This window comes from Pinus tabuliformis, chromosome X (genome assembly GCF_031772625.1).
Source record: "Pinus tabuliformis cultivar Carrire ecotype Pingquan chromosome X, CPIR1, whole genome shotgun sequence".
In the NCBI taxonomy this organism is placed as follows: domain Eukaryota; kingdom Viridiplantae; phylum Streptophyta; class Pinopsida; order Pinales; family Pinaceae; genus Pinus; species Pinus tabuliformis.
In genome coordinates, this window is record NC_142308.1 from 1,438,542,223 (window position 1) to 1,438,614,311 (window position 72,089).

General features: G+C 38.0%; 1 protein-coding gene and 3 non-coding genes across 4 annotated transcripts; 2 read left to right on the forward strand and 2 right to left on the reverse strand.

The window, feature by feature from the left end:
- Nucleotides 1–33,215: 33,215 nt before the first annotated feature.
- On the reverse strand, nt 33,216–33,287 carry TRNAT-GGU (transfer RNA threonine (anticodon GGU)). Its single transcript has one exon. It is a non-coding gene; the product is annotated as a tRNA-Thr (tRNA).
- Nucleotides 33,288–33,665: 378 nt separating this feature from the next.
- Nucleotides 33,666–33,737, reverse strand: TRNAN-AUU (transfer RNA asparagine (anticodon AUU)). The gene has a single exon. It is a non-coding gene; the product is annotated as a tRNA-Asn (tRNA).
- Nucleotides 33,738–41,103: 7,366 nt separating this feature from the next.
- On the forward strand, nt 41,104–41,190 carry TRNAS-GGA (transfer RNA serine (anticodon GGA)). The gene has a single exon. It is a non-coding gene; the product is annotated as a tRNA-Ser (tRNA).
- Nucleotides 41,191–44,282: 3,092 nt separating this feature from the next.
- On the forward strand, nt 44,283–44,636 carry LOC149145431 (protein GLUTAMINE DUMPER 2-like). Its single transcript, XM_089452445.1, has one exon. The coding sequence runs from the start codon at nt 44,283–44,285 to the stop codon at nt 44,634–44,636; it is 354 nt and encodes a 117-aa protein (XP_089308571.1).
- Nucleotides 44,637–72,089: the final 27,453 nt, after the last annotated feature.

Genomic DNA, 72,089 nt, shown 5'->3' on the forward strand with positions numbered 1-72,089 from the left:
TCTATTTCCTTTTATGCATCTGTCCTAGGAGTGATCTTTGCTTTTTTCTTGTAAGTGATTCTAAAATATTTGGCCTCACTACATGTTGTTGATGATGATCCCTCCTCTCTTTGCCTTTTACTTATTTTCTGGTGAGGGCTAGGAGTCAATAAAGTTGAAGTAGAAAACAGTTTTTCTTCAACTTCTTGCAATGTATTCTCTACCCACTCTGGCTGGTTTTCATTCTTTTCTATCTCAGGTCATGAGGTATGGATATATGGAGTAGTTTTGTCTTCTACTCTCAACCTGAAAATGATACCCCAGGGGTCATAAGACCATGTAAAACTCAAGATAAATTTCATCTCTTTAATAATTTTTTCTACCTCTTCTCTTGCTAACCTAGTATTGCATATGAAAGGGGCCCCCTATGTATTTATGAGAAACTGGCTCTTCGTATTTTCCATCACAAAGTGAATATAATCTTAATTTAACATTTGTCTTATATATTCCAGGGAAAAGATTCTCACGGGGTATCTTGGGAGCTTATATGTTGCTAATTCGCATCCATAAACTCTGATTTCTGTGTAATTTTGGTATGAATACCAAGCTTGAGTCTTGGCCTGATCTATCAAGTGTAGAACCATTTTGATGTCTTCATTGATTCTGGGCTGTGCTAACTTGTTTAAAACATTCATAGATTGGTGAACACACTCTTCAATGAACTATTTGTATGAGAATTCTTGCTTCTCTTTCGTTACTAAAGAAGTCCAAAATATCACGGGTTTCTGATTTCCCTCTTCATCTAGCTTCTAGATAACAAAACTAAACCTATCTTCTTGATAATAAAGAACATATAAATTAAAATTGAAGTGTAATTAAACAATTGTTCTATTGGAAATTTCAGAAACTGCTCAAGGATGTTATCAGCCAAGAATTGACTGAAATTAAACAAAATGGATGGTTTGTTATCAGTGGAAAAGATGGAAAGGAACACTAAAATGGGTTCATCTACCCACTCATCAGAATAATAACCCAAAATGTATGACATTATTGTTATAATGTATTTAGCTTGATCAATGAATATTAAGGAAGGGCATGAAGGATTTTTCTTTGGTAATTGGGCATTTTCTGGTAAAAATATCTCAAAAAATATTGGCCCTGATAGAGAAAATGAGTTTCTCATAGAGTTGGGTGAGGGCTTCTAAGGAAAATGGGGCATTGTTTTCCATAGGGGGAGCTAGCATCACCAAATGGGGTCATATCTTCTTTTTTACTGCAAACATAGTAGGCTTGGAATTTCCTAGTGAATTCAGGGGCATGGAAGGTTAGAGGAAAAATATAATGAGGAAGATTGGACCCTGGGAGTCCAATTTCATCTACCTTGTCCATATGTTTGTCCTTTGGCCAACAATAGAGCTCTAAAAATTCATAGTCACACTGTGTTTCATTGATCCTATAATCCCTATTAGCTAAAGGAATATGATCTAAGTCTATGGATGGAGGGATTAATGGATTAATAGGGTTCTCCGGGTTCTTGCTTTTTGGAAGCATAATTAGATCAGTGAATGATAACAGTGATGAAAGGAAATATTACCGGGAATAATTTGAGGTTATGATCTGTCAGGGAAAAAGGAGATAGAGCGATGACAATTTCGATCTGGTTCAAAAAGTGTTTTGAAATTGGTCACTTTGTAAAAAACTGTGAATTGTAGAGAGTGTTAGAGCCGGTCTGGTCAGCCCTCCGTCAGAGATCAAAACTCTTTATGCATTTCATTTTTAGGTGTCCCGCTCCATTCGTTCAGCTGCATTCCTCTAGGGGCATGCCATGATCTGATGGAGAAGGTCATGCTAGTCATTTCCCCTCATGTCTGGCTCCTGCTCGCTTAGATATTTTGTCAATGATCACCAAAGTCCATGACAGTCAAGGTCTGGGCCGTTAACAGAAAAAGGTCATTTTTGGTCATTAGGTCTAGGGATCAATCAATTTGGTCTTTAAATAGGTCCAGTAAAGCCATGTAGGCCGGAGTGATGCCCTTGCAAAGTAATGATTCACATAGATTCATCGTGATATTGATAAACTTCAACTGTTCTTCAAAACTCTGTTTTGAAGAAAAGTCAAACAGTTTTATTGGTGACAAAATTTTCAAAAAGGTCTTTAGTTGGTTTCTTCAAGTGCAGTCATGGATTTTGTGGCCAAATGTCCTGTCAAGCAATCCCTACAAAGAGTGCCAAAAATTTCATCACTTGAGCCAAAATTCAGAGGAAAAGTGAAAATCAGGGTTGTTTTAAAGTCAGTGAAAAAGTGTCAAACATAAACATTAGAAAATGGGTTTTTTGAAAAAAAAAAATGTAACCCATCACTTCCAAATCTTTATATACAAAATCCGACCTAAATCCAAGTCATTGTGCAATCAAAGGTAGAAGGAAAGCATTTCAAAGTCGTGGGTGTGAAAGCGCATATTTTGGAACAGTGTGGAGGATGTTTTAGGGGCGCGACGCACACAGGCAGGGGCGCGGCACACACAAAGCCCGCCTGCAGTGAAAAGTTATAACTAGCGGGCACACACCCATAGCACGACGCATTGGGTTTTGCGCACAGCGCACATAGACAAAGGGCCAGAATTTTCCAAACTCCCTCAAATATTTTTGTGAAGCACATAAATTGCAAGGTAGGCTCTATAAACTTACTCGTGCATCAAATTTGATAAAGATATGGTGGTTTATTGCCTGTGATTAAATGCAAAAAAACTCATAAAGTTAACAACAATAAGACACCAAAAAACCATTTTTCTTGGGTTGTGCCATTGTGTTGTTGATGCCAAGGCTCTATTTTTCCTGCCCTACCACTTTTCCTTATTCCCCTATGCCATTTTTCCTATTATCACTACCTTAACACTACCAAACTCATATTCCCTTTCCCTTCCTCCTAGTGATCAATTACAACCCAAAACCCTAACCTGTCAAAATACCCAAAACCCCTACATATCCCTAAACAAAATTCTCCCTATAACCCCTATTCCCATTACATTACTCCCCTCCTAATACTCCCTTTGTTTCATTGTTCCCCTTGGTGGCAAATATCTCAAACAACACCCAACTTCACCATCATCAAAGGGGCAGCCTAAATACAGTTTATAAATAGCAGTCATGGCATCTAAGGGTTCATCAGAGTATGAGGAGGAGACCCACAGTGATACAGCTTCAGGAGAACGGGCTCCCTGGAGACATCATAGGAGTGGAAAACATGTTAGGGATCAGCCAAACACCCCCACTGAGTTGCAGGCATTCCCTCTTGCTATGTCATGTTTCCAACACCTAGCATGTTTTGAATTTTGTCAAAGGGTGGCAAATGTTAGAGTTCATCATGAGTTGGCCCATATTTTTGTGCTTCATCTTCATGGGGGTCAGTCTATCTTGACCCGGGTCACCTTCACAATGACACCTGAAACTATATCAGTGGCAACAGGCATACAAATGTTGGAGAACAGTGGCATAAGAAGAAGAAGGTGGATAGGAAATACTATGAGCCTTACATTAAGGCCAGTTGTTTGAGGCATCTCACAAGAGTCTTCCCATTCAGATTTTTGAAAGATGAGTATGCTCCACTCATGAAATTGATCATGAAGTACTTCAGTTGTGAGGGGAGGTTTTCTCGCCTATATGCCTATCACATCAGGTTGCTCATGCACTTTACCAGAGTGTGGATGATGAACCTCCCATTTTTCATTTGCGGGAACATCGAGAGGATGAAAAATTTCATGTAGCATAAGACCCCTCAGCAGTAGCTGAACAGTGTTTATCACTTTGCTCTTAAGCGGATTTTGGTGGATCATCTGTTGGGATTGCAGGGCATTTCTTGGGAGGAATTCATCTCCCGTGACTTCTTCAGTGCTCCACAGGTAGTTTCAGAGGCAGAAGATGAGATAGTTGGTCCTTCACATCAGTATGAGCGCCATGAGACTGCTACTATGCCAGTATTCATCACCTAGTAGAGAGGCAGTAGACATTTGTTTGCAGCGGCAAAGCGAGTGTTATCTCCACCCAGGGTGGAAGGGGCCTCGCTTCCTACATCAACAACATAAGAACAGGACAGAGGTAAGGAGCCAATGCATGATGAGGGGCCTTCAGGTGAGCAAGAGATAGAATTCGTTCTCCTTCATGATGATGAGACAGATACAGAATCGACAAATGCAGAGCTTAGAGAAATCATCCAAGAGCAGCAATAAGTGATTGAGGACTTATCCCTTGACTTGGAGAGGGCTAAGTGGAACATGAAATACCTAGAGTAGAGGAACAAGCAACTAGAGGATCATCGGGTGATCATGGAGCTATAAAACATTTGTGAGCGTCACCAAGCTGCACAAAGGAGAAGATTTGAGCTCATGTCATTGGAGCAAGAAATCAATGAGGATCGGGAGGCCAATCTCAAGAGTGTGAACATGGACTTGGAGAGGCTGCTAGACAAGGCCGAAAAGGACCATGCTTTGCTGAGACACATGTCTTATCATTACAGGACACGAAACATGAGTGCAAGGGCCCGGATAAAGAGCTTGAAGGCAAAATTGAACAAAGAAACAAAAGAGGCAAAAGAGGCAAAAGGGAAATATCGGATTCGAATCTTGGCTGAGGCTTCTTTGGCATAGCATAGCACCCCATAGAGAACCGCCAGCCCAAATTTCAAGGAATTTGGGGAAATTTTGGTCACATGACAAATTTTTGGGCAAAACACAGGTTTTTTCTCCCAATGGCGCCGCGCTAAAAATTGGGAGATCCAAATGAAGAATGGTTTGCATTTTTGAATTCAACATGAAAAATCACGACTACTGGTGCTTGGAAAAGAAATTTGGGCAAGATCTAGGTCTCCAGGAGGTCAAAAACACCAAAAAACTGAGCTCTCTGCCCTTACTTTAACACACAGGAAGCAGTCTTGAAAGAATCAATATTTGGAGGGGCAAATTGTTAGAAATTATATATTACGGAGCAATGGAACACATAAAATATTGCAGAAATATAAACATAGAAAACGTACAAAATAAGAGAGACACAGATATACGTGGTTGACCCAGTTTGGGCTACGTCCACCCTGAACAGCCAGTCCTTCCTTTCTATTATCCAACAAAATGAAGAGACACAACCTACAACAAATCCGCTGTAATATCCTCTGTTTTCTCTCACAGTCTCACCTCTCTGTTTCTCGCTCACAGAATACACATCTATATCTCAGCCTCAAATACAATACCCTCAGACAAAGAGAGGGGTTGCCTTCTAGGGCAAAAAACGCTAAACTAAACATAAGTTCTACCATCAGATCATCTGCCTATTGAACGGCCCAGATTGACTAAAAATTACTATACTTTTACAAGGCAATTTTACATTTGTTTTTAGCTTCGGGGGCGCTGCCCCCGAGCCCCCGCTGGCCCCTGGACCCCCCAGCCGGGGGGATCAGCCCCCCCGGACCCCAGCGGGGGGGACAAGTCCCCCCCATACCCCCCCGCGTAGAGGGGTGTACAAACTTCCTGGGGTATACATCTGACTGAAACAAAGACCTCTGAACAATCATGCTCCACACACAACAATCTCCCACTTGGAGAATGATTGTAGAAACTCCACCGTTGCTTCATTTGCTGGACAATGACTCCTCTTTGGACCTGGCTGTTCCTCATCTTCATCGTCATCCTTGAAGACCAATTGAAACTGAGCATATTCCCAGTTTCTCCCTGGTTACAACTTTTGTTAGCATATATGCAGGATTCTGGCTAGTGTGTATCTTTTCCAGCTTCAACTCTCCATCTTCCAACATTGATCATATGAAATGGTACTTGAGCTGTATGTGTTTAGTCCTGGAATGAAATGCTGAGTTCTTTGCAAGATGAATGGCACTTTGGCTATCACTGTATAACGTGCCCTTATCATGCTCCTTACCCAATTTACCCATAAACCTTTGTAATAAAATCATTTCTTTACTAGCCTCTGTAGCAGCAACATACTCTGCTTCTGTTGTTGAAAGTGCAACAACACTTGGGATTTTTGAAACCCAACTGACAGTTGTTCCTCCAACAATAAATACATATTCTGTAGTGCTCCTCCTGTTATCTTTGTCACCTGCCATATCTGCATCAACATATCCCTGTAGAGAAATGTTTGAACCACCAAAGCATAATGCTTGATTTGTGGTACCTTTCAAATATCTGAGAATCCATTTCACTACCACCCAATGTTCCTTTCCTGGATTGTTCATGTACCTGCTTACAACTCCCACTACATGTGCAATATCAGGCCTTGTGCAGACCATTGCATACATTAAGCTTCCAACTGTTGATGCATATGGAACTTTAGACATATAATCCATGTCTTCTTGGGTATTTGGGAACATTTCCTTGCTAAGTTTGAAATGGCTAGCAAAAGGTGTACTAACTGGTTTTGCATTTTTCATATTAAATCTTTTCAAAACCTTTTGTATGTACTCATTCTGAGACAATGCTAATTTGCGATTTTTCCTGTCTCTAGTTATTCTCGTACCAAGGATTTGTTCTGCAGCTCCCAAATCCTTCATTGCAAATGAATTTGCCAATTTTCTTTTGAGTACATTTATTTCCTGCATGTTAGATCCTGCAACAAGCATGTCATCCACATACAATAACAATATAATATAGCTGCCATCATTTTGCTTTTTTAGATAAACACAATGATCAGAGTGACATCTAGTATAACCTTGTTCAGACATAAACTTGTCAAATTTTAGATACCACTGCCTTGGAGCCTGTTTTAAGCCATACAAGCTCTTCTTCAACCTGCACACTAGTTTCTCCTTCCCTTTCACCTCATATCCTTGTGGCTGCTGCATATATATCTCTTCCTCCAAATCCTGATGGAGAAAGGTTGTCTTTACATCTAACTGCTCAAGATGCAAATCTTCAGCTGCTACAAGACTTAAAATAGTTCTGATTGAAGTCATTTTAACAACAGGAGAAAATATTTCATCAAAATCAATACCTTTCTTCTATCCAAACCCCTTCACCACAAGTCTAGCTTTGTACCTCTATTTTCCTCCATCTTCTTCCTTTAGCCTGTAAACCCATTTATTCTTCAATGTAGTTTTTCCTATAGGCAACCTGACTAAATCCCAAGTCTGGTTATGCATTAAGGAGTCCATCTCTTCTTCCATGGCTACCTCCCACTTCTTCCTGCTTTCAACCTGCATTGCTTCTTCATAACATTCGTGTTCACCAGAATCAATCAACAATAAATAATATAATGAAGGAGAGTATCGTTCAGGGGGTCTACTTATCCTGGTAGATCTTCTAACACCACTTTCAGGTGTTTGGGGTGCCTGTTGCTGTTGTGGTTGTTGTTGTTGTTGATTATTATTATTTTCAGGCACCTTTACCTTCTCAATGATGTCATCAAGAACTGCATATTCCTTGTTTTCGTTTTCTTTCTTCTTTTCCTGCAACTGATTCTTATACAAGACCTTTTCATTGACTATCACATCCCTGCTCCTAGTGATTTTGTGATTTTCATAATCATATAAGCGATAACCAAAATCATTAACACCATATCCAATAAAGGTACATTTCTTTGACTTTGCCTCAAGCTTTGTTCTATTTTCTTTATCAATATGGACAAAGGCCTCACAACCAAAAGGCTTTAAAAAAGAGTAGTTTACCTTTTTACCTATCCATGCTTCCTCCGGAACACCACCATCCAAGGAACTTGAAGGTCCTCTGTTTATTAGATAAACAGCAGTATCTACAGCATCTGCCCAAAACTGTAAAGGCAATCTTGCATGCAATCTCATGCACCTTGCACGCTCCATGATTGTTCTATTCATCCTTTCTGACACACCATTTTCTTGTGGTGTTCTTGGAACTGTCTTCTCTCTATGAATTCCATGTTCTGAAGAGTACCTATCAAACTCTTTGCTGCAATATTCACCTCCATTGTCTGATCTAAGACACTTCAATTTCTTTCCTGTCTCAATCTCAACCAAAGCTTTCCATTTCTTCAAAGTATCAAATACATCAGATTTATTCTTAATACAATAAATCCAAGTTTTTCTAGTTGCATCAACAATAAAGGTAACATAATAACGAGAGCCACCAAGAGATGATACCTGAGCAGGTCCCCATACGTCTGTATGCACAAGCTCTAATTTTTCGTTCTTCTTTTCTTTCCCAACTCTGAGAAATCTGACTCTCTTATGTTTTCCATAAATGCAGTTCTCACAGAAGTCCAAATCAACATTCTTCAAACTCGGCAACAAATTCCTTGAGTGAAGAATCTTCATCCCCTTTTCACTCGTGTCTGAGCCTATGATGCCATAATGCTGCGTCTGCTCCTTTGGAAGTTAAAGCATTAACAGAGTTAGAAATACCATTGCATAAATACAATGTACCAACCTTTTCACCTTTTGCTATTACCAGGGCTCCTTTGGTGACCTTCCAAACTTTATCTGTGAAAGTTTTCACACAACCTTCACCGCCTAACTTCCTTGTTGAAATCATATTTTTCTTTAGATCTGGAACATGCCTTACCTCCTTTAACAGCCATTGGTTTCCATTCTGTTGTTTTACTAGAACCTTACCCATTCCAATGATTTTACAGGGTTTATCATCACCCAGACAAACTTGTCCAAAATCTCCTTGAACATAGTCATGAAAGTATTTCTTATTAGGTGTGGCATGGAATGAAGCCCTTGAATCTACCACCCAGGAATCAGTAATATTTTCGAAAGAAAGAATCAAAGCATCTTGTAACACCTCAACTGTCACATTTGCTTCATGATTGTTTTCTTGTTGTGCATCTCCTTCTTTTCCCTTCCGAGATCTACAATCTTTCTTTAGGTGTCCTTTCTTTCCACATTTCCAGCACACTATCCCTGATCTGGACTTGGATATGCATTTCCTTGATTTACTGCGATATCCTGAGCTCTTTCCTCTTTCCATTTTTCTTCCTCTAAACTCTGCACTCAAAGAATTTCCCGATGTCTCGCCGGAGCTTTTCCGTCGCATTTCCTCGCTAAGGATAGCACCGACAACATCATCAAACTTTAAGGTACTAGATCCAGAAACGGAGTTGCTAATGGCCATTACCAAACCATTCCAACTTTCTGGTAATGAGCACAAGAATAACAGAGCTCTAACTTCATCATCAAAGTTTACCCCTACAGAACTTAACTGACTTGTAACTATATTAAAATCATTTAAATGGTTTGCAACAGATCCACCTTCCGACATATTCATATTAAATAACCGTTTCATAAGAAATACCTTGTTTGAGGCCGAGGGTTTTTCATATAGTTTCAACAACATCTGCATCAAACGCTCTGTCGTGGTTTCCTTCGAAATGTTGAAGGCGACTGACGCAGCAAGGCACAACCATATTGTTCTGACTGCCTTTCTATCGAGAAGGTTCCATTCTTCGTCTTTCATACCCATTGGCATCTTTGTTTTTCCGCCCAATGGTAGGTATATATCTTTTTGATACAGATAATGTTCCATCTGCATCTTCCACAACAAGAAGTTTTGGCCGTTAATTTTTTCAACCCTAAACTTACCATCTTCTGCCATTGCTCCCACTCGAACCAGGAACCCTTCTTTCCTGTGCATTTATTAGCCAAATAGACCTTCGGCTCTGATACCAATTGTTAGAAATTATATATTACAGAGCAATGGAACACATAAAATATTGCAGAAATATAAACACAGAAAATGTACAAAACAAGAGAGACACAGATATACGTGGTTCACCCAGTTTGGGCTACGTCCACCCCGAACAGCCAGTCCTTCCTTTCTATTATCCAACAAAATGAAGAGCCACAACCTACAGCAAATCCGCTGTAATATCCTTTGTTTTCTCTCACAGTCTCACCTCTCTGTTTCTCGCTCACAGAATACACATCTATATCTCAGCCTCAAATACAATACCCTCATACAAAGAGAGGGGTTGCCTTCTAGGGCAAAAAACCCTAAACTAAACATAAGTTATACCGTCAGATCATCTGCCTAATGAATGGCCCAGATTGACTAAAAATTACTATACTTTTACAAGGCAATCTTACATTTGTTTTTAGCTTCGGGGGCGCTGCCCCCGAGCCCTCGTCGGGGGACCGCTGGCCCCAGGACCCCCCAGCCGGGGGGATCAGCCCCCCCGGACCCCCGCAGGGGGGACAAGTCCCCCCCGCACCCACCCCCCCCCCCGCGTGGAGGGGTGTACAAACTTCCTGGGGTATACATTCGGCTGAAACAAAGACCTCTGAACAATCATGCTCCACACAGAACACAAATGAGCACCAAATTCAGAAATTACAGTTGGGTTACAAAGTAGATAGGATAGGCTTCCAAAAAAAACGTTTGGGCACATTTTGGACTCCTGCAAGTGCCTCAAAACAGGCTCCCAAGTGGCACGGTGCACAGAGAGAATGCCGTGGTGCACACAGGAAAAAATGCCAAATTTGCCTCCCTTTTGCGAAATTTCGATTCGCGACTTCTCCAAGTGGGCCCGCTCATCTACATTTCAGATTTTTGGCACCTAAAGCGGCATTTAAAGTATTTTCTCTCCACATTGGCTTCTATCCAAGTGGCAAAGGAAGGCAAACGGTCACCCAAGCCATTTGTCATGTTTCTAACGCTGCACCTGTAGCTGATGGTTGGCTCTTCATCTCTATTTTGTAATGATTCGAGTAACTCCCCAACCCTTGGGCGTTCTATCTCTTCATGGCACATTCTATATATTTTATGCAAACCATTTGCAAACGGTTGGTTTGCTTGTAACTTCTGGGAGATTGTGGGAAAGAAACTCTGCTTCTTCACTGTATAATTTTGACAGGGAATTAATGAAAGGCAGTGACTCGGTTTCATGAGATTCATGTGGTTGTGAGTGTAGAAAATGTGTCTCTTATGTTTTCATATTTATTTCATTATGTTTCATAATTCAATTCATGTTCATTTCCAGTGAAATTTTCTGAGTTAGATAAGGTAGAATTCAATTTTATTGCTCTTCCTGTGGTAAAATTTCATGTTTAGTGTTCTTTTTCTGTTGAAAAGGATTCATGTTCCTATGCCCTTTTCAATCTCCTAAACAATCTCTCCATTCCGCATTATTTCAAACTAAATTGCTACACTTTCTTCCTACCTTGCCTCACGAAGTAATATGTGCCTTTGTATTAAATTCTCTATTCTTTGTTGACCGTTGGTCCCATACCATCCCAGAAGCTCAGTCATTCATAAAAATTGTTTCTTTTATCTCTATTCACTTACTATCCTAAGATCATTACTTCACTGTAAGTCATCTCAGACCGTTTTTTTCTTATCTATTCACTGAGCATGACTCGGAGAGAGCCCTCTCCTGTTCTTGTAGGGCTAGCTACCAGACTAAGCATGGTTTATGGTTACCATGAATTTTGCCTTCCTTCAACCTAGGGAAAATTTAGGTGCTAACATAGTGGCGACTCCACTGGGAATCGAAAATGGTTTGCTTCAGGATTGTTTTGCCCCAGTACATATCTCATGTTTAGATCTGATGGTTGATGGTGAACAGCGACCAGACATAAGAAGGCTGAAATCATTCACCTAGAGACTCCATTCACTGAAGAATCCAACAATCAATCCTTCATTGTGACTGCACTGTAGAGAGATCAGTAGCTTTGAGATTTTCAAGATGGAACAGATTGGAAGAAGATACGCTCCCATGAGCCGAGATCACATCCCAGGTTTTCCAAATAAAATTCCGAAGGTAGATTGGTCAAGGAATCTGCCTACATTTAAAGATGATGGTAAGAAGGACGCTGCTTTACATCTAGTTCGATTTCACATGCATATTCACAAGTTGAAGGTTGATTTTCCTGAAGATTTCTTAATGAAGATATTCATGGCCACTCTAGAAGGTGAAGCCCAATACTGGTATGAAAGTTTGCCGCCTGCTTCTATTTATTGTTAAAGGATTTTCATGCCATGTTCATTGAAAGATATAAAGACTCTTATCCATCATTAAATCTAGTTCATGATTGTTGCAAAGATGCTTCTACTTTTATTGAAAGCCTTGAAAAATACTATGAGGATGATAATTTTATGGATGATGAGATCATGGAAGCCCTGGATGAAAATCCCTTTCAGCAGCGTAAAGACGATCATGAAAATTTGCAGCATGATCAAGATTGTAGTACGGTGGAAGAGGAAAGAATTTTGCATCTTGACAGTCAACAGGAATTACATGAAATGGATCAACAGTATTAGGAATATTTATATACACCTTCACTTGAAATTAATGAAGACAATCACTGTTTGAGCGAAAGGAAACAAAATGTATTATCTCCTTTGTCTGAAGACAAGATAGGTCAACTCTTGCACGATTATGTTCCAGCTCAAGCTAAAGCGGATTTTCAATGCACACATGGTCAAGAAAGTGTTGGTGAAACTTCTTCCTCTTTTGAAAAGGATGACAGTCCGGTGAACAACTTTATAGATCAGCAGGTTGAAGAATTCCATATGGTTGAAAGTGATGAAAGAAAAAGTGTCGTTTCGGATCTGTCCATAGAAGAAGACAACATGCAGGGAAGTCCAGTTCTACTTTCAGAATGTGATAACGTTAAGTCAACCCTTTCAGATCCAGATTCGGATTATGGTGACCGAGAAAAGCTTGTACTAAGTCCCATGAAAGAGAACTGTGTTGCTGAAATCATCTGGGATAAAGAAGACAGAGTTTTGGATCCAAATGTTCTCATGTCGTTAGAACACAGTCTTCATGAAGAGGTAATCCAGTCAGCTCATGAATAGCAAGATGAGAATTTTGTTCAAGTGAAAAAGGTTCCTTGGATGAATCGTTGGTAGATGATAGAAATGTCATGCTTGAGTTTCAAGAATCATTTGAAGTTTCTTTTCTCATGAATGATGAATGAAAAGACAATCTAGTTGTCATATCATATGAAGGTTACCTACAATACATTCAGGTTACCAAAGAGCGAAACATTCAGGATTGTCTTTCAGACTCTTCCTCATATGTTTCATGTTTTGAAGTTTTCTTTGAAGAGGAAATCCGCTCATCTGCTCGTTCAGAATTTTTTGACGACTAGGAACATACTTTTTCTGAAGTACATTATGAAGGAAGATCAGAATCAAAAGAAAAAGATATCTTGTTTCCTCAGTAGGAGGTAAATCTTCATGTTTTTCATGATCCAATGGAAAGTCTGTTACAGTCAGCAGTGAAGGTCATTATTGCAGTATTCAGTGATGAAGGAGATGATGGTCAATTATGTTTTTGGAGGCCTAGTTACCAGTATCAATTGTTGACCAGAAGATCTGATCGGAAGAATCAGTCAAGAAGCCATCTTCTTGATTGGTTACATTGGAAACTTGATATAGTTTGATGATATATAGTCTTATAAGAAATGCAGGTGGTCATGTACTACAACCAAGCTTTAAGTTTTATGTTCAGTTCTTAGTATTTTGAGTTAGTTTGTTAGAGTCAAGTTTTTTCAGTCATGTCAGTTTGCACTGAGTCAGTTGAGACAAGTTTCAGTCAATAAATTGAGTCATGTTGGTTTGTCCAAATAATGATTCCATATCCCAATGGACGAAGGCAATATCTAGCTCTTCCAAAGATCTGTTTTTCTTGGCACCTCCAAGGAGCTACCATCCCCCATTGGAGCCAATGTTAGAGTCGGTCTAGTCAGCCTTCCGTCAGAGATCAAAACTCTTTATGCATTTCATTTTTACGTGTCCCGATCCATTCATTCAACTGCATTCTGCTAGGGGCATGCCATGATATAACAGAGAAGGTCATGCTATTATTTTCCCCTCATGTTTGGCTCCTGCTAGCTTAGGTGTTTTGTCAATGATCACCAAAGTCCATGACAGTCAAGGTCTGGGCCATTAACAGACAAAGGTCATTTTTGGTCATTAGGTCTAGGGATTAATCAATTTGGTCTTTAAATAGGTCCAGTAAAGCCATGCAGGATGGTGTCATGCCCTTGCAAAGTAATGATTCACAGGGTTTCATCGTCATATTGATAAACTTCGATTGTTCTTCAAAACTCTGTTTTGAAGAAAAGTCAAACATTGTTATTGGTGACAAAATTTTCAAAAAGGTCTTTAGTTGGTTTCTTCAAGTGCAATCATGGTTTCCGTGGCCAAATGTCCTGTTAAGCAATCCCTGCAAAGAGCGCCGAAAATTTCATCACTTGAGCCAAAATTCAGAGGAAAAGTGAAAATCAAGGTTGTTTTAAAGTCAGTGAAAAAGTGTCAAACAAAAACATTAGAAAATGGGTTTTTAGAAAAAGCAAAAATGTAGCCCATCACTTCCAAATCTTTATATACAAACTCTCAGCTAAATCCAAGTCATTGTGTAATCAAAGGCAGAAGGAAATCATTGGAAAGTCATGGGTGTGCAAGCGCGTAATTTGGAGCAGTTTGGAGGAAGTCTCAGGGGCGCGGCGCACACAGGCAGGGGCATGGCGCACACACAGGGCACGGCGCACACAGAGCCCGCCCGCAGTGCAAAGTTATAACTAGCGCAACACACACCTAGAGCGCGGCGCACTGGGTTTTTTGCGTGGCGCACAGAGACAAAGGGCTAGAATTTTCCAAACTCCCTCAAATTTTTTTGTGAAGCACATAAATTTCAAGGTAGGCTCCATAAACTCACTTGTGCATCAAATTTGATAAAGATATGGTGGTTTATTTCCTGTGATTAAATGCAAAAAAATTCATAAATTTAACCACAAGAAGACACCAAAAAACCATTTTGCTAGGGTTGTGCCATTGTTGTGTTGATGCCAAGGCTCTATTTTTCCTGCCCTACCACTTTTCCTTATTCCCCTATGCCATTTTTCCTATTATCACTACCCTAACACTACCAAACTCATATTCCCTTTCCCTTCCTCCTAGTGCTCAATTAAAACCCCAAACCCTAACCTGTCGAAATACCCAAAAACCCTACATATCCCTAAACAAAATTCTCCCTATAACCCCTATTCTCATTACATTACTCCCCTCCTAATACTCCCTTTATTTCATTGTTCCCCTTGGTGGCAGATATCACAAACAACACCCAGCTTCACCATCATCAAAGGGGCAGCCTAAATACAGTTTATAAACAACAGTCATGGCATCTGAGGGTTCATCAGAGTATGAGGCGGAGACCCACAATGATACAGCATCAGGAGAACGGGCTCCCTGGAGACATCATAGGAGTGGCAAACATGTTAGGGATCAGCCAAACACCCTCACTGAGTTGCAGGCATGCCCTCTTGCTATGTTATGTTTCCAGCACCTAGCATGTTTTGAATTTTGTCAAAGGGTGGCAAATGTTAGAGTTCATCATGATTTGGCCCATCTTTTTGTGCTTCATCTACATGGGGGTCAGTCTATCTTGACCGGGGTCACCTTCACATTCACACCTGAAACTATCTCAGTGGCAACATGCATACCAAATGTTGGAGAACAGTGGCATAAGAAGAAGAAGGTGGATAGGCAATACTATGAGCCTTACATTAAGGCCAGTTGTTTGAGGCATCTCACAAGAGTCTTCCCATTCAGATTTTTGAAAGATGAGTATGCTCCACTCATGAAATTGATCATGAAGTACTTCAGTTGTGAGGGGAGGTTTTCTCTCCTATATGCCTATCACATCAAGTTGCTCATGCACTTTACCAGAGTGCAGATGATGAACCTCCCATTTTTCATTTGTGGGAACATAGAGAAGATGAAAAATTTCATGCAGCATAAGACCCCTCAGCAATAGCTCAACAGTGTTTATCACTTTGCTCTTATCCTGGATTTTGGTGGATCATCAGTTGGGATTGCAGGGCTTTTCTTGGGAGGACTTCATCTCCCGTGAATTCTTTAGTGCTCCATAGGTAGTATCAGAGGCAGAACATGAGATAGGTGATCCTTCACATTAGTATGAGTGCCATGAGACTGCTACTATGCCAGGATTCATCACCTATCAGAGAGGCAATATACATTTGTTTGTAGCGGCAAAGCGAGTGTTATCTCCACCCGGGGTGGAAGGGGCCTCACTTCCTACATCCACGACACAGTAATAGGACAGAGGTAAGGAGCCAATGCATGATGAGGGGCCTTCAGGTGAGCCATCAGGTGAGCGAGAGACAAAATTCGTTCTCCTTATTGATGATGAGACAGATACAGAACCGACAAATGCAGAGTTTAGATAGATCATCCAGGAGAAGAAATCAAGATTGAGGCCTTATCCCTTGACTTGGAGAGGTCTAAGTGGAACATGAAATACCTGGAGCAGAGGAACAAGTAGGTGGAGGATCAGCGGGCGATCATGGAGCTACAAAACATTCGTGAGCATTGCCAAGCTGCATAAAGGAGAAGCATTGAGCTCATGTCATTGGAGCAAGAAATCAATGAGGATCAGGAAACCAATCTTTAGAGCGTGAACATGCACTTGGAGAGGCTGCTAGACAAGGCTGACAAGGACCATGCTTTGCTAAGACACATGGCTTATCATTAAAGGACACGAAACATGAGTGCAAGGGCCCGGATAAAGAGCTTGAAGGCAAAATTGAGCAAAGCAACAAAAGAGGCAAAAGAGGCAAAAGAGAAAGACCGACTTCGAATCTTGGCTGAGGCTTCTTTGGCATAGCATAGCACCACATAGAGAACCCCCAGCCCAAATTTCAAGGAATTTGGGGAAATTTTGGTCACATGACAAATTTTTGGGCAAAACACAAGTTTTTTCTCCCTGTGGTGTAGCGCTAAAAATTGGGAGCTCCAAATGAAGAATGGTTTGCATTTTTGGATTCAGCATGAAAAATCATGACTACTGGTGCTTGGAGAAGAAATTTAGGCAAGATTTGAGTCTCCGGGAGGTCAAAACACCTAAAAAATGACCTCTCTACCCTTATTTTGACACAGAGGAAGCAGTCTTGGAAGAGTGAAGATTTGGAGGGGAAAATTAGCACCAAATTCAGAAATTCCACTTCGGTTAGAAAATAGATAGGATAGGATTTCCAAAAAACACACTTGGGTACATTTTGGACTCCCAAAAGTGCCTCAAAACAGGCTCCCAAGTGGCGCGGCACACAGAGAAAATGGCGCGACGCACGGAGGAAAAAATGCCAAACTTGCCTCCGTTTCGCGAAATTTCGATTCGCAACTTCTCCAAGTGGGCCCGCTCATCTACATTTTAGATTTTTGGCACCTAAAGCATCATTTAAAGTATTTTCTCTCCAGATTGGCTTCTATCCATGTGGCGAAGGAAGACAAACGGTCACCCAAGCCATTTGTCATGTTTGTAACGCTGCACCTATAGCTGATGGTTGGCTCTTCATCTCCATTTTGTAATGATTCGAGTAACTCCCCAACCCTTGGGCATTCTATCTCTTCATCGAACATTCTATATATTGTATGAAAACCATTTTCAAAGTGTTGGTTGGCTTGAAACTTCTGGGAGACTATGGGAAAGAAACTCTTCTTCTTCACTGTATATTTTTGACAGAGAATTAATGAAAGGCAGTGGCTCTGTTTCATGAGATTCATGTGGTTGTGAGTGTAGCAAATGTGTCCCTTATGTTTTCATATGTATTTTGTTATGTTTCATAATTCAATTCATGTTCATTTCCACTGAAATTTTCTGAGTTAGATAAGGTAGAATTCAATTTTATTGCTCTGCCTGTGGGAAAATTTCATGTTCAGTGTTCTTCTTCTATTGAAAAGGATTCATGCTCCTATGCCCTTTTCACTGTCCTAAACAATCTCTCCATTCCACATTATTTCAAACTAAATTGCTACACTTTTCGCTTGCCTTGCCTCACGAAGTAATCTGTGCCTTTGTATTAAATTCTCTGTTCTTTTCTGACCACTGATCCCATACCATCCCAGAAGCTCAGTCATTCATAAAAATTGTTTCTTGTATCCCTATTCACTTAGTAGCCTAAGATCAGTACTTCATTGTAAGTCATCTCAGACCATTTTTTGCTTATCTATTCACTGAGGGTGACTTGGAGAGATCCCTCTCCAGTTCTGATACGGCTAGCTACCAGACTGAGCATGGTTTGTGGTTACCCTGAATTTTGCCTTCCTTCAGCCTAGGGCAGATTTAGGTGATAACGGAGAGTAAGGGAAAATCCAGTGAAGATTTTTCGGGATTGTCTTAAGAAGGGAGAGTGACAAGTTCTTTTGGAGGGTGGCACAAGACCGTTAAAGGTTGAACAGTTACCTGGGAAGGCAAATTGAATGCCTAACGATATTTTTTTTCGGGAAAGCATTTAATTGGGCAATGGCTCTGAAGCATGGCATGACATAAGTAGCGAAGGTGTTTGGGTGGGGGCACGGTAAACTGGATGAGGTCAAGATAGTTTTCGAAGGGGATAGAAATGCAATAAGCGGTATCGACAAGGGGGTGAAAAATGAGGGGAAGGTGACATGTATGGATGGGGCCGAATGGAGAATACCACCTTTTCGGACCCCCCCTCTCATGGTAAAGGTAGGTTGGAGAGGGGGGATCGAAAATAAATCACAATCGTTGACCATGAAGGGTGGAAGATCCCGATGTTTTGAGTGTGTCCCGCTTTATCCATAAACAACAAAACATTATTTTTTCCATATGTGCCTTTGTCATCGCTTTTGAAACTTAGGATAATGTTTGGAATATAAAAAATGTAAAAATTGCTTTATCCCCATCGTGCCCTTTTTTACAATGTCATTAAGAGTTAGGGTAAAAGCCACATAAATATATTTATGAAACCAACTATTTTTGCCCACCCTTTAACTAAGCTAACATTTTTATTCTTCCAAAGTGGTGCATTTAGACTAGAAAAATATTATTATTTTCTTTTATGAAAAATGAAAACTACTTAATCATATCCCTTCTTTCTCCTATTGATTCATATTAAACAATTGAATCAATGTCATTTTCTACCTAACTACTAATTTACCAAGATTAAATTGTTTGGAAAATATTTATTCTCTAATCTAATTTACAAAAATTCACAACATGTTTAACCATGATTATACTGTATGATTAAACAAATAACTAGTCGTTGTGGCATTTTCAAACAAGCTTCACACAACCTTTATTCATCAATCATGAAGAAAACTATATATTAGTAATGGAATTTATATTTGCAACACTTTAAATATTATTTTCTTTTTGTTTTTCTTTCTTTTGAAGGGGTTAAGTCTTTTATTATCTTTTCAATGTTTTCTTTTTTCCTCTTCTTTTTTTTCTATTTATACCACGTTTTCATTTTTATTCTATTTTTTCTTTTATTTGGAAATCATTTGTAGATTGGAAATTATTTACAAAATGAGATTCCTAAGTTGAACTACTCAATCACCTTGACATCCTATAAACTGTAAGACCCTAAAAGTGGCTTCGTCTAGGGATGGCACTCTCCCTGCGAGGTGCCAAGAAGATTTGATCAGTAGCCTTGAGTGTTCCATTTCAACAATATCTACACCTGATTTGTCTTGCTATAGGAGTAATTATGGCAGCATATCAATCGAAGCTTAGGGCATTCTCTACAGGATTCAACTTTTGTCAATATGTCACCCAATCAAAATAATAAAAAAAATGATATTAACAATGGTTTGATGTAAGAATTTTTATTTTTTTTTGCTAAAATAAATAATGCTTCAACATTCTACCATTCACAGGACCACTAGGAATTTTTATTCCATATATATGCTTGAGGAAAAATCCATTGTGTCCTTTGAAAGAATCAACGATATAAGGTCCAATCCACAGATTATCAAATTTTCCACGCTTTCCTTTGTCCTCCCTTCTGGAATCCCATTTTAAAACTCTATCACCCAAAGTGAAATCATATGTTTTAGTTATTCTATCAAAAATATTTTTGCTATTCTGCTGGATGACTTGAGCTTTATTGTAGGATTCTTCTCTTGATTGTTGCAATGGAATAGTTTGATCAATCCTCCTCTGGATGTCATTAGGCTCAACCTGCAATTGAATTATCTTCATAATTGGGACTCCCAAAAAATATGAAAAAACAATATCAATGTCATAAACTAATCAGTATGGTCACACTCCAATTGATTTCTTTTTTGTGAGTTTGTTAACCCAAAGTGCATTTATTAACTTGGTGGGACATTACTTTTTGTTCTCTTCTAACAACTTTTTAATAATGTTTACCGGACTCTTATTTGAGGATTCAGCCAACCCATTAACTTGTGGGTAATAAGAAATTGAATGTCCCAAAGTAATATGGTACTTGTTGCAGAAGTCTATAATTTTCTTGGATTTAAAAGCTACAACATTATCTGTAATGAGCTTGTTGGGACAACCAAATCTATGCAAGATATTGGTTTCCAAAAGTTTGATAATGACAACATCAGTAGGCAATCTGGAAAGGGTGGCCTCAATCCATTTAGTGAAGTAATCGATAGCTATGAGGATCCATTTGTGTTGGGAGAGGATGGTGGACGGATTTCTCTAATGAAATCTAATCTCCATTGTTGGAAAGGACTTTCAACAGATATGGGTTTTAAAGGCAGAGGCAATAGATCTCCTTTCCCCTCAAATATTTTTATCCAGGTAGATATTGGTGGCCACCCTCCAATTCCACTTGGACCCCCACCATTGTTTCTTTCAATCTTTTAGTTTCCTTAATTGTAGCACAGTTTACTATTCCTAGTAGCTTTTTGGGCCCTAAACTTCCAAAGCCATTTTGAGGGCCTAAACGGCATTTTTTTTTTTGAAATATACTACCATCGACCTATGATAGGCCATTTTTTTTTGTCTTAGTCCTTGGATATATCTTTCAAACTGGGTATCATGTGCGTCAAATAGAGATAATATGACCAAGTCCCGACCCTCGAAGGTTGGTTGCCCAAGTAAACGCAACAGGACTCATAAACTCTTGGTGTTACATATCCTCGGGTTAGGGTTCTAGGTGTTTAGGGTTTGCTCTTATTGTTCAATAATAGAAATTCCCTTGAGTCTCATTGTAACTTAGTTCAGAGGCATGTAGCCAACACATCTCTTCTCAGAGATAAGCTACCATTGCTGAGCTAGTTTCATTTCCATACTATTTGTAAGCATATTTCATTATTTGGTATTAATCGAAGTAAGTGTTATTTCTGTTGTATCTTTGTATTTATGGTCATATCTATAATTTTCTGTGTTCCTGTTTAAATTTAGATCAGTGGTATGAGAGGAGTCCACAATTTACTAGAGAAATACCTCATTTAGATGCTCATTCACTTCGTCATTTGGACGAAAATGGTCTTGTAATGCTAGGATCTTGGATAGAAACAGGTGATGTTTTGGTAGGTAAATTAATGCCTCAAACAATAGAAGAATCATTATGTACCCCAGAAGGAAGATTATTACAAACCATCTTTGGTATTGAGGTATCCACTGCGAGAGAAAATTGTCTCAGAGCACCTATAGGTGGAAGGGGTCGAGTTATCGACGTGAGATGGATCAATAGAGTAGATGATTCCGGTGATAATGCTAGGGCGTGCTATACTCATAAGTGCGATGGCTTTGTGGAGTGCTTATTCCTATTACTATTCCTATTCCTGTGCTTTATAATTTGCAAGCAGTGGGAATTTTCCGCAATGGGCGAAAGCCTGACGGAGCAATGCCGCGTGAAGGCAGAAGGCCCATGGGTCATGAACTTCTTTTCTCGGAGAAGAAAAAATGACGGTATCTGAGGAATAAGCATCAGCTAACTCTGTGCCAGCAGCCGCGGTAAGACAGAGGATGCAAGCGTTATCCGGAATGATTGGGCGTAAAGCGTCTGTAGGTGGCTTTTCAAGTCCGCCGTCAAATCCCAGGGCTCAACCCTGGACAGGCGGTGGAAACTACCAAGCTGGATTATGGTAGGGGCAGAGGGAATTTCTGGTGGAGCGGTGAAATGCGTTGTCCCATTAGTTTAAATTCAGGATATGGCAAGAACACGAACAAGAAGGATGAGATTATCTCGAAGAATTAAGGAGTAAACAACAATGCAAATTGCAGTAGGAGGAAAATCCGTTGGCTCGAGAGTTCTCTCGAATATCATATGTTCCAAGCAATCCATAGAGCAGTCAAAGTATCGATCGGACATGTGACTTTTAGCTCCATCCAAACGCAACGCATTCCGTTTGGGTTGAACAAAATTTCCGTTCAATCGAAAATCCCGTTGAGCGACGGCCCTTCCACTCGGCACCGTCGGACCACTAAGGCCGACTTTCGTCCCTGCTCGACGGGTGGGTCTTGCAGTCAAGCTCCCTTCTGCCTTTGCAATCGAGGGCCGATTTCCATCCGGCCCGAGGAAACCTTTGCACGCCTCCGTTACCTTTTGGGAGGCCTACGCCCCATAGAAACTGTCTACCTGAGACTGTCCCTTGGCCCGTAGGTCCTGACACAAGGGCAGGAGAGGCTGATCTGAATAATTAGCAAATGAATTATTCTTCCTATAACTACACTTCGGTCGGAAAGATTCATGACGCGTGCGGTAGGGAAGGGAGTGGATAGGGCAAGCAAATTATTTTTATCCTTATAAAAGACCTGGGACTAAGTTAAGTATCCCAAATATTATTATCCAGAACTAGATAGGATCAAATAAGAAAATAACAAAATTCTGTAGAACATATCCTTATCTATGAGGGGAGAGCGTATGAAAAATGTAATTGATCCTTTCATTTCCTTGAGTTATTGGCCGTCCGCTGGGGTTTGGCTACTCGAAAAGCAACTGTCCATAGTCATTATGGAGAAATTCTTGACAAAGGAGATACATTGATAACATTGATATATGAAAGGTTCAAATCCAGTGATATAATTCAAGGTCTTCCTAAAGTTGAACAATTGTCAGAAACCCGTTTGAATAATTCAATATCGATGAATCTGAAAGAAAGTTTTGAAAATTGGACCGGAGATATGACAAGATTTCTTGGAAGGCTTTGGGGGTTATTCTTAAGCGCTAGGATAACTATGGAACAAAGTCAGATTCATTTGGTCAATCAGATTCAAAAAGTTTACCGATCCCAAGGGGTACGAATTGGTGAAAAGCATATAGAGGTTATTGTACGCCAAATGACATCGAAAGTCTTAATTTCAGAAGATGGAACGGCTAATGTTTTTTCACCGGGGGAACTCATTGTATTATCACGAGCACAGAGAATGGATCGTGCTCTGGAAGAGGCAATCTACTATCAAACCATGTTATTAGGAATAACAAGGGCATCTCTGAATACTCAAAGTTTTATATCCGAAGCGAGTTTCCAAGAAACTTCTCGGGTCTTAGCTAAAGCTTCTCTACAAGGTCGCATCGATTGGTTGAAAGGCTTGAAGGAAAATGTTATTCTCGGGGGGATGATACCTGCCGGTACTGGGCAACATATTCACCGTTCAGGGAAACGAAACGGAATAGATCCAAGAATAGGGAATAGGAATCTATTTAGCAACAAATTGAAGGACATTTTATTTCATCATGACAAAGTAGATTTTTTTTCCTTTCAAGACAATTCTTACAAATATCATGGTGGATCAGTAATACCAGGGGTAGGTCTTTTCGATATGATGCAAGCAATAGTACCAGATGTACATACAATATGCATGGGGGTAGCTGCTTCAATGGGATCTTTCATCCTAATCGGGGGAGAAATGCCTAAACGTATAGCATTACCTCACGCTAGGGTTATGATCCACCAACCTGCTAGTTCCTATTATGACGGATCGGTCGTAGATTTTCATAACGAATCGAAACACGTAACGATGCTTCGCGATTACATAACCAGATGTTATATAGAAAGAACGGACCAACCCGGAGAGGTAATTCAACGGCACCTGAACAGAGATGTTTTTATGTCAGCAACAGAAGCCCAAGCTTATGGCATTGTTGATGTCGTAGCGGAAGGTTGATCTCATAGCGGAAGATCCTCTTTTTAATTTATTTTTATAATGAACTGTAAACTGTGATCTCTTTGTTCCTTTTCAAAAAAAAAAGGGGGGGGGGGAAGTGATTCATTTCATAATCACCTGATATGGTATGGTTAGGATCAATCCGAACCAGTTGACTCCGCATACAATACAGCTAGAATGCCCACTACTGCTCCAATTGCTGTCTTTGTTTCTGTATTTTTAATCTATCCATTGGGACAGTCCGGTTGGTTTTCGCACCTAGTTTTGGTGTAGCAGCTATTTTCCGTTTTATCCTCTTCTTTCAAGGTTTTCATAATTGGACCTCGTTCGACAGATCGTTTGGGGTAGTTTAAATATCTGGATTCAAAATTGTTTGATCGAGTAAAGGGTACGAATTGGTGATAAGCATATAGAGGTTATTGTACGCCAAATGACATCGAAAGTATTAATTTCAGAAGATGGAACAACTAATGTTTTTTCACCGGGGGAACTCATTGTATTATCACGAGTCGGTTCGAAGAGCGTCTCGAGATTCAAGCGATTGCGGATGATATCACCAGTAAATATGTTCCTCCTCATGTCAGGTTGATCGGCGTTGCCAAGGGCAGAGCACGATACCACCTACCCGATTGATAGCTTACTGATACCGAACAGGTCCCATTCGACCCGGGCAATTTCCTTTCCATCGAGACGTCCTACAATTTGGATCTGAATACCTTCTACCTCTTCCCGTTCAGCCAGTTCAATAGCTTTCTTCATTGTTTTCCTGAATGGAACTCTCTTCTCTAGTTGTAGGGAAATATACTCTACAAGAATATTAGGTTTTCTATAGGGTTTCGCAACTTTTTCTATAGCAATGTGAAGTTTTCGGTCCACAGAATCGAGCATATTTAGTACATCGTTTCTTAATTTTTCAATTCCTTGACCCCTACCTTCTATTAACAACAAGTTGGGAAATCCAATATAGATTTTGACCTTAATCAAATCGATCTTTCTGCGAATCTCTACACGTGTAATTCCTCCATAATTCGAGGAGCTCTTTATATGCGTTTGTACATAGTTTTCAATGAAAGTAAGTATTTTTTGATCTTCTCGGAGATCTTTGGAATAATTCCTTTGTTGTGCGAACCAATGGGAACGCTCATTTTGAGTTACACCAAGTCTAAAACCAAGTGGATTTATTTTCTGCGCCATACATATCCTTTTTTTCGGGATTCTATTGACATAATCGGATCATTCGATCTGGAGATTTCCTCCGATACAATAGTTATATGACAAGTGGGTTTCTATATTGGATAACCGCGTCCCTGAGCTCTAGGTTGAATCCTTTTAAAAAAAGCACCCTCATTCACTTCGACTCTACCAACGAGTAAATTGGCTTTGTTCAAACCCATATTGTGATTTGAATTCGCCGCCGCAGAATGAATTAATTGTGATATGGGATAACAGGCCCCATAAGGCATCAGTTCCAATATCATAAGTGCTTGTCCATATGAACGACCACGAATTTGATTAATTACTCTACGCGCTTTATGAACAGACATACGTCAAGTATCTGCCTGGGATCATGTCTTCCTTGGTTTATTCTGGATGTACAATGCAATTTCGGTAGTAATATTCCATTTCAGCTGGAAAATGCAGTACGATGTTTGGGGTAATATAAGTGATCAGGGAGTGGTAACTCATATTACGGGAGGAAACTTTGCACAAAGTTCCATTACGATTAACGGGTGGCTCCGTGACTTTCTATGGGCACAAGCCTCTCAAGTGATCCAATCTTATGGTTCTTCATTATCTGCATATGGTCTTTTATTTTTAGGTGCTCATTTTGTTTGGGCCTTCAGTTTAATGTTCTTATTCAGTGGCCGTGGGTATTGGCAAGAACTCATTGAATCTATTGTTTGGGCCCATAACAAATTGAAGGCTGCTCCTGCTATCCAGCCCAGAGCCTTGAGCATTGTACAGGGACGTACTGTAGGAGTAGCTCATTACCTTCTAGGTGGAATCGTCACAACATGGGCGTTCTTCCTGGCAAGAATTACTGCAATAGGATAAAGGCTAGGAGGATTTGAAAAGTATATGACATCAAGATTTCCAAAGTTCAGCCAAGGCTTGACTCAGGACCCAACTACTCGTCGTATTTGGTTCGGTATTGTGACCGCACATGACTTTGAGAGTCATGATGATATTACCGAAGAACGCCTTTATCATAAAAATTTTGCTTCCCACTTTGGTCAGTTGGCAATAATCTTTCTGTGGACCTCTGGTAATTTGTTCCATGTGGCTTGGCAAGGCAATTTTGAAGCATGGGTACGCGATCCCTTACATGTACGACCCATTGCTCATGCAATTTGGGATCCTCATTTTGGTCAACCAGCTATAGAAGCCTTTACCCGAGGAGGTGCTCCCGGTCCGGTCAATATTGCTTATTCCGGTGTTTATCAGTGGTGGTATACCATTGGCTTACGCACTAACGAAGATCTTTATGCTGGAGCTCTTTTCTTGCTATTTCTTTCTGTCATCTTTTTAATAGCGGGTAGGTTACATCTACAACCTAAATGGAGACCAAGTGTTTCATGGTTCAAAAATGCCGAATCCCGTCTCAATCATCATTTGTCAGGACTCTTCGGAGTCAGTTCTCTAGCTTGGACAGGGCATTTAGTTCATACCGCTATTCCAGAATCAAGGGGAGTGCACGTCAGATGGGATAATTTTTTGGATGTATTACCGCATCCCGAAGGTTTAGAACCGCTTTTCACAGGTCAGTGGAATCGTTTTTGCTTATGTCTCGGATTAGAACAAATTATCATAACTCGTTTCCGTCTACGAATTGGTCGACATTTTCCACAAATTCTACGAATAGAAGCACGAATTTTCATATTTGTGACCCTCCAATTTTCTCATATTACATTTTGTTTCCTGAGACAGAGAGTCTGTTTCATTTGTGATTCTCGATCCCTATCGGATGTTCAAAAGGTGATTCAATCGTTTGAAGATTTGTTGCTAAGTCTATATATTATACATCCTTTGGTTAAATCATAAGCACTTAATTCGACCTTGACCCTATCTCCTGGTAGTATTCGTACGGAATTACGTCGAATCCTACCCGAAATATGAGTCAGAATCTGACATCCATTATCTGTCAGAACTCGAAACATACTGTTGGGGAGTGATTCAGTAACCAAACCTTCCGCATGGATCAGATTCTGTTTCTTCATCGAATCTCCTCCTCTTTTGATTCAAAAACTTGACTAACGTGCTTGGATGAAGATGAATGGTGTCTCGACTTGCTACGACTTTTCATACTATGGGGATATCTTACAGAATATATATTTTTGGACAAAATTTGGATTAATTACCATACATAACATAAATTTCTCCTCCAATTTTTTTCTGTCGAGCTTCTCGATCCGTCAAAATTCCTTGGGAAGTAGAACGAATTACGATCCCCATTCCACCTAGAACTTTTGGAATTTCTCGATAATTAGAATAAATTCTCAAACCAGGTTTGCCGGTACGCTTTGACGTGGTCATATATGTCCTTTTCTTCCTTCTCTGATATTTTGAAGTCGATATCAAAAAATATTTTTGGCCTTCCTGATGTTCCCTAACATCTTCTATAAAACCTTCTCGTAAAAGGATCCTTCCAATGTTCTTGGTAATATTAGTAGCTATTACTCGAACCGTTCCTTTTTCTACCATGTCAGCGTTTCTTCATTTCTCCTATTCGTTGCCCCCCTCGTTTGGATTTTCTGTTTCTCTCTAGGCCTAGTCAGCGAATGAGAATGAATAGCAATGATTTCGGCAGGAGTAGCCGGCTAGATCCAGAGGAAAGTTGTGAGCATTACGTTCGTGCATAACTTCCATATATAAAGTGACACAATGATGAGGTGAGATGAGGGTTCCGCGATTAGGAAGTTTCTACTTGAATTCTACCCCCTTCCAGTCCTAAACTTAGATCCTTTTTGGGGCTGAATGCTGAATGTGCAAATGTCGTAGTAGGAGCAGGGTCGGTCAAGTCGTCAGCAGGTACATAAACTGCTTGAATCGAGGTTATGGATCCCTTTTTTGTGGAAGTAATTCTCTCTTGCAAAGAACCCATTTCCTCTTTTTTCATATTCCATGTGAAGGGCGGGTAGCGGGGATCGAACCCACATCTTCTCCTTGGCAAAGAGAAATTTTACCATTCAACCATACCCGCATTTCAATTATATGAATATCTATATATTCATATAATTGAAATGGAAAATACATATATGTTCAATCCCATTTGTAAGTAGATACCATTTTTGAATGGTCCAATTATTAATTCAATTACGGATATGGAAAACCCCTCCTCCTTGGGCCTGAAGTAAAAGGCCCTTCAGAAAAGCTATAAAGCCCTCCGGGAGGAGGGGGAGGGAGTGTGAACCTAAAACATCTAGAACATATCTAAGATATGAAAGAATTAAGGATACCTACAAAAAGGACTGATCCGATCCATAATGATACACCCGAAAATACAACATTTTTGCTACTTGACCAACCATCGGGAGAGGCCGGATCGATACTTCAGATTCCTAATCAATAATGAATGGAAATGATTTCTCAATGGTTCATTCCACTATTGATTAATAATTTTCATCATTGTATTTATACTTATACGACTTCTCTTCATACAAAATAAGATAGGAAATATATCTAAAAAAGATAGAGTCTATCTAAAATACCTCTATATTCTATCCATATAGTATAGATTCAGTATCTATCCCGTTGGGATAGATATTTAAATTCCATCCCAGATATTGGTTGACATTGATACATGGATCATATTATACTGTAAAATAACAAGCCTTATGCTTGGGAGCCTCTGATGATTTTATAAACGAATTTCTGACCATGACCGCAATTATAGAAAGACGCGAAAGCACAAATTTATGGAGTCGCTTCTGCGACTGGATCACTAGCACTGAAAACCGTCTTTACATTGGATGGTTCGGCGTCTTGATGATCCCTACCCTATTGACCACAACCTCTGTATTCATTATTTCTTTCATCGCAACTCCTCCAGTAGATATTGATGGTATTCGTGAACCTGTTTCTGGTTATCTTGTTTATGGAAACAATATTATCTCCGGTGCCATTATTCCTACCTCTGCAGCTATCGGTTTGCACTTCTATCCCATCTGGGAAGCAACTTCCGTCGATGAATGGCTATACAACAGGGGTCCTTACGAGCTAATCGTTCTACACTTCCTACTTGGTGTAGGTTGCTATATGGGTCGTGAGTGGGAGCTTAGCTTCTGTCTAGGTATGCGTCCTTGGATTTTTGTTGCATACTCAGCTCCTGTTGCAGCTGCTACTGCCGTTTTCTTGATCTACCCTATTGGTCAAGGAAGCTTCTCTGACGGTATGCCTCTAGGAATCTCTGGTACTTTCAATTTCATGATTGTATTCCAGGCTGAGCACAATATCCTTATGCATCCATTCCACATGTTGGGTGTAGCTGGCGTATTCGGCGGCTCTCTATTCAGTGCTATGCATGGTTCTTTGGTAACTTCCAGTTTGATCAGGGAAACTACTGAGAATCAGTCCGCAAATGCAGGTTACAAATTTGGTCAGGAGGAAGAAACCTACAATATTGTGGCTGCTCACGGTTATTTCGGCCGATTGATCTTCCAATATGCTAGTTTCAACAACTCCCGTTCTTTAGATTTCTTCTTAGCTACTTGGCCCGTAGCAGGTATCTGGTTTACCGCTCTAGGCATAAGCACTATGGCTTTCAACCTAAATGGATTCAATTTCAACCAATCTGTAGTTGACAATCAAGGCCATGTAATTAACACTTGGGCTGATACCATTAATCGTGCTAACCTAGGTATGGAAGTTATGCACGAACGTAATGCTCACAACTTTCCTCTGGATCTAGTCGCTGTTGAATCTATTTCAATAGGTGGATAATACTCTGATGGATTGTTATCGCGTGGAACCCTCTGCAATATTTGGTACTCAAATGGAACGTCATATTGGTAAACGTCTTGAAATTCCCTGTGGATTTATTTCCGCCCCAGCTCATATCCAAAATTTTTCCTTGGGATATCGACCCTTCCTGGGTTACGAAGGTACTAATCAAATAGCTGATCTAGTTTATAACTCATTCGCTCTGGGTATGGAGGATCATCTTCTAGATATTTTTTGTGGTCATGATACGAAGGAAATAATGACTAAATCCTTATCCACGGATATTAGTCCAATTTGGGATCCTGAAAGTCGGCAAGAATTGGGTAAAATCCCCCGTTTTGTAACATTTACCCCCGTGGATGGAAATACTTCTTGATCTGGATCGATGTAAGAGTACAACTACATTTCCAAAATCCATGTTGTCTATTCGGAACAGGTTGACCCCTTCGCTCTCTCGTGGTACAATCCTCTTCCCACTGAGCCCTCACTTTTCCACCGGTCCACAGAAACAAGATATAGGACTGATGCCGTTCATCAGTTCATCATATCAGATCAAAAATCACTTTCTTTTCCGTATACTCTCCCTGGTATCGGTTGCTATTCGTGTGGACTTACGCAGTCGATCAGATCATATCTCAGATAGATATGGATATATATCTTCCTCAACATAGGTCATCGAAATGATCTTGGACAACCCCAACAAAAGCACGAAAGCCAGGATCTTTCATTAAATTGATTCCTGTTCAAATTTGAATAGTGTATAACCACATGGATAAGCTCACATTAACCCGTCAATTTCGTAGAGCAGTAACACTCCCCTCACCTAACTGGGAACTTAATTTAGCTGCTCTTTCCAAGAGACGGGAATGCAAATAGAAAACATCTCCTGGATAAGCTTCTCGGCCAGGTGGTCTTCTTAATAGAAGAGACATTTGTCGATAAGCTTGTGCCTGTTTGGAGAGATCATCATAAATGATTGATGTGTGTTGTTTTTTATACATGAAGTATTCAGCCAAAGTTGCTCCTGTATAAGGGGCGAGATATTGTAATGTAGCGGGAGAATCCGCAGTTTCCGCTACCACAATGGTATATTCCATTGCGCCACGTTCTCGGAATGTGCAAAAAGATTGCGTTGGAGTTATTTAACGACCTTTGGATTAGAAACTGACATACCTTTCGGTGATCCAACCTCAAAGCTAGGAATTTTTTCCAAATTTTTAAAACCCATCTTCAAAAAAGTGAAGAGACGATTGATGGGATCTACAGGAATAAGACGCGTTCCACGAGTTGGATATATAGACAAGAGTGAACTTAATGACCGGATACAAAATAAATTACTAAGTGAGACTACCCCTATGGGTAGTGCAAATGATTCATCCGAAGTTAATGATCAATTTGGATATGAAACCCAAACAATCAATGTGAAAGATCAAGATGATTGGACGACCACAATGAAAGAGCGGATCGAATCTATTGCAATCATAAATAGCTCTCCTATAACTGGAATGTCTCTGGTAATCCACATTGGTACAATGATAGAAAGGGACCCACCACAATAACGGAACGACCTGAATAATCAACTCGTTTGCCTAGTAAATTTTCACGAAATCTTCCCTCTTTTCCTTCGATCACATCTGAGAACGATTTATAAGGCCTATTATGACTGTCTCTCATTGGTTTTCTGCAGATACCATTATCGAGAAGTGCATCTACGGCTTCCTGGATCAATTTTGTTTGATAAATAACAAATGACTCAGATCCACTTCTTGCTAATAAATTTGTAAGAGTATTATTCCGATTGATAACTCTTCGATAAAGTTCATTTAGAGCTGACGAGGTAATAAGTCCACCTTCACCTAATTGAACGATTGGCCTCGGTTCGGGAGGAAGAACTGGTAATAGGCATAAGACCATCCATTTTGGTTCTATATTTGTTCGGAGAAAATGTTTAGCCAATTTCATGCATCCAACCAGAAAATCCTTTCTTCTTCTAATTTTTTCATCCTCCCATCTATCCACAGTAGATTCTTGGTTCTCTTCCAATCTATTCTCGGTTCTTGACCAATGGGAGCCAAAGCTCTGGAAATAAAGGATGCAAGAATAGGTAGGAATGAGACTATATATTAATGAAAATATCCAGCCAGAAAGTATTATATTAGGGAAATAGGAACATGAATATACTCCTTTGAAATAGATCAAATTCTTATATTTTTACGTCAACTTCTTCATTATTATCCCACCCACCATGAGTGGAAGACCAAAGGACCGAACAATAAATACAATCAATTCTAATTCATTCACATATTTTGTTTCGTCCATGGCTTATTATCAAATTAATTCAATGAAATGAAATGTTATTTGAATGTTTATTGAGAATATTTGACATGAATCAAGTATGAAAGAATGTAAATGGGTCCCAATCCCGAACTACCCAATTTTAGATCTGAGTCTATACTCATATTATAGAATGAATATGTTGATGATCTTTATCCAGCATCCATGGCTGAATGGTTAAAGCGCCCAACTCATAATTGGCGAACTCGCGGGTTCAATTCCTGCTGGATGCAGGGGAACTGCACATATCCATTATTGATGGAATGGGAAGAAGTATGGGAGAGACAAAGATATTTTATCGTTTGTATGTACCAATACACAATGTAGGGATTGGTCCCATTTATATTGATAAAAAAAGAGGAAAGAAACGAGATATTCTAATCCTTCCATTCGTTCATGAACGATACCTTTGCAATTTATGGACTAAGTCAGATACAATTTTTGATGAAAAAATATCATTTTTCTACTAAAGAGTGGAGCTATTACTGTTCCATAAACAGTAATACTTTACTGCATTGCGGGAAAAAAATAAAATACTGAGTTCAAATGCTCAGTCAAAATGATAACTTTATCATTTTGTGCTATGCAATGAAAAAAAAGGTCAAAATAGGAAGTCTCTAGGTTAATGGGCCTTTTCCATTCCGTAGAAAGATTCGGGGTTATTCGTTTTCAGGATCAATAGTGGACGAACGGAGGGAAGATGGGATCGTGATATTTCTCCGGGAGAAATACAAAATACTTCATATTTATCACATATTTGATAATAAGCCATACAACTTGTTCGAGAGTTGAGAGTTAGTCATCGATCTTGCTTTGATCCCCTATCAGAGGTCACCGACGACCCACATAAGAACAAACGTTAGCTCATTTTTTATTCTTGGAAGAAATGACTGTAGATAGATAAATTGGTTTTTCCGGGGCAGACGTAGCCAAGTGGACCAAGGCAGTGGATTGTGAATCCACCACGCGCGGGTTCAATTCCTGTCGTTCGCCCATAAAAGAATATAAAAAACGGACTGGATCCGAATCCGATTTGTTGTCATTTTCATATTCATATTTCGGTGAAAATATTTCTCTCTATGTAATAGAAATGGACACCCGAGCCTTCTTTCTTCGTGGGAAACATGAGCCCTTTATCGGACTTGAACCGATGACTTACGCCTTACCATGGCGTTACTCTACCGCTGAGTTAAAAGGGCCCCCTCATCATATATGAATGAGTGAGTCTACTATGGTAGATGGACAACAAATTGGATATGGATGATCCATCTATCTTTATAGATATTCATAGTTCTAACAGCTGGTAATGGGTCGAGTGACTAGTAACGGGTCGAGGAAATAGAGGCCACTTCACCTTCAACTGTCGAAATGTCATCACATCAGGAGAACAATGGATTTGTTTCTCCGAAATTTTCAGTATTTCGAAGAGACCGTTATTTCCATTTTGCCTTTCCCGGACGACCGGGATCCTATCTTGATCCTGTGGCGATTGTGCATTCATATATTATGAACAAGGACAGGTAACGTTTGACTTACTCCTAATGTTAAAAACGACCTTTATTTTGAATAAAACGGATCTCCCCAAGTAGGATTCGAACCTACGACCAATCAGTTAATAGCCGACCGCTCTACCACTGAGCTACTGAGGAACAACGGAGGGTTCCCATATATGGGCAAGATTCTTGTTCTTTGGACCGACCCATGATCATCAGTGCAGGCATATTAGTATTTTGGATCGATCGAGATTGATCTGATACCAGATGATCAAACCTATAAACTATTTTTATTTTTTTTTATCGCTAGTTCTTCGAAAAATTCGAGAGTTCTCTCGAATATCATATGTTCCAAGCAATCCATAGAGCAGTCAAAGTATCGATCGGACATGTGACTTTTAGCTCCATCCAAACGCAACGCATTCCGTTGGGGTTGAACAAAATTTCCATTCAATCGAAAATCTCGGATGTATCTATCCCTTTGCTAAATATCGGGGCGAAGATCTTGATCAACTAGGATTCTCTACAATAAGTTATGTGCGGTAAATCGAGCCTATTTTTGAACCATAGAAGTGGCAAGTACGACGGATATTCCGAATACCTGGGTAGAGAAATTCTCTGGAGTTGATCCATCCTAGCTAAAGGCGAACCTTTGGTTCGTTCTCTTTCTTCACCTAAGATCATCACATGGTTTTTGAGACCCAAGATTTTCATATTGGGACAAACACTCTTCCTTGCCTCTAGTTCCGTTCTGGTAACATATCACAAAAATGCAATCTACTGGCTATGCATATTAGATCTACATCTGGACCAACGTTTGCTTTAATCTACCCCACTATTTTATATAATACACATATTTCATGGAATGCGTTCTGGAACAAACAATAGAATAAATAAGTCTGTTGGGTTGGGACGAAAGAAAGAAACTATTACCCCTTGTCCAGAAATTATGTGGACAATGACCCAAAAGAAGCTGCTTTCTGCCCCGTTACAAATAGATCTCTATTCTGCAATAGATCTGTCCGAAATGATTTTATATCATTGTGAGATGAGTGGGAAACCCTCTAAACAACTTAGGGATCCTTTTGAGGATCACGAGGACTAATTGAAAGAATGACCTTCCCTATAGGGAAGGTCATTCTTTCTTTGATGGGAGAGAAAGAATGACGATTTGGAGAAGCAAAATTATTTTCCCCCTTTAGTCGGAAGTTTGGGTGGTTCTCGGAAGAAAATAGCGAAAAAGATTATCCCTAGGGTCGATACCAACAGGAATGTATAAACCAATGCTTCCATAGATTTGATTTGATCGTTACCATATCAACTGGTATTCCATTTTGCAAATAGGGCATATCTTGTCTGGGCAAAACTATTGAAATAATACCTTTATTACCATGCCTTCCAGCTACTTTATCTCCCACTTGTATCTCATGTTTTTGTGATATATATACGTGTACTGTTTCCGCATTATCACCAGAATCATCTACTCTATTGATCCATCTCACGTCGATAACTCGACCCCTTCCACCTATAGGTGCTCTGAGACAATTTTCTCTCGTAGTGGATACCTCAATACCAAATATGGTTTGTAATAATCTTCCTTCTGGGGTACATAATGATTCTTCTATTGTTTGAGGCGTTAATTTACCTACCAAAACATCACCTATTTCTATCCAAGATCCTAGCATTACAAGACCATTTTTGTCCAAATGACGAAGTGAATGAGCATCTAAATGAGGTATTTCTCTAGTGATTCTTTCAGGACCCTGGCTCGTCATACAGATTTCAATCCTATATCTTACGATATGGAAAGAGGTATAAATATCTTCATATACCAGACGTTCACTAATGAGTATTGCGTCTTCGAAATTGTATCCTTCCCATGGCATATAAGCTACTAAAACGTTTTTTCCCAAAGATAGTTCTCCGCCTACCGTAGTCGCACCATCTGCCAGAATTTGTCCCTTCTTTACACATTCCCCTTGATGAATTTGAGGTTTTTGATGCATACAAGTATTGGTATTAGAACGTTGATATATAACCGATTTTGTTCGTACAGTGTCTCCATTAACCGATGAAGTTATATTTATAGCATCGATATACTCGATCCTTCCCTCTTGTGTAGCTATAGCTACACTTCCTGAATCTAGAGCTGTTTGACCTTCCAACCCAGTTCCGGCAATGCACTTCTCAGGTCGAAAAAGTGGAATAAGGGAAACTCCAACGGAAAAATATTGGAAAGGAAAAATACTTCTGAAATGGATTTGTTCCCATGCAATAACTATAAATTCTTGTCGGTATCGAGCTGGAGTAATTTGTTCCTCTTGAATTCCTTGATTTAACGCCAAAGAATTTCCCGTAGCTATCCGATAGTATTCATCCTCATCTTCTCCCGGTAGTAGATAAACCATATGTTCTTCTCTCGATCTCTCGGAGATCTTATAGAATGGACTTTGTAAAGAACCACAATCACCAATCTTTGCATGAATAGATAATGATGCAACAAGTCCAGCATTCATTCCTTCGGATGTATCGATTGGACAAATACGCCCATAATAACTGGGATGAATATCCCGTGTCCGAAAACTAGCAGTTCGCCCTGTTAAGCCCCCAGGACCTAAATGGCTCAATTTTCGCCCATGAGCTATTTCCGTCAATGGATTAGTTTGATCCAAAAATTGGGATAAGGGGTGTGAACCAAAAAAATCTTGAAAAGTTTTTTTTAATAGAGTTGAAGTGACCAAGCTCTGAGGAGTTGATCTGCGCTTGGTTTCTCTGTGTATAGTTCTTTTAACTGCATCTTCTAAACGACCTAGAGCTAATCTAAATTGATTCTGTAATAAATCTGCTACAGAAAAAATCCGTCGATTTCTGAGGTGATCTATATCATCGAGTGTACCCATTCCAAATTTAACCCCGATAAGGTAATCCACAGCAGCCAATACATCTTGTGGTAATGAAAAAATCTCATTCTCGGGTATATCAAGGTTCAGTTTTTGGTTCAGATTTCGTCGACCAATCTTTCCCAATTCACATCTTTTTCGGAAATTTTTTTTTTGCAATTCTTTACATAGAGACTCGGAAAATACCAAATCGCCACTTATACAGTAGAGTTTTTTATAAAACTCCAGAATGGCTTTTTCCCTCGACCATAGATATTCCTCCCACTCCCACCTCTCCTTCTTCTTCAATAAAAATAAAAATCATTCGGGATAGCGAGTATTGTCCAGAATCTCTTCGAGATTTAAACCCATAGCTGATAATAGAACTGGAATAGATATTTTTTGTTTTCTGCTTACATGAGCCCATATCCTTTCTCCCACATCGATCTCTAATTTCGATCTTCTTCCCCAATCTGAAATCAGAGTGCCAGTATATATATAATTAATTCTATTATGGTCTAATTCCGAACAGTAATAAATACCAGGACTTATTAATATTTGATTAACTACGACTCTGTAAATCCCATTTACTACAAATGTTCCATGGCAATTCATTAAAGGAATATTTCCGAGAAATACAGTTTGTTTCTGTATCTTCCTACTATTCCTCCGAATCAATCTTGCTGGTACATATAATTCAGAGTAATATGTAAGGGACTGATATACAGCATCTCTCTCTTTGATGAAAGGTTCTGCTAATTCATATTCATTACCAAAAATCCTGAATTCAATTTCTTTATCTATATCCTCAATTTTTGGAAAATTATGAAGTTCTTCCATCAAGCCCTGATCGATAAAACGACAAAATCCTTCAAATTGTATCTTACCAAATTCAGGGATTGTAAACGCTCCCTCATTTTCATCTAATCGCATTGGAAGTTTCCCATCTATAGAAAAATCTATTAAATTATTCCCGATTGATCCACGCCAGGAAATAAGGAACATAAATCTAGTAGCCCAAACAAGATGCCCAAATAAGAACATCCACGCCCAAACAGATAAACTGTTCATACCAAAAGGATTGTATCCATTAATAAGTTGTGAAGAATTTAACCATAGATAATCTCTTGACCATCCCATTAAATAAGTGGAAGACTCATTAAATTGTGCTACATTACCCTGCCATAATGTTATATGCTTCCAATGCCAATAGAAAGTAACCCATCCAATAGTATTCAACATCCAGAAAACTGCTAAATAAAAAGCATCCCAGGCCGAGATATCGCAAGTACCACCCCGTCCCAGACCATCCCAAGGAAAACTATAACCAAAATCTTTTTTATCTGGCATTAACCTGGAACCACGCGCATCCAAAGCACCTTTAACTAGGATCAATGTAGTTGCATGCAAACCTAGAGCAATAGCATGATGAACCAAAAAGTCTCCAGGACCAATTGTTGAGAACAATGAATTATTATTATCATTAATAGCATTTAACCAACTGGGTAACCATGTGCTCTTACCTGCATCGAATGATGGACCACTTGTTGAAGATAGGAGTATATTGAAACCATATAACGTCTTACCATGAGCAGATTGTATCCACTGAGCAAATATGGGCTCGATCAAGATTTGTTTTTCTGGAGTACCGAAAGCAAGCATAACATCATTATGGACATAAAGTCCCAAGGTATGGAAACCCCCAAAAGGTAACGGAGGCGTGCAAAGGTTTCCTCGGGCCGGACGGAAATCGGGTATATACTTTTATTATCATGTGCTAAAACTTTAGCCTGTAAACATAAAAGTACGATACGTGTAGTTCGGAAGGAATTAGGTCCAGAACTCTTTAAAAAATTGTTTTCAAAAGAATGAGAATTGATTCTCTGCCTTTTTCATCAAAAGCGGCGGCCCGTTCGCAGAGAGAACGAATTTGGCATTCAGATATTCCCCAGATAAATCCCCTAGCTAATTCCTGGCCCGGTGCTTCGCTCTGAGGCGGAACACTCCCCTACCGATGTATTTTTACATCCCACAGCTTCGGCAGATCGATTAGTCCCGTTCATCTTCGGCGCACGAGCGCTCGATCAGTGGGGAATAGAACAAAGATCACACTAGTTGAGCGAGGGTGGTGTCGTATATTGGCTCGTGTTGTGCTACGGGTTGTGGAACCTCAATATCCACAGGTTTTTTTGCCAAGTGACAATTGGCACATACAATACGTCCAGTGGCTTCTCGGGGATTTTCATAACCCTGTTGTGCAAAAATGGGATATGCATTCGAAATGGATGTCCGAGTTATGATATGTATCATGACCAGGACGGAAATTAACCGAGTCATCTTTTTCGCCCATTCATAAGTATTTCTATTTTGCATGGTTCAATTATTGGTTCCAAATCATTTTTGGGGTGAGAGTAGGTAGCTATCATAGTTACCTGTCAAAAATTCTGCTACTATATTGATTCAACCAAACCTAAAAATAAGAAATCGGAAGTCTCGCACCAGGAGAAGAATGAAGGGGAGGAATAGCTAATTCCTGAACACGAAAAACACTTTATTATTCTGTTTCAATTGTTTCGGTCGGAGAAAACAACCTACCTATTCTTTATTCATTCATCGAATGATAAATTACTACAAGTGAAGGAGATATACGATTGAAACGACGGAAGATCCAATATTTAAGAATCGTATCTAAGATGATCCAATCAGGAAATTTCAATAAATATTCCATTTTCATACAATGAAATATTTATTGAAATTTCATTGTATGAAAATGGAACGATATAGGATCGTTACGAACAATATACTATTTTTATGAAATAGTATAGAAAGAGGTAATATAGAAAAAGCAATAAGTTAAAATAGAACTGGTACCAGTAGATGAATATGATGTCTCAGAAACAACAAATACTAGATAGAGTGGTCCGGTTTCCCTAAAACTAAAACGCTTTTTTCCTCTCATCACGATCCAATTATGACTTTTTGTCGTTCTCTCATTTTTCAAGAGCGTTTGTCATCTTTGGAGATAACTGGGGAAATATTCGTAAAGGATCTAGTGATCAAGATTCAAAATATCTTGGCAATGAATAAGACTTATGTTACTTCAAGTTATTCTTCTAAAAAAGAAGAAGATGAAAAAAATTAATAGATAATTGGTCCATATATAAATGATTTGGAATGATCTCCTTATGCTCCGTCTCACCCATTTTGAACAAACCTTTTACTTTTTTCCCGAGTATATTTTTTTGATCAGGATCAAACAATTACGCAATAGATCAATCTATGGATCCCATACCTCATTCTATCACTCGTACTTTGTCTAGATTTCGGACAGAACTGACAAGTGAATCAGGTTCGTTAGCGATTCACGAATTGGAAGTGTCCGAATATAAAGCATCAGCTTCCCTACGATATCTCGCATGTTTAGTAGTACTGCCTTGGGTAATTCCTATTTCATTACGGAAAGGTTTGGAGCCTTGGGTTACAAATTGGTGGAATACGGTTAAATCTTAGAAAAATTTTTATTATCTCCAGGAACAAAATGCTCTGGGAAGATTTGAGAAAATAGAAGAACTATTCTTGTTAGAAAGAATGGTGGAAGATTCTTTGGGAACACATTCACAATCTATTCGTATAGAGATTCACAAAGAAACGATCCAATTGGTCGAAATGTACAATGAAGATTGTATCCAGATAATATCACATTTATTAACAAATCTAATAGGTTTTGCTTTTATAAGTGCTTATATCATTCTGGGTAAGAATAAACTCGCTATTATCGATTCTTGGATCCAAGAATTATTCTATAGTCTGAGCGATACAATGAAAGCTTTTCTAATTCTTTTAGAAACCGATCTATGTATTGGGTTTCATTCACCCCATCGTTGGGAACTGACCGAAAACTTCACATTGCTATAGAAAAAGTTGTGAAACCCTATAGAAAACCTAATATTCTTGCAGAGTATATTGCCCTACAACTAGAGAAGAGAGTTCCATTCAGAAAAACAATGAAGAAAGCTATTGAACTGGCTGAACAGGAAGAGGTAGAAGGTATTCAGATCCAAATTGCAGGACGTCTCGATGGAAAGGAAATTGCCCGGGTCGAATGGGACAGGGGAGGTAGGGTTCCCCTACAGACAATTCGGGCTAGGATTGATTATTGTTATTATCCGGTTAAAACCATCTATGGAGTTTTAGGGATAAAAATTTGGATTTTAGAAGAGTAGGAATAATTGGTCTTTTTTTTCCAATCTGCCTGATCATGGATCATAAATTCTATTAGATCGGATAGAAATTAGATTTACCATTTTGGAACCGTGCTATGCTTAGTGTGCGACTCGTTGGAATCGAGCTTTTCATTCTTTTCCGAAGTTATGTTATGGAGAACTCGAAATAAGAACGGATTGGTCTCTTGATTAGGCGATCCGAATACGTCGGATTAACCGGGATGATTGAGGATTTCCTAAAATAAGAGGAAGTTGTAAAAAATGTCCTTTCGTCTTTCCGGGGGGGGATTGAATCATTACCTTATTTATTATCTATTTATTTCCGAAAGATTGAACTGTTCGTACACGAACAAAAAGAATTCGTTTCGTAAGGAAGTTGCTATTGACTCATTTTATTAATTAGAACCAAGAGATCTCATAGGAAAGATGGCCGAGCGGTTCAAGGCGTAGCATTGGAACTGCTATGTAGGCTTCTACTTACCGAGGGTTCGAATCCCTCTCTTTCCGTATCTTCGCCCTACTATCTATTTTCTTCTCATCCATTGTTTTTCCAATCTATTGAATCCCAATAGGACTATTTCCTAATTCCAGGATCAATCTACCTCTATTTGTAATAGAGAAAATAGAACGAACAGCGGTTCGTGGTATGGGAAAAGTAAAGACTATTTTAAGAAGCAATAAAAAAAAGTATCGCGGATAACAACATGGAGTTAGGGCTCAAACTAGTCAAACCTTTGCAAGACCAACCTTGTAAATCTCGGTGGCCTCCCATGCAGGAAGAAAAGAAACACAAGGGAGCAGTAGATCCTATCAAAATATTGCTTGAGGAGGTCATCGCACAACAACGGAATGCGATGATGGATAACTTTTCCCAGATCCTTTAATAGTTGCCCACTTGCGGTGCATCCACATCCAACAGCCACTCCGAAGGCTTCACACCTTTTAAGGTACAAGTAGCCTTTGACATTCCCACATTTGAGGGCCAAATAGATGTAGACATTGTAGGTAAATGGTTGAATCTATTAGAAGGATATTTTTCTATTCATGATTTTTCCAGTCGAGAAAAGATTAATTTTTCTCTTCTCAAAGTCACCCCCCACTTCAGGGACTGGTGGGAAACCTATTGTGAGAAGAAGGATGAAAGTACAAACTCACTCTTTTCAGCTACTCCCACTTGGAATTCATTCTGGGATGCCATCAAGGAGCAGTACTACCCTATTTGGAGCAATGAGGACAAATACATAAAATGGACCATGCTGCAGCAAGGAAGGGACCAAGATGTGTCAGAGTTTACCAATGTTTTTCATACCCTACTCACAAAGTTGGGAATCAAGGATTCTGAGAAACATTTGGTACTCAAGTACTGCGAATGCCTACATAGATGCATCCAAGATGAGATGGAGTTCCTAGACATCTCCTTGCTCTCCACAACATACCGATACGCTGTCAAGATTGAGTATAAGTTTAAACAGAAGAAGGGAGACTTTGGATCTATGAATCTGAAGCGAGGGAAAGGTACCCCCAAACTACATAACAAAGGACAAAGCTAAGGCAATATGATCTAGAATAAACCGCCAAGGCAATAAGAAAATTACAACATTGCAAAGCTGAAGAAGGACATGGGAAAGTGGTGTGAGTTCCATAAGAGCTCCACCCATAACACAAGTGAGTGTCATGCCAAAAAATCTTTGGTGGCTGGACTGAAGGCTTCATAATAAGATACATGTTCCAAACTTCGATTCAGAACCCAACAAGGGTAATGAAAAAGGGAAGCAAATTATTGATGTGGAGCCCTACACCACTGTCACCACCACAAATATGCAGAGGAGGAGGAGCATCTCTTCCACTCCCATATATGGGTGAAGGGTTCCCCACTACAGTTCATTTTCGACAGCAGGAGATAAAAAAACCTCATTACAACATAGGTCGTGAAGAGGCTGGGCTTGCTGACCATAACACACCCATAGCTGTACACCATCGAGTGGCTTCACTAAGGACGCGATCTATGCGTGAGCCAACAAATGCACCTTCCACACAACATCAAGCCCTTCATGGATGACGTATTATGTAAAGTTGCTCCCCTTAACATTTGTGTTGTATTATTAGTCCAACAATACTTGCGAAAGCAACATGTTGTGTATGAGTCAAGGGCTCGCAATATTATTGTTACATTAGGAAATAAGTTGTAAAGGATACCGAAGGTAGCCCCACCTAATTCCATCTCTTTGGTTACTACAAAACAATGTAGCAAGCTAATTTCAGAAATAGGGAAATTTGTTTTCCTAAGGATACGCCCTTAAGGAAAGAAGAAGACAGTGGCAATGACATCCAGACAAGGTCCCACCACACAACAAAAATAGATGGACAAGGTCATGGAGGAGTACAAGGACATCTTCACCTCCCCCGCAGGGGTGTCTCTGCACTGTGAGGTCAAAAAGTCCATTGATCTGACCCAGGTGCGTCATTACCCAATGGACCAATCTATTAGAAATTATTTAAAGTTGTAAATGAATAGAGAAGAAAAATAAGTAAGAAAGATCGTTGTTATCAAAAGAAATTATTTATATCTAAATGTTTTAGATGTATATTATTGAATTTTTAAAAAAATTTGAAATTTTTTCATCAAAATTTTTATCTATCGTATTGGAACATAGTAATTATGGTTGACACCAAATTATAATTAATGAAATTACTTAATTACCGGAATGTGAAAATGTAGATAAGTGGGAAAAAATAAGCTAAAAAAATGTTACCATCTTTAAAAATTTTGAAAGTGAAAAATGCAACCCAAAGCTGTGGAACACATGCTAAAAAAAATTAAGCATGACAGGGGAACAGAACAATCACATATCGAAGCTCATCCAAGATGGAATATCCATACTCATCCCAATCACAATCTTAATAAAAAAATTCCAATGGAATATCGAGCACAGTCCTAGTAGCAGCATAAATATATTTTCCATCCAACAAGGAATTGACACCTAAACGCATTCTAAGTCTGTGAAAAGGCAATAACACAAGCATTATTTGCATTTTAGTCACCTGGCAGACAAAATATAATGATGCTGAGACGCATAGAACGCTGTGTATTAAAATATAATAATTCTGGCCGCTGAAGCATCAGTGGTACGCGGTGTATTAAAATATAATAATGCCGGCTACAGCAGCATCGGCAGTGTGAGATTTACGAGACCCAAACTTGAAAAGAAGAGTCTGACATTATTGATGTGATTAAAGTTATTCTCCCGTTTCCAATGGATTTATTTTGGTTAACAGTTTTGCAAGAGCAGTTTAGTCACTTCACGCTGAACGTAAAATATAAGAGTGGTCCAATTGTTTGCGTGATACGAGAGTTGTGTATACAAATATATATATCTTTTCTACTCTCGATATAATTCTCGAATATATTGCGTAGCACTTTACGATTTTAGATTTCCATGTGATTATCGTTTGCGCGATTTTCGGCGGTAGCGGGATTAATAGCTACAGTCCACCCATATGGATATGGATATCGATATGGCTATATATATCTCTCTCACAAATTGGTCTAAAATCAAACTGGTCTTCAAGAAATTAGGTTTATCCGGGAATACAGAGCTATGAGAAATATTACAGCGACTTCCAATGTGACTGCACATTCACCATGCAGGCCAGCAGTTCCATTTCTGCTAGGCAGAGTGGGTTTCTTGATCGCATTGATAGTTTTTGCTTTTATCATTCTGGCTTGCTCCTATGTGAAGGAATCCTATGGTTCGAATTCAAACTCAGAAGCAAATAACAGATCAGAGCAGAGCCACGAATCAGATGTTCAGTATGGTGACAAGAATGAGACGATGGACGATAGAATATCGTGTGAACGTTCAGTGGAACTAGAGGAAAAAATAGTTGTAATCATGGCGGGGGATGTCACGCCAACCTTTATTGCTAACCCAGCCTATGTTTCTGCAATCTGAAAGCGCCAGGAGGCGGTGTATAGAGCTCTTTCATAGGAATTAAACGTGAGAGAAGATGGGGAAAAAACTGGAATTTTATGTTCAGTTGGATTCTGTATTCATTTTGTACTTCCTCTCATTTCAACAGCTACTTCTGTGATATGAGCATTTACAGACTCGTCAATTTTTGCTAGCAGATTTTGTATATCGTAGGAAGCGTGTCACTAATCCGGTTAGTGGCATAGTATTTACTATTTTCAACACTACTCGACCAATGAGTCATCTGTTCATAAATCGAAAATATTAACTGTTTTTGAAGGAAAATGATAGATCATACCACAATCTCAAAACACAGAAGCGCTGTTAATACTTTCTTGAGTGGGACTCATGTGGTTACACTTACAAGTTTGAATTGTCAAATATATGCTCCATAAACTGTAAAATCTAAAAATAGCTAGCTTTTTACAAACGAGGTATAAGGAAAAATGTTGTATAACGAAAAATCTATCAAATATTTTAATTACTAGATTATGCATAATTTGATAGAAGATTATGTTATCTGTTCAAAGAGAATTTTGAATAAGATTTCTAATATATAGTTAACATTGAAGCACAAAATTTTCTCAGTAAAATACATTTTCATATGTGGTGAAATATCGAATAACACAGTTTTTTTTTTTTAATTTAGAAAAACAAAGAGTCTTTCTTTAAACTAAACATCATTCTATAGTAAATCATTAACATAAAATATAATATCATAGTTTAAACATCATTCTATAGTAAATCATTAACATAAAATATAATATCATTTCAATAAGTACCTTATATTAATACTTTAAGCATATTGTATCATTTTTAGGATCGTATCACTTTCTTCCGTAAACAATTCTTTTAGAATATCATATCACCAAGTACCCTATATTAATACTTTAAGCATATTGCATCATTTTAAGGATCGTATCACTTACTAAGGTAAACAATTTCAAAATTCCGTAAACAATTCTTTTAGAATATCATATCACCAAGTACCCTATATTAATACTTTAAGCATGTTGTATCATTTTTAGGATCGTATCACTTTCTTCGATAAACCATTCCTTTTGAAATTAGAATAAAAGTTTAATTTTTATATTTAAAATAAATCAAATTGTTTATAAAAAGAATAAATATTAAAAAAATATATCTTAAATATATAATAAAATATTTTTAAAACATTTTACATGGTCAGCATATAAAATGTAAAACATTTAATCTTTATATACCTTTAAATGTAATTAATGGAGAGTTTTGATTTTTTTTAAATTTTAATCAAATAATATAGAGTAAAGTTATTTTACTATTTTTTATTATTTTTATTATTTTTTAATATAAAAATATAATATAATAAATGGTTCGTTATCTCTGTATTTCTTTTTCATATAGTATATTTGTTAAGTTTATACATATATTAATTTTTTTATAGAATATTATTAAAAATAATTTGTTTAATGAATAATTTTAATATATAAAAATAGTCCTAAATAAACTTTTAGGATACCTTATTTCATTGCCAATCTCCGAAATACATACATGACTTAATTTTAACTTTTCTATATAAACTTGCTTTTACAGAACTTTGAAAAATATAACAGTAGTTGAGGTTTAAGACACACCAAAATATAACTTGAACTTTAGATGACCATCTTAATTTTAACGTTTCTATATAAACTTGCTTTTACACGACTTTGAAAAGTATAACAGTGGTTGAGATTTAAGACAATCTAAAATATAACTTTACCTTTAGTTGACCATCAAGATATAAAAAATTATTATTGTTTTCTTTTTGTTGTGAAGTTGAGTGAAGTATCAAAGAATGAGATATTGAATCATAAATAAGGGAAAATAAGATCGCATACTAACTTTCTTTTCGTTATAATGTCTATGAAAATTCCAAAGTGTGTATCTCATTTTTGTATTTTCATTTCATAACTAAAAGAAAGAGGGAAAATCACAATGCTTATCATCTAACTCAATTTTTTTAATATTAGGCCTTTTCATGGTACATAGTGTGTTGATTCTATGGAATGGTTTTTATTTCATTATTCTATGACATTTTACTTTTAGTTTATTTCAATATTATGCACATTAAGTTAGTAATATTAAGTTTGAAATATAATGTAAAATATCACATAATAAATTATTATATAATACTATAAGATTTATTGTGAAAAACTATTCTATTAGATTACGTGTGGCATTTGTAAATCAAAATTGCATAGAGTTGTTTAATTTTAGGATTTCATGGATGATAAATAATTTAATTATTGAATTTATTCTTTTTTATGCAATTTAAATAGTATCATGTTTTTTGTTTTCTTAGTGGAACCTATATTATTTCATAAATACATTTTTCTAATGTCTCCTTTTAACCCGGAAAGGAATACATTTATTAACTATCTTATATCAATTATTGCATAGTAAAATGGCGTTGAGTTTTTCAAAAGAGATATGCCATAGGTATAAATTCTATGGGAATGGAATCCTAAAAATGCCTTGTTTGTTTACTACCATCTACCAATATTCTTTATAAAATTATAGAGTTACAAGAAAGCTTTCGTTTTTCATTTTTTTTAAGGAATTCTATCGAGTGATATTGTTAAGGAACATTTTATATTTTTCACTTATATATATTTCATTCCCATTTTCTTCCTCTTTCAATAATATTTAAAAAAAAAATGGTTATAAAATCATTTCCTATATTGACATTATTTTGTTCATTGTATTTCTCTTCAAGTTGTGTTTCTCATAATTAATCTTTTATAATTAATCTTCTAAACTATTCTAGTATTGAATCCATTCTCTTTTTTACATTTCCCAAATAATGTTTATGTTTTTTTTTAATTAGAAAAATTGTGAAAATATGTCCTTGGTCAAATATAAAGAAATAAAGAAAAATTGTCATCTTATAAATGAGAAAGCGAGATAAAAGAAATTACAATCATAATAATAAAACCAAAAATTAAAATCACAGTAATAAAACCCCATACATATAGATTATGTACGAGAAGCGTTAAATTAAGTATTAGGTTAGATCCATTTAACTCCGTATCTATCATGCTCATCAAATTCCTGGTGTTGAGAACTTTTTTTTGGAGTGTAGAACATGACGAAAGGTTTTCACATCGAGAGATTTGGTCCCTCTCGGTGCATGATAAATCTGGTGATGGATGTAAAATGGTTCGAGTTGAAGGAAACAATGTCACATTTTTAGATCATCATTATTATGTATATGTTTGAGATTAAGTTTATAATTCACATTATGTTTTCTTTGCTTGGCATGAACATATCATTCTCTTCTTTAATTTAGTCTCTGTTGCTTTCCTTGAATGGTATGTACATCCATTTTTGGATTCTTTGAGTGGTTTCTATGTTTATATGTTTGGATTTGGATGGTAATATTTGTGAACATTACAATTGTTGTGTTGTATTTGTATATGTGTATGTAGTTTTCTATTACTATAATTAGTTGGTGATGAAGAAGAGATACAACCTTTTCAATAATTTGTAGGAGGATTGATACGACACATCTATTTCATTTAATTTTAAGTACCACAACTTTTTACCAGTGACTAATTCCTAATAATGTCCCTCTATGTATTACTAATAATGTCTCGACGAGTAGTTTTAATAATTTACTCGGTCAAGATTACTCTTGAAATAAATTGTTTCTTTGCTAATGTTTGAAATGATTTATTTCCTTGAAGAATATTTTGATGATTTGTTTTATCTATAGTTTATTTTTCAAATTCAAGGAATAATGTATTTTTGAATTCTTTTTAATGAGTTTCAAGATTTATAAAATGTTTACATCCACACAATTATTACCTCTTTCAAAAATATTTTGATTTGTTTTCAATATTTATAAATATATATTTTCGTCTTATAAATATTTTGAATATATGTAATTATCTACTAGTAATTAGTTGGTCATGAAGAAGGGACACGATCTTGTGAAGGATTTATTTGCACTTTGCATGAGGATTCATTCTGTAGATATATTTTATTTTAATTGTTGGTAGCTAATTAATTCTTAATAGTTTCCTTGAAAAATTGTTTAATAATATATAGCCTCAAGATTAAAATTTAATGCACCTAATGCAAGAAATCAAATAAGATTTAAAATAATATCTACATTGAAATCAATGCATCTAATGCAAAAAATCAAATGAGATTAGAAATCAACACCTATACTAAAATTGATGCATCTAGTGCACACAATAAAATAGGATTAGAAATCCACATCTACATTGAAATCAATGCATCTAGTGCAATAAATCAAATAGGATTTGAAATAAACATCTACAATAAAATCAATACATCCATTGCAAGAAATTAAATGCAATTAGAAATCAAAATCTACACTCAAATTAATGCATCTAATGCAAGAAATCGAATAGGATTAGAAATCTCCATCTACAATGAAATAAATACATCCACTACAAGAAATCTTCTTCCCTCTCTCCCCCCCTCCATCGAATCTTGAAAATAATTTTTAATAATTTATAGCCTCAAGATTAACAACATATCATCCATCTATTGTAAGAAGTCAAATAGGATTAGAAAACAACATCTACATTGAAATTAGTGCATCTAATGCAAGAAATCAAATCAACTTAGAAATCAACATCTACACTAAAAAAAATGCATCTAGTACAAGAAATAAAAAAGGATTAGAAATAATCATCTACACTAAAATCAATGAATCTAATGCACGAAATCAAATAGGATTCCAAATCATCATCAACACTAAAATCAATGCATCTAGTGAAAGAAATATTATTCCCTCTGTCCCCCCTCCATATACATCTATATCTCCTTCCATATATCCTTCTTTGTTTGTCTATCTCATCCCCCAAAAATACACACACTCTCTCTCTCCATATCTATCTATCTATCTCTCCCTCTCTCCCTCTCTATATCTCTCTCTTCATCCCTCTCTTCACATCCCAACTATATCTATATCTCCCTCTGAATTTCCTTTGTCTCTTTATATCGCCACCAAAAGATACAAAATATTTCTCCATGTGTATCTATCTCCCCCTTTTTCTTTGCCTCGCCCTCCCTCTCTCCCCCTCCTATCTCTCTTCTCTCCTCGTCTCCTCTCTCCCTCTCTCTCTCTCTCCACCTGTCGCTCTTTATGTGTTTCTTCTTACTTGCCTCTCTCTCTCTGTTCCCCTCTCCTTCTCTCTCTCATGTCCTCTCTCTCTTCCTTCCTCTCTCTCCCTTTATCTCCCACCTCCCTCTGTCTACCCCCCTCTCTCCCTCTCTTTGATCTCAAACTCACTCACTGTCTCTCTCCCGCTCTCCTTCTCTCACCTTTCCTTCCATCTCTCCTTCTCTCCGATTTCCTTGCATATCTCCTTCTTTGTCTTTCTATGTCACCACAAAACATATACACTCTCTCTCCGTCTCTCCCTTTTCACTTCCTTTGTTAGGCGAACTAATCCTTCTTAAGGAAAAGATGGATCTCCATATTCTCAAATGAAACATAGTAAGAAACAAGAAAATAATTTCTACCTTTCCTTAGCTTATGATTGATTGAAACAAGTAACATGTGGAATTACTCACCGATTTAAAAAAATTCATGTTGAAGTCCTTTCAGTTCCTTCTACAACCAACTTCTCCTCGATGCTTTATAGGCCTTTCCATTGCGTTCCATAAATATCCATGATGTTCCAAATGAGATCCACATGGACAAAAATGCGCAAGTTGAATCAATAACTCAACATACATCATAAGTTGAATCAATAACCATCTATAACTTATTTGAATGATCAACGAGTCTCACAAATAATATCAAAATAGACATGATTACGAAATAACAAGTCCCTTTTATTGAATTAAAAGGAGAACAATCTTACAACCTAATTGCCTTGTGTTACACGTCATGTTGATGCCTTAGGAAAATGAAAATAAGTTTGGATCTCGTTTTAGCCTTAAATGTGTCCTCGATCATTCCCTTGCAAAGTTTGTATCTAAATCATCCCAAAGCAAGGGGAATTCATGGATTCTATGCTACAAAACCTTGATTTTGGCTACCTACGTAGTTCCGTAATTGATTTATGCACATACGCAGAGAATACCATTAATAACTACATATAAGTACACATTGTCTTACACTGTGACCTATGAATATGGCTTAAATTATGTAAAAATAAAAAGAAAAGACTAGAAGCATTGTTCGTAGAATCTATCTACACCAACAAGCTTTGAATGGGTTCCTATTCAGTATTGATCACCCCCATCATGGAGCAACTCCCCTTCCTTTGTGGAACATCTATCCAACTAATAGTGAATCTCATCCCTTGGAGAATGGATCTGAAAATTCCCATTCTTGGCCTATAAAGCTACTACATATCCGAGGATTGGGGGAGGACTATTGGAAGTATGTCTATGCTATTGAGATTAGGTTGGAAACCTTTTATGTCAACGGACAGGGTTGGAGATTGTAGAACGGACTCGAAACATCAAGGGTATATGGTTGTAAGGATTTTCTCAAGTTTTATGAAAATAAAAGAAATTTTTCTTTCCCAATTTCATATTCATTGGTTTAATTTGTAGGATTCCTTAATCACCTACATAGATTTTGATTTTATAATTGATCAGTTTATGATATAAAATTGGTTAATTAGTCAATTTATCGCTTTGATTATATGTTGTATGCTTTGATCTCCTGTTTTTATCTGTCTTTGCAGATATCTTTCAAGACATTATGGAGAAGTTTTTGGGAGTGACAAGAGGACATCTAGAGAATCGAGGAGTGAATGGTTGAAATATTTGAGGGAATTCATTCATCTTTTCATTGAATCAGTAATAAGCCTCTACCACTCTATTTTCTTCCAGTCCATCAGAATCTAGAGAAAGGTATAAATTCTTTTTTGTTTGTCACTGGGTTTCTTTGAAGTCTAGGGAGATCACCCATCTCTGCAAGATGAATAAGTCCATATACCAAATTGGAAACTTCACTAGGGATTCGTCTCAATATCCATTAATTTTCCTTGTTTGAACTTTTCAATCTATTGCATAAGCCTTCTTTGAATTTCCCCACTATGCAATATTTTACTTTATGCATAGTGTGCATGACTATGCATTTTCCTTTTAGAAACATAGTGTATTCATATTGGTTTACTACAAATCTTGCACACATGCCTAGAAATTTTGAAAAACTTAGTTATGTCCTCTTTAAATCAAAACTTTTAGTTTTTTCCTATTTTTTTACACTTCTTTGAACCTCGTGTGGGTGATTTTTAGTCTCGCCGAGTGATGTGAAGAGTTTTTCTTGTGAATGTCTTCTTTTTCCAAATTAGGGTAAGGCCTTATCCATTCAATGATCGATTTATCAAAAGAGAGGTATGTTAGTCTTGTTCTCTTGACTGTCTATCTTTCCTCTATTGGTTACATCAGTTGTTGAGTCTAGTTTTATCTTTTGCAAAAGTTCTTGCAAGATTAATTATTGTTTCTGAAAAATACATCTTGTACTAGTTTCAAAATGAAAAATAATTTTTCCTTCTACTGCTGAAGTGTTCACGAATCATACTTTTGTTGCAAGTGAATTCATAGCATTGCATTAAAGTAAATTATTTAATATTCATTATTGGTTTCTTCTTGCATTTTTGAATTTCCAAGTGATTGTATGAATAGAGAGATTTCTTGTTTTCTTGTGTTATCCGGAAAAGTGGAAGTTTGAACTTGCTTTTAATATTCTGATGACTTAAAATTGGATATTTGAACTTTAGGAAATGGATTATAGTGGGGTTTAGACTTTTTGTTTACATTTCAGTTGAAAATGTGAATGACTCTTTCCTTACTCTAGATAGATTTTCATTAAAATAAAAATATTACATCATCATTTGCAATTGCATTAGGATTGTGTTAAGTGATAATTTCATCAAGTTTCACATCCATTACCTTTGCGTAAACAACAACTATTAAAGTCAGCAGTAACTAAAATCAATCTAGAAAGTTTATTCTTAGGGCTAGTTTTCACCTACACTAGATTAAGTAGTAGCGATTTGGAATATCGAAGTGAGTAAACTTTCTAAAGTTGCAAACAACCACTAGAATCTTGCGATAGGGAGATAAATTGAGTTATTTCAATTTTTCCCTGGGAATCTCCCCTTACAAAAGAGTCAATCACAATATCATATCAAACCTGGTGAAGTCATCGTACCCACTTCATTAGCTATGGTACAATCATTTACATGTATTACAACAGTGTCTCACTTGAATGTACACCTCCAATTAATTATGTTGAGGAGCTTTCAAGGGGATTGAGTTTTTTTACTCTGCCCTTGTGTGTACGCCCGATCTACGACTGTCCCCTAGGTAGAATTATTATAGTTGGTAGCATTACATGCCATAATCCTAGGGCTATTACATGATATGATGATAAAGGGAAGGTCATGTTGTACCTAGAACATATGTTGAATAGGATCACTTGGAATTTTTGGAGGGTAATATTCTCTCAAGATGGCATAAGTGAAGTTACTTGCACAAGATTGTATCATTAAGTAGGTTTTCAGTGTAACTAGTTCCACTCGATGTATCTACAACCACTTTTCACTTTGATTTCTGTGATGTTGGATTTCATTGCCAACTAGTGATTTCATTGTGAAAATATTGTTTTCCTCATTTGAATCCTTAGATATTTTTAGCATGTGTTAATTGTTCGTTGTTACTCTTTAGAGACCTTACGACTGGATTGTGAATATTATTCAAGTTTTTGACAAACCTTCATCCTAGTTGTTACACCCTCCTCCCACATCTACCCAAGAAATTGGCCAACCACTATGATATGACTCAACCTCCTAAGTAACCTTAAGGAAATGGAGTTGACAAAACAAGACCTTATAAACCTCCCTCAGGTGCTTCATGACCCCTAGGAGCTAATCCATCATTCCAGGTGCCCAAACCCTAAGTTAACCTAATATTTCAATGATTTACACCCAAATTTGCTCCCATGGAAAGGCCCTCATGTGACTGGAACCCCATAGTCACTTCTACAATGTGTGCAAGGGAGAGACTATAGCCTCTTTTACCTAGTTATATGCCAGAGACTGCGAGATCGAAGCCAGTTTTTCAGGCCCAGTCTCCAAACCAATGCCTAGAACTTGATGAGACTTTTGAAGATATTAAATGATGCCAAGGAAAAGCATCTAACACAAAACTTGATCAAGGGCTTCACCTAACCAACCCTAACCATGACAGACATTTTTTCAAACACTTAGTAAATATGAAACCTACAAGTGTAAATCACAGATATGAACATAGGGGTCTCATACTTATCTCAGATTCACCATGAAGCATTGTTTACTTATCACTTTAACTACCATTCCATACATTAGGTCATAGATACATTGTTCATTCATTTATGAGTAAAAACATGGTGAGAGCCATACATAGTTGTTGTCATAAAATATACATAAAATCATCATAGTAACAAAATAAATACCATAAATATATGAGTCATAAATTCCACATATAAACTAGTACATTTACACATGAAAACCAAGGTAATGAATGTATCATTAATGAATGAAATAAAGCAACCAAAGATTGGACTACCATGTTCTACCCAACTATAGATTGGGTTAGGGAAGTCTCTCTTCAGCCAATCACCCCCATGTCATATTCGAAGCATGAATGTGGGACTCATAGAACACACCAAAAAACACCAACGAGCATGGATGCCACCAGAGTTCTCGACCTACATCGTGAGGAATTTGAGTGCCTCCTAGCCTCTTGAGCTTTACCGCAATCCACAATACCATCCATGGATCACTAGGCCATACACTGAGGCATACTCTCCAGTCTTTATCATACATCCCATCCTGGAACCACTAGGCCCAATAAAGAGAAAAATCCACTTCTTGGCTTTATCATATATCCCACCATTCAACCGCAAGTATTCCTAGGCCCACCGAAGCACATAATCTCACTTTACCACAACCCATAGTTTGCTTCAAGGACCACTAGGCCATGTGTTTTTTAATTCATAAATCAACCCCATTTGGCTTGGAATCGAATCTAGTCATCCCACATTAACCGAGATTGAGAACCCATCTCATCAACGCTATGAGGAAATAGCAAGCATAGGCTGAATAACACTGTCACACCTGGGAAAACACATTTCATGATACAAAACAAAAACATGAAATCCCATGCATGTAGAATCTAGCAAGGAAAATACACATGCAAGTCAATACCTACAATGAAACCTTTTGTAGCTTCTTGATCCTACCTTTCCCTGCGTGATCTTTTCTTCCTCTTGCCTTATTTTTGTTTCTTGTTCCAATGCCAAAGTGCTCCAAGAAAACTCTGTGTGTCCAAGAGTGTGTGAGAGAGAGAGATAATAGGAGAGAACTCCAAAACTGAATTAACCAAGCTTTTTAACTCATCCTTAAAAGCCTATTTATCAATGAGGTCTCTATTTTCTTCATTTTCCATCATTTCCTTCAATTTCCTCCTTAAATGCAACCTCTGACCTTTCACCTTCCTTTTCTACTAATTTCTTTTATTTTCATAAATAAGTGTGCCAAAAACTCCATTTTTCCTTTCCAAAGGCTTATCCATTGACTTTTCCAATTTTCTTAGCCATAAACAACCAAATTAAAACCCACACAAGGATGTATTTCATACCATACAACTTGGAATATGTGTGCCAACAACTATGGTCTTATATATTTTTACATGGAATTTTTTCCAAGGTTGTTACACTGGTTGAATCACCAAAATAGTCACATGGAATGGAAGTTAAACCTCCTGAATACACAACTAGTCAATAGGAAAATATAAAAAACTGAAAGGTCAAAGACCAGAGGATAAAAAGCCTTAAAATAAATTGAAACATAAAAATTTTACAATATGAGATAGTAGAAGCTGAAGTGAATCCAATGCAAGAGATAGAATTAGACTTAGTTTACTCTAGTCCAATGATTACAGAAGTAGTTGACACTGAATCTAACATTGGATACTCAACTAACTGAACAAGATGTAGAACATCCTAAGTCTGAAGCTTCTCAACCTGAATCACCATCGATTGTTTTAGCTCCTATTCGTGAGCCACCTTTACAAAGAAGGAAGCTGATTGCTATGATTGAATTACCTCTTGGGTTAATTAGCATTGAAGACGTTACCTAAGAGACATAAACACCACATTATTCATTTAACGATAGCGAAACATTTGAGCCAAGAGTTCCTTTCTCCCCTTTCCTACCTGACCCTTGGTATTATAACACTTTGAGTTTTTTTGGTCATAATTTTTCATTGCCATGCATTTCTTTTTATTCACTAGAAAGAACTATGTGAGAAATTCCTATTGGGAGTGAATCGATTGATTCATCTATGTTTACTAGCTCTCCAGAATCACTATTATATGGTCTTCCATTAGTTCCTCCTGTATACAAGTCACATACTCATATTTTTTGAGGAGCTTCTTCTTCTCCACAACCTTCTACTTGGTCATTTGGTTTATCTACATCTACTATTCAAAGCATGAATTCCATGCCTAAAGTTCTTACGCCATCAGACCAAAAATGTTAGGCCCCTATACTACTAGTGTAACCCCTTATTGTTATTAGTACAACCCGCTTATTATATTGATGTACCCATGTAGTGCCCATATTGTTACTATTGTGCCCCATAGAAGCCCACTATTGTTATTATTGTGCCCTTACATTATTATTGTTATGTCGTCTCTAATTATATTATGACCCCTTAGACTCCTATATATAGAAAGGAGGTATTTTCATTTGTATCATCAAAGAATCATTCATTTGTGTAATGTAAATTAGGTTGCCCCCTCCAAGAGGCTGAATTCTAAGGTTTTGATATATCTTTTCTATCTTTTTGTGAGCTGGTTTCAAAACATTTGGTATCAGAGCTTTGGATTCTAGGGTTTCATTACTCTAAATAGGTCATCGTGGCATTTTTTCTATAAATTCTTTTCTGCGACATTTCAGAAGCAAAAAAAACCCCTTTGAGATGAAATTTCATTGAACCTCGGGTCCAAATTTTAGAGCTTTTCGTGCTATATTTCTGGAGATATGATATGAGGAAGTTGGTCTTTTTGCAGACTCTTGAATTACATTCCAAATAGGTGACCTAGGGAAAATTGTCATAACTTTATCTGTAAGCATCGGATTGAAATTTTGTAAGAAGGTACAGAAAGAGGATGGACTGTAGTTTCTTGTATATATTTTTCTGAACCAGAGGTCAAAATAGTGACACGTGGAATTTCATACAAGTTCACTCTTCTGAAGAGGTATATAATCAGGTTATCTTGGGAGATTTTGGATAACTCTTTCTTGGAGAATCTAAATTCGATCAAAATGGCAACATTGGAAAGAGGACACAGAGGGCTACTGTAGGTCGCAATTTTAGAATTGGAAGAACTGAAATTACAGAGTTATATTCATTTCAAGATCGAGCTCCTAAAATCAAGAAAAGGCGATCTGAGGAAGTTTGATGGCAAGGATCCGGTAAATTGGATACTTCAGATGGAGCAATATTTTGATCTACCTGGTGTACCACTATTACAAAAGGTATGTATTGCATATTCGTATTTAGAACCGGATCAATTTTTATGTTATAAAGGGACGTTCTTGTAAACATCTTGTTATGTGGTCAATTCTCATGGAAGAAATGATAGCACATTATGAGGATACAAAGAGCAACACCTTCTTTAGAGCAACACAACATCAATTAGAAAGAGTAAAAGGGCTTTGTGACATAGTGGAAAGTAAAATTATGGCAACAAGGAATTCTACCCCTCACAACTATAAATATGGAAGTTTTATTTCTCCTAGCCTTCCACAGCCTACAAGGGTTACACCACTACAATTGGAAGAAAAAGGAGAAAAAGGGCTTTGTTTCAATTGTGATAGCAAATACACTAAAGGTCATAAGTGTGATGAGAAGAAATTATTTTACATAGAGTATGAAGTGGAGGAAGAAAAGAATCAAGAAACATCAAAATAAGAGGATGTACGATAGGACCCAACCCTAGAGAAAGAAGAAATGAATCAAACCATATCTTGTAAAGCATTGGCAAGAATTACCACTACTCAAACTCTTAAGATAGAAGGACATATCAAGAAGAAAAAGGTGCAAGAAGTGAAAGATCACATAGAGAAAGAAGAAATGAATCCAACCATATCTTGTAATTCATTGGTCGGATTTACCGCTCCTCAAACTATCAAGATAGAAGGACATATCAAGAAGAAAAATGTTCAAGTAGTGAAAGATCACATCAAGCATCAAGAAATGAATCCGACCATATCTTGTAAAGGATTGGAAGAAATTATCACTCCTCAAGCTCCAAATATAGAAGGACATATCAAGAAGAAAAAGGTTCATGCAGTGAAAGATCACATCGAGCATCAACAACAAGTTCTCTGTCTTTCAAAGGATAATGCCACTTTGGTGCAAAATCAAATGAAACAACAGGTAGATCAACATCATAGTGAAAAATGTTTTGATGTAGGTGATTGGGTATTTTTACTACTACATCTCAAGCAAGCTATTTATGAGAAGGAAATGTTGGAAATATTACATGCACTTAAAAAATGGCGACCTTACCGAATGGGAAGACACTTCAAGGTAAAAATGGATCATGACAGTCTTCAATACTTTTTAAAAAAACTATTAGCTTTAGAAGAATAGAAAAAATGTGTCACAAATATGTTGGGTTATGACTTTCACATCATCTATAGAAAATGGAAGCAAAATTTTGTTGTAGATGGACTCTCAAGAAAGCATGAGGATGTGGAAGCATTGTTTTGTGCTATTTCTATTATCCAACTAGATTGGATAAATGAAGGAAGGGATGAATGGAAGAAGCATGAATAAGTATGGCCAATTATTCAAAAGTTACAAAAGATCCCAATTCAAACAATATTGCCAGAAATTGAAGAGGAAGGAAAAATCATATTGGAACCTGGAGCAGTCATAGAAACAAGAACTCGACAGCTACGAAATCGATCAATTTTAGAATATCTCATCAAGTGGAAGAACTTACCCACTGAAGATTCCACATGGAAGGACAAGAATTTTATACAGAAGCATCAAGAACTACTCAAGCGTTGAGGACAACATTTTTTGAAGGAGAGGGGCATGTTAGGCCCCTATACTACTAGTGTAACACCTTATTGTTATTAGTACAAACTCCTTATTATATTGATGTACCCATGTAGTGCCCATATTGTTACTATTATGCCCCATACAAGCCCACTATTTTTATTATTATGCCCTTACATTATTATTGTAATGTCAGCTTTGATTATATTATGACCCCTTAGACTCCTACTTATAGAAAGGAAGTCTTTTGATTTGTATCATAAAAGAATCATTCATTTGTGTAATGTAAAGGAGGTTGCCCCCTCGAAGATGCTGAATTCTAAGGCATTGACCTATGCTTTCTATCTTTTTGTGAGATGGTTTCATAACAAAAAAATTCACATGGTTTATGGTAATTAAAGTAACCCTCAAGTAACCTTGACTCATTTTTATTACCATCCTCACAGGAAACCACCTCATCCTCTACCTGGAGGAAAATTTATTGTTGGAGGTCAACCTTTTACCAGAACATATGGTTAGATACCTCAACCCGACCTAGGTCAACCTATTTTAAATCAACCTTTACCTAGTAATCCTTGTCTTGAGATGAACACTATTTGGAATCCTTATTATACTCAACAATATGGTCCATTGTCTCTACAAGTGATACTTTATCAACCTGTTCAGCCTATTGGAAAAACTATTCCTGAAATACCTATTCCAGGCATTGTCGTACTTGTCCAACATCTTGTTTAGGAGATTCCTCAAACAGTTGTCCAAAAACATGTTCAAGGAATTCCTCAAACACCTATTCAACAACCGATTCAATGACCTATTCAAATCTTACCATAGGCTTATGTTCAAATGCCTGTTTAATAGAAGGTTCGAAGTTATCCTTAGACACCTATTTTAGGAGTATAAAACATGGTCATTCCAGTATTCCCCCAAATATATTTTCATCAAACCACTCAGGAAATCCCGCAGGCTTCTGAATATCAAATTGTTCCTATGATCTAGTCTATACCACATATTCCTATCGAGCAAGCCATTGTCAGAACAATACATAGCCTAGATTTTCAAGTTCAACCTTATCAGGTTCCACCTTTTCAAGGAAAATGATTTCAAAGTTCACCTTTCCAAGGTCGAACTTTTCAAAACCCACCTTTTGAAGTCCAACCTTTTCATGTTCAACCAGTATAGGGGAAATATTACGTAGGTCAAATGGGTCAAGATCAACCTTTTTAGAGTTAACTGTACCCCGACCATACTTATCAAGTCCCTATTCAACATCAACTTGATATGGTTCACCATGGTTATCGTGGTGGAATTCCAATTCCAACTGCAGAGGTTATTCCAGATATGCTGGATATCCTCCTCCAGGGATTGGTGTTAACTTGTAAGATTATCAATATTTACCACAAGACCCTGTTGTTGGGAAAAGTATCCAATTCAGAATGCCCCTATCCCACTCTAAGAGGTGATAGTGCCTTAGCAACAAACAAAGAAAACTATCTCAGTATTCTTCTTTATGAGATGCAAATAGAGAAAGAAGGATGTAACTAACCGGTGTCTTCCACTAGTTTGTCGATCCAATCATTCTCTCTTTTTTTCACTTCCCGCTGCCTACTCTTTCACTGGTCCAGCTTCACCCAATTCCTGCAAGATCACAAGAGAAGAAAACTACACAAAAGACATAGATTCACATTCATAACTAGTTTAGGATCAGATGTAAACTAAATATGCAAATACAACAAAACATCATTGAAATACAAGCATATAGGAGAAACTCAATTAGCTTTATTGATATGATAACAAGGTTCAAGAGGAGATACAACCAAGTGAGTCCCGATCCAGCATCTACCTCTCAGCAAAAGAATCCCTTCCTCTCCTCCAACAAAGCATAAATCACCCAATGTACTAATCTCAATCTCAAACCAACAGCAATTCTCTGCAAAGTATAAAATTCCAGCCTCCTGAACCTCTGGGTGAGAGATCCATATATAGATGTGAGCAGAGAGGATGAGTCAGCTCATGTTTTGACTTGTGGCTTCTCTCTGTCAGTTCTTGCTTCCACTTGGAGGTTGAGAACCTCTTACTCATCCCTTGGTCGAATTCATTGAGGCAAGTGTCATTGAGGAAGATTCTGGAAGCTTCCAGGGTCTTTCCACCTCATTGAATGAACTTGCCATTTGTCATTTCCCACTTAGTGAACCCTGGTAGTGCTTCTACCTGCGTTGCAGTGCAATTGGCCAGTGTAACCTCAACGCAGGAAACTAGTGGAGCTATTGAATTGATCCTGATTTGACCATTTCTGGGTGGTTTTTGGTGGAGAACTTCTAGGAGAAGCTGTCTTTTGTTGACCTTGTTCCTTTAGGGGTAGGAACAAATCTTTTAGGGACTTTGGATCCCTTGGATTATGGACATTTCATGCTCAATGCTGTAAGGCACAAAAATGTCTATAAGAGTTGCCCCCTAAAGTATGAGGCCGTTTATCGAGTGAAATGCTTTATTAGGAGGATCCGAAGTTCTTCCAATGCTGGGAGGAGACCTGTAATAAGATACAATACAATACATTATTTTTCATACTGCTTTCATGATCTAGCTGAGGCGGGCATTCCCATGCTCAACTTTATAAATTCATTTTTCTGTACATAGAACAGACAATCGCCTGATGGTAGACTGATGATTTTGATGAAATCATCATCCTTTTGGTAGGATGATTATCTGTTGCAATGCTATACATGTCAATGTCTTTATTTTTCCTGAATATATATCACAGCCCGGATGGATGAAACTAGATCCGGGGTCTTCAATCTCGTCCGATCTTCACTCTAAGTACAAGTCGATCCATGTGAGAAATGTTTTGAAGTCGAACATGGAAAGACATCGCTTGATTACCAGTCAATGATGTAAACTGTTAACAAGTACGAGAGGAATCACCGATAATGATAATGACCCTCAAGGTAATGTAGTACAATTCACGTGGTGTGAATAAAGGACTTGGCGTCGAACACCACGCAAAATCTTTCGGTCGAAGTTCATTGATGTATACCTGTCACCGGAAGTGAGAAACTTGCCATTGAGGCATGCAAGCTTCAAAGTACTGAAGGGGGTGTTCCTAGATCAACTTCTTGGATAATGAGTTGATGTCGACAAGAAGCGATCCGTCAAAGGAGGGCCTTAATGTATCCCACATCAGTGACACGGAACGGAGTAAATGATTTTGATGGAGGTAAAAACGATCTAATGATATATGGTTCAGGGTGGCGGTCATGAAAGGATGAAGGATAATGTATGGTAGTGGATGGGACACGGTTGACTTCTCTGGATGACTTCTCTTGAACATATCGGCGACACTTGTGTGATGGATCGGTAGCATTTACCCCAAATATGGATGGTATTGGCGAGACCATGGTGATGTGACCGGTGAATGAAACAACCCAACCCGACTCAGGCACGGAGTGGAAGTGTCATGTTCAAGAGCGACTTGCTACCAATAAAGTTCTTTGAGTTTCTTCCCAATTTTTCCGCAGTCATTGCTGACCAGTACCTCTTTATTTTTGTCAAGCTTGAGGAGAATAACATATGCTTGTTCTATAATTTTCCCTTCGAGCAAACCCATCGATATGTTTTAACAAGCCTAGCGATAGTGAAACTCGTTCTCGTCTAAAGACAAGTTTGTCGTTATTTAATGTTTTATAACGAGTTTAACGACAAAGACAACTCGGTCCCTTTTCATTTTTAGAGAGTCTAAAAAGGTACGTAAAGATAACTCCAAAGTTCCTTTTTCGTCATCTAATCCCTTAAGTCCAAAAAAGTATAAAACAATATAGAAGGGATGGATTTTCGATAGTTTTAACGAGCCGAACAAAACAAGCGCTCGATCTTTTTGTGCAATAATCCCTCAGGTCCAAAAAGATTAAAATCTAGAGGAGGGATAGCACTTCCGGTTGCTTTAACGAGCTGGAAGGCCAAAACTCGGCAATCTTTTCATATTTTACGAGTCATATGAAAAGAGCTTAAAGAAGACTCGTCTTTTGAGGAACGAGTGATAAAACAGGTAGCAGTTGATTCCAGGTAACGGTTGGAATGTTCCAATCACGGCAGTGTCACAAGGATGGCTAAGTGAGATCACTCTTTGCAGCTGTTCCTCAAAATGGGTAAATAATCAAATGGAGGTGAATGATCGGCCAATGAAAAGTGGAGGTGACGGTGCAAACACGACCAAGGCTTTAATGGCTGAATATTTACTTTCGCAGTGGTTATTTACCGGGTAATTCATTTTTTAACGAGCTTAAACGCAGAAAAACACTGCTCGATCTTATGTTTATTTTTTAACGAGCATGAACTATGTGCTAAAACTGCTCGATTAATCTAGTCATATGATAAGAATGTCTCATTTAAGATGCCATTTTTTATGGAGCTTGCACCTTACAAAGCTTTGCCCAGAATCCTTTCATTATGCAAGTTCAGAAACGACTAATCCTACGAGTTTAAAGGGTTAGACCTACAGGTTTAAAGGGAGGACCTAAAAATTTAAAAAATAAATAGCGCCCCTTGCTTGCACTCCAAAAGGTTTGCATGCCCCCAGGTATAAAATAGAGTTTCAAGGTTACCCCTCAATTTGCAGGAAAAGCATTTGTTTAACCGGGAGAGGCCTACCTCTTTCAGGTTACCCAAAGATTGTTCCGTTAATATTTCAAACGAAACACTTCTTCGGCGATGTCTACCGAGATAGACAAAGGTGAGTGACAACGAGCGCCAAACACATAACTTTGACAAAAGAATCTTATTCTAGAACAACCCCTCTTCCAATCACGGACGGGGTACAGATTAGTCATATTCTCCCGCGGAAACCTACCCTACACCCAGAGTTTTCCTGCCGAAGCAGACCAGGACACATGCCCCCTGGGTTCCAGTCATATCCTTTCGAATCACTCGCGCTCATCGGGAGGACGGACCATGGGTTGAGACATTTCTTGCGTGAAGAGACCATTTAGGGATGGTATGTGACTATTTGCGATGCGCGATCCGGGAAATGAAAGCTGGTCCACGAGCTTGACCACTCTTCCTTCATGCGGAAAACACATTACTCTAAAGAGTGAGGAGACGATGGCTCCCATGCAATATATATAGTCTCGTCCAAGGAGTAGGTTATTATCCAAGGGTCCTTAAACAACCATCACGTTCATTTGAACGGTCTTCCCTTTCAATGTGATAGGGACATTGGGGAGGATCCCTAAAGGTCGACTGGTTCCTTTATTGAAGCCTGATAGATTTCTCATTTCAGGCAAAAGCGTTGGCAAACCAAGCACTTCCCAAGCAATAGAGGAAAGGATACTCACAGATGCCCCTTCATCAATGATGGTGCCAGCCATGACCATTCTGTGTATTTGGAAGATAATTCTGAACGGTATGTTTGCTGGCAAACGGGGTCTGCCTAGTTGGTTTCAGTCGAAGGAGACAACTAGGTTGCTTGGTGGTGTGACTGAGTAAACGGCCGGGTATCGCTCTAACGAACTTTCTTCCTGCGATAAAGGAATGGGGGCAATGCCCTTGTGCTCGTCAGAGTCTGTGTTGATGAAGAGAATTTGGACGGTGTCATATTTATCCTCTTCAGTGAATGTATCATTCGAAGATAAATCCTCTGAAGGCAAGACCGGGTCAACTGCCGCCTCAACCTTTTGACTTTCGTCGGGTATGGATTCAGCTGGTTCATCTTCAATGACCAACACTTTAGCTGACCACTTGAGCGGGCCAGCTGGATTTTCAACTAACGAAGGACTCGGCAAGAGTTTTCTATATCCAGGAGGAAGTCGTAACGGTGAAACCGGACGATCATCCAAAACTCTTTTCGCTTCGTCTAAGAAGGGACAACGGTGGATGGTGTGATCGCCTTCGAACAGTCTACAGGGAGATCTAGCTCTCCCTTTTTGTCCAAGGACTTCACTTTCGCTAGTTGACGGTATGCATTCAACATGGCTATCAGAGGTTGATGCCACCGGATTGTGCAAATGGGGGGACCAGTCCCTTAGTATCCAAGGGATGCAGGGACAATCTCTGTGGAAGTGGTCTCCCTTGCATATGACACATGGCGATTTAGGCCTAGTCAGTGCTATGTGTGGATTTTTGTTAGACGACACTTGTTTTCCCCCAGTCGCTTTTGGCTCCTTCTTCTTCTTCTCTTTCTTCTTCTTTTCCTTCTTCTCCTTAGGAACTTGGTTTTTTGTTTTACCAGTTCCGTCAAGCGAAGAGGAAGGAGGAGAGGAAGAATTAGAGGAAGTAGAAGGCTGGTGGTCAATTCTGGACTGGTCTAACTGTTGATTCGACTGTTCAGGAATAGTGGTGTTCTGAACGACATTGGTTGAGAAGAGCCAGATCGGCAAGCCAATTGTCAGTCCTGGAAGTGACAATGTGGCCATATGGGGCGCACCAACATCTCCCCAAGAGGAGAAGGGACTAGGATTTCCACCAAGGGGAATTCCTTGGTTGGTGGGTTCCATTTTCTCAACCTAAAGATCAACACAGGAAAAAGGGTGATTTTTCCATTTAAAATAAATTTTAACGACGCTTTAGACACAACTTTCTTTTTCAGTTTTAAAGAGTGGAGAAAAAGCTAAAGATGACTCTAGTCTCCTTCGATGTTTTAACGAGCCCGAAGTGACAAATGCTCGGATGGACTTTTTCCGTTACAGAGTCTGAAAAATGCCAAAAGGAACTTCTCTGGAGTTCTAGGTAGAGGGTGTGCCAAACTTTTCACAAAACCGCAGAATACTTTTTAAGGTACGGGCGGTCAATCTTCCTGAATACTGTGTTCAGTGCATTGCGATCAGTAGGGCAGCCGACACGGCTTCCTAAGGATAAAGGTTTTATGCCTATAGGGGTCTCCCAATATATACTCGACGGTATGTGGGAGCACAATCCGTACTGGCGCTATCGTCCCTCAGGAGGAATCACCCAACCATCAGCGAGATCGACAGTCACCAGGTTTTACGACGCTGGAACACGTCTCTAGCCTAGACCTCTATGTTGTGCGTTAAGTTACAAAGCGTTGTTAAGTTCATTCAATTTATTTTAGGTTGATCTTTCTTAGAAGTTTGCCTTTTTGGATCACCACGAGATGTATGATACAATTCCTAAATGCAGTCTAAAGATGATAAGAAAGCTTTTATATCTTTTCAACAATGAAAATCCTAGCTACAAGGGGAAAAGAAAGACACCATCTTTTCTCAAAGAGCATAGAGCACACAGTAATGCACTTTTCCCTAAATCAAACCATGCAAACTATCAAAATGCAAATGCACAAATGCATGTATTTCTTTTCGCTTTCTTAATATTGATGCCTAAAAAGAAAGTTGTTGTACAAATTTGAATTCGATTTCAAGTGAAAACATAAACAAGTTCCTTTTTCAAAATCAAAAAAACGATTACGACACTTTATGATTTACTTGTTTCGACACTTGAAATGCATAAATTCAAACCAAACGACAAAAGTAAAAGCTCAATCAACTGTGAACAGAAAACAAACTCACTCCCAAGACTAAAACAACACTTACGACAGGTCTAGATCTAAGGGCGACAGTATGACTAGTTTACTTTTGTAATGGGAAACTGCAAATGATGTAACAAATACACAAAGAACAAATACAGTTTCTTTATACAACCGAGGCGGAATTGAGGCAAAGAAAAGGGGTTTCAGATAGGTAAACTGACTGATAACAGGCTGCAAAAACAGAGAGAAAACTGAGTAAAAGGAAGCAGGGAACCACAACTGCACAAGGCAAAGACTGATCAGCGCACTCCCAACACAGAGGATTTGAAATTCAGCGCAGGTAGCCTTCACGGGACCTGCGTTGAAATGCAGAACCTCTTCACAGATTCTGTGCTGAAGCAGAAACGAGAGTTGTTTCTGGGTTCTGGGTTATGGTTTGCAGTTTGATCTACAGTTTTTGGCCGGATAAAAGCTATCAATTAGGTACAATTAGGAGGATGATTTATAGGAGCACTAAGATCTATCACAAAGGGCTGTTAGAGCACTTGTGGATCAGCTGTTCAGATCATAAACAGGCCCAGTGAGTGGGCTAGAGTAGCTGGTCTCTACTTTGCATTTGTAAATGGCAAATGCAGTTCGATTCCGCACTCTTGAGTTTATGAAATGAATAGCAATAGAAACACAAATAAACTAACAAGATACTCTCCCCAGTGGAGTCGCCAATTTGTTGTTGGGAAAAGTATCCAATTCGGAATGCCCCTATCCCACTCTAAGAGGTGATAGTGCCTTAGCAACAAACAAGGAAAACTATCTGAGTATTCTTCTTTATGAGATGCAAATAGAGAAAGAAGGATGTAACTAACCGGTGTCTTCCGCTAGTTTGTCGATCCAATCATTCTCTCTTTTGTTCGCTTCTCGCTGCCTGCTCTTTCATTGGTCCAGCTTCACCCAGTTCCTGCAAGATCACAAGAGAAGAAAACTACACAAAAGACATAGATTCACATTCATAACTAGTTTAGGATCAGATGTAAACTAAATATGCAAATACAACAAAACATCATTGAAATACAAGCATATAGGAGAAACTCAAATAGCTTTATTGATATGATAACAAGGTTCAAGAGGAGATACAACCAAGTGAGTCCCGATCCAGCATCTACCTCCCAGCAAAAGAATCCCTTCCTCTCCTCCAACAAAGCATAAATCACCCAATGTACTAATCTCAATCTCAAACCAACAGCAATTCTCTGCAAAGTATAAAATTCCAGCCTCCTGAACCTCTGGGTGAGAGATCCATATATAGATGTGAGCAGAGAGGATGAGTTATCTGATGTTTTGACTTGTGGCTTCTCTCTGTCAGTTCTTGCTTCCACTTGGAGGTTGAGAACCTCTTACTCATCCCTTGGTCGAATTCATTGAGGCAAGTGTCATTGAGGAAGATTCTGGAAGCTTCCAGGGTCTTTCCACCTCGTTGAATGAACTTGCCATTTGTCATTTCGTGCTGAGCGCACCCTGGTAGTGCTTCTACCTGCGTTGCAGTGCAACTGGCCAGTGTAACCTCTGCATTTCAACGCAGGTAGCTAGTTGAGCTATTGAATTGATCCTGATTTGACCATCTCTGAGTGGTTTTTGGTGGAGAACTTCTGGGAGAAGCTGTCTTTTGTTGACCTTGTTCCTTTAGGGGTAGGAACAACTCTTTTAGGGACTTTGGATCCCTTGGATTATGGACATTTCATGCTCAATGCTGTAAGGCACAAAAATGTCTATAACAGACCCTAACTGGAAGTTCTCATTTATTACAACATTATATTTACCAAATTTATCCCTGTGAACCATTTAACCTATTTATTATTATCCTTATTGATCGATGATTCCTACCAAGTTACCAAGTGACATACCCAAATTTGAAGGAAAATCTGTAGAATATCCATCCAATCATGAGATGACATATCACCTTTGCTATTCATCGAATTCTTTAATCAATTATTCCATTCATCTTTGCCTTTTCCATGAAAATTTAACTGGAGCGGTAGCTAAATGGTACAGTGAGCTACCTCGCGCCTCTTTCCATAATTGTAACTCCCTAGAAATGAATTTTTTAACCCACTTTTAGTTATTGATCAATTATAATACTAGTACCTAACTATTGAATTCTTTAAAACAGTCAAATTTGTCTCACATTTTCTATCATATCTATGAATGGACATGTATATGTCACTTAGCCAAGGTTTTTATTCCAGATCAAATTTTACTTGAGTGGTTTACAAAGTAACTTCTTCCCATTATCATGGAGGATGTTTTCAAGGGAGGTGTTGTCATGGAAGAACATATAATTTATCGTGCCTAGTACTTACTTAGTCTACAATTAATCTGGCACTTTAACAAGAAAATCATGAATTTACCATGCCCTACACATCAACCAATGACTAAGTCTACTACATGATCTAATGTCATTGATGGTATTATAGGTTCTATTAGCCAATGGTCTAAGGGAAAAAAGAAAAGTTCTAAAAAGTACTCAGAATTTGGCCATACAAGATACACCATGTGAAAGACTTTCTAAGGAAACTATTTCTGAGAATAATGTCATAGAATCATCTACCGGGAAGACACAATCAGCCAAAGATAAAATGATGGGGAAAGGTAAATCGAAAAAAAAAATCTTCTTCTAAACAGAAACCCCATAAAATTTAGCCTACTAATGAAAAACTAAAATATCTCTATCCTTTCCTTATTTGCAATGAGGATCACTATATGAAGGAATTACCACATCAAGCAGAGGTTTCCAAATTAATTAAAGGTTCTCAAACTCTCATTGTTTTGAAGGATCAATTTCCTTCCCAAGATAGAAAAATGGTTTTTCATAACACATCTTCCTCTTCCACATCGCAAGATATCATGAAGATGTCTTTGTAAGAAGTTATGGTAGCTATGAGATCAAAATATTACAAGCCTTAGCATCCTATTGAGAATGGAAATGGGGCTAGTTCATTTTGTTAACCTTCTAATTCAATTCTTCCTCCTCCATATGAACCATTACAAGTCGAGAAACTGAATCCTAACATGGTGATCCGACCATCTCCCAAAGGTGTTCTTTGGAAATCAACTTTCAACCTCGATGCTAGAGCTACAAAAAATTACAACATTATTGAAGACCTGGTTATGTCTCCTTCCGCAGTTCCAGCTCTAGAGGTGTCGTAAACATGCCCCACATGGCGAATTATTTTATTTTTAACCATAGGAGTTATTGATCCACAAGATTCTAACTCAATTATCTTTTTATCTTGAGAGTCATTTCCTGAGACTCCCTCATCAAATGGCATTCCAAATTCCAGTTGTTGTTAAAACAAAATGAGTATTTCGCATAGCTGTTGACAAAGGAGATTTTACGTGCATTACATTGATTTATTGTTAGAAAGATTTAGGTTCCCCAACCATCAATCAATCACCTACAACTTTGAAAGCCTTTGATGGAATAGGTTTTCATCCTTATGGCATCCTGAATGCTTTTTCCATAGAGTTAACGGGAAAAACGATCGCGATCGAAGTTGAAGTTGTTGATGTTCAGTTCGATTACAATGTTTTTCTTGGTTGAAGTAGGACCTATGCTATGTCAGTAGAGTCTCATTGTTGTTTCGAATGATAGAATTTCCTCACAAAGGGAAAATTGCCAATGTGGACGAGTTGTCTTACTACTCTTTAGATCCTAACTCTATGGGTAGTATACCATTTTTTAGAAAAATGAATACTCTTTATGAGGATATTGGTGTTGTTTTACTCAAAGACTCATCGTTGATGGGAACCTTTGCAATGCCTCCCACTATTTTTTGTTCTAATTTTTCTAAGGTTAACATGATTACATCAAGCACTATGGAATATTTTGATATGTAGATATTGGCTTTAGAGTTCGATTTATTGTCCTATGGCACTGAGATGCCCCCGATCCCTTTTGGATTGGCTTATTGGGTAGTACAATCATTTTTCGACCCTTCATCTTCTAATATTTATTGAGTGGACAAGATCAATGATGATTCTTACCCTCCACCTTAGTTATAACTGATTTGACTTTCTAGTCCTTCCAATTATATGTTTCCAACTGACAAAAGTATCATGAAGTTCATGACTTTAGATGAAATTGCTTGGAACAATTACCATCATCGTTCATCTTTTGTACATGACACTGATAAAATCGAGAATTATTTTTCAACTATGTTTTCACCTAGTATTGTTGATAGTCCAAAATCTCCCATTTTAGTATTTCAATATCACTCTGAAATTAATTTGGGAAATATATTTCGAACAACTACAATTGACATCTCAGTTAAAACTAGGATTATTAAAAATATTCACATAGGCGACTCATGCTCAATCGAAGCAATTCGAACATATAAGGTCCTATTTCAAGAACTCCACAACATGTTTTCCTTATTTTATGATGAAATGCCATGAATTGATCCAAGCATTGTAGTACATGAAATTAAGACTTACCTACATCCTAAGCCTATTAGACAACGATTACGTCTAGTTCATTCACGAAAATTTGTTGCGATTAAAGCTGAGGTCAAGGAACTTCTCAAAGCATGTTTCATCTACCTGGTTCCCTTAACTATTTGGGTGTCCAATATCATATATGTTAACAAGAGACATGGAACCATTAGAGTATGTGTTGATTACAGGGATATCAATAAGACTTGTCTGAAAGATAATTATCCTACTTCATATATCGATCAAATCATTGATGAATGTGCCGGAAATTAAATATTTTCATTTTTGGATGGATTTTCTAGCTACAATCAAGTAAACATAATCCCAGTCAATCAACACAAACCCACATTCATCTATCCATGGGGGAATTTTTCTTATCGAAAACTCCCATTTGGTTTGAATAACGCTTATGAAACATTTCAATGGGCAATGCCTTATGCATTTCACGATATCAATAATATTGTACAACCTTTTTTGGATGACTTTCCATCTCATTCATTGAGGCAGGAATACCATCCAACACATTTGAGATAAATATTTATCAGATGTCGTCATTACAATATTTTCCTGAATCCACATAAGTGTGTTTTCTATGTGCCATTTGGTCTACTGCTAGGATTCGTCATTTCAAAGGAAGACATTCATGTCAATCCATTGAAGGTTGAGGCTATTTTGAATCTACCTCCTCCTTCTAATATTTGCCAACTCCAAAGTATGCAAGGGAAAGAAAAATTTGAATGTCGATTTATCTAGAACTACACCAAGTTGACTAAGGCTCTTACCTAAATTTTGAAAAATGGCTTCTCATTTATCTGAGATAAAGTGGTTGAAAAGGCCTTTGATGTAGTTAAATATATGCTGACCCATAAACAACTATTGCATCCTCCCAATTATCACCAAGACTACTATTTATACTTAGCCATGTCCGATACCGTAATTAGCATGGCTCTAGTTCCAGAAGAGAATTCGAACAATGAGCATGTGATATATTAATTTAGTCATAATTTTACCAAAACTAAATCAAAATATGCACGTGGAGAAGTTTTCCTTCGCAGCTGTTCAGGTTGTCCAATGTTTCTATCTCTACATTCTATTACACAAAACTAGTTTCATTTCTGATTGAAACCCCATGGTTTACATTATTACCAGAAAATTGTTGGGTGGAAAGTATTCCAAATGGATAGTCATCTTACATGAATTCTATTTGGAATTTATTGAATCCAAATCTAAGAAATCATTAGTATGTGTTGAACTATTATGTGACTTTCCCTGTAATGAAACTGAAATCGTGGTAGAGGATTCTCTTCCAGATGAGTCTCTCTTTCTAATCATTACTTTAGATCCATATTATGGATATATCCTCATTTCTCGTCAAACCCAGACATTTGGGCCAAAATTGAGTC

Coding starts and splice junctions, on each gene's coding strand:
- LOC149145431 (XM_089452445.1), top strand. CDS start 44,283: ATGAGAAATATTACAGCGACTTCCAATGTGACTGCACATTCACCATGC.